General features: G+C 33.9%; 1 protein-coding gene and 2 long non-coding RNA genes across 7 annotated transcripts; 2 read left to right on the top strand and 1 right to left on the bottom strand.

The window, feature by feature from the left end:
• The first annotated feature begins 18,803 nt into the window (after nt 1–18,803).
• Nucleotides 18,804–23,602, top strand: LOC111912745 (uncharacterized). Of its 2 annotated transcripts, XR_006186867.2 has the most exons (4): nt 18,805–19,259; nt 20,675–23,100; nt 23,208–23,301; nt 23,382–23,602. It is a non-coding gene; the product is annotated as an uncharacterized LOC111912745 (long non-coding RNA). The 2 variants fall into 2 exon arrangements; XR_008226341.1 differs by having other exon boundaries at nt 18,804–19,259; nt 20,675–23,301.
• A 1,581-nt stretch (nt 23,603–25,183) lies between these two features.
• Nucleotides 25,184–25,774, bottom strand: LOC111912709 (rho GTPase-activating protein 1). Its single transcript, XM_023908438.1, has 2 exons — nt 25,637–25,774; nt 25,184–25,546 (listed from the first exon to the last, which is right to left on the bottom strand). Exons 1-2 carry the CDS (start codon nt 25,772–25,774, stop codon nt 25,184–25,186), a joined length of 501 nt encoding a protein of 166 aa, XP_023764206.1.
• A 3,304-nt stretch (nt 25,775–29,078) lies between these two features.
• On the top strand, nt 29,079–35,757 carry LOC111912683 (uncharacterized). Of its 4 annotated transcripts, none has more exons than XR_008227076.1 (6): nt 29,079–31,827; nt 32,707–32,778; nt 33,307–34,206; nt 34,446–34,512; nt 34,634–34,703; nt 35,238–35,757. It is a non-coding gene; the product is annotated as an uncharacterized LOC111912683 (long non-coding RNA). The 4 variants fall into 4 exon arrangements; XR_006187108.2 differs by having other exon boundaries at nt 32,707–34,206; nt 35,238–35,397; nt 35,486–35,756; XR_008227077.1 differs by having other exon boundaries at nt 29,079–30,656; nt 30,944–31,827; nt 32,707–34,206; nt 35,238–35,752.
• The last annotated feature ends 33,997 nt before the right edge of the window (nt 35,758–69,754 follow it).

Genomic DNA, 69,754 nt, shown 5'->3' on the forward strand with positions numbered 1-69,754 from the left:
AGTCCGTAGTCATCAACCCACCATACCCAGTGAGGGTGTCGGCTCACCGAATGGGCCCGAGTGGGCCTACACCTCCCTAGGGTATCGACATTTGGAGGTGGAGTAGGCAACAGGGACAGCGACTCCCGTTGGCATGGTACATGAGTTCTATGACTTGAGGGATGGAGGACCGGCTGATCGAGCACTTCCATTTGTGGTGAGATGATTGAGGGATATTGGCGATCTGGCTTAGAGCATCGCCGATCAGATGCACCAGATGCGGACTAGGGTTGAGCGGGCGGAGCAGGAAACGCGAGAGGTTATCCGAGAGTTCCACATGAGGTAGGTGAGGTGGGAGGCTCGACTTCGAGATGCGGAGCGACTGGTAGCTCGCCTTCAGGGAGCATCCACTTCCTCAACACCACCCCCTGGCACATGCCACCATGACTAGGACCAGCCATATCTATCATTAGTATTATGTTTCTGTGATCTATGCTATGTACTATCGACTCTATGTTTAAGTGATCACACTACTCATAGGGTCGTTATGCTACCGGATTTTATGTTATTTCATTGTACTATATGCCTTCTGGAAAATTTTCATGTATCAAGACTATTAGTATTAATGAAAATGCTTTATGTTTTATCATGACGTTGTCATCTGCTATGTGTTTTATGTTCCTTGTTTTATGTTAATGCATGAAATTACTTAAATACACACGCTATACGCCTAGTCGATAGGATCCCAAACTTGCAAAACAATAGGCACTCAACACCTTTCCATTCCATGACAGAAAGATGCCTCAAAGACCCAACCGTGGGAACAATGCAACACCGACCCCACCTGAGATAAACTTGGCTGCATTCCAGGCAGCAGTGTCCGCTGCGGTCACCATAGCACTCACACAGATTCGTAAAGGAAACAACAGAGAAGGCAACGGGCAGGGGGACGGAAGCCCAAATCAAGGGACAAACCACAGAGCCGCACGACCATGCACCTACAAAGACTTCACCAACGCCAAACTCGGACCTTTAATGGGACAGGTGATAAGTCCATTTTATGAATGTACTAAATTTTCATAAATCTGTTGAATTGATGTATAATTGTCCAAGAATGGAACTACCTTAATGAGTTGTTGAACTTCATATGCAAGTCAATATATTGTACTAAAAGTGGGCGGAACCTATAAGTAAAACGAATTGCTAAAGGAACGAAGAAACGTTGCTGGGACAATTGACCATGCTTCAATGTTTTGGCCATATCTCAAGTTCTGGAGCTCCGATTGACATAAAGAAAGAACTTATAGAAACTAGACAAGATTTTCTACAACTTTCGTGTTTTGTGTTTCTCCTAGTTATGTCGTTTTGGCCACAAAAACTTGCACGGAAGATGAAGGACGCCTCCAGGCATCTAAGACGTCCCCTAGGACGCCTAGGTCAAACGGTCAAACGTTATTTCAGAGCAAAAAAGAAGGAAGAGCCCCGTCGGCAAAGAAGAAGACAACTCCAAGTCAATTTCAATTATTGAAAAACAATTAGAACATATAGCTAAGAAACTAAATCAACAACCTTCAGATAATCTTTCAAACACTATACTGGTGAATGAGGTAACTTTTCCATGTAGTGAAAAATCATTTGATAACAAAGTGCATAAACTTACACCACCCGAACTAGAGCTTGTGGTGGAGGATTATGTATCTTTAAATGATCAGGAGACTAAGAGTATTTATGAAATCAAAGAAGTTGAAATTGAATTGGATAAGTATAATGAAGATTTTCATAAGTTGGAAGAGTCCAAAGTTGGGGAGGGGTTTGTGGAGGCTAATACCATCCCCTGCCCAATAATTTTGAAAAAACCTTAAACACAACTTTTTATTCTAACGGATTCTAAAATAAATTCCAAATACAAACAAACAAATTTAATCATTGACCGTCCCTTATTGGCAACCATCTATGCTTAGATTGGTTGTCAGGAAGGTGCAATTGATATGCTATTTGGAAACCATAAGGTGAGATGTCTTGTGTTTGGACCTACTAATGATTCTCCAATCAGTGGTGATTTGTGTGTAATCAATACGGTTCATGATTATGTCTATGAACATAACGCAAATATGCTCTCCGATACCACCCTTGATTTGGAGAAATTTTTCTCATGTAACAGGTCAAAATCATTGGATAAAAGTGGGATTCAACACATGGAAAGAAAGTTGTGCAACAAAAAACATGATGCAACACATGAGTATATATATGAATGTTATGTTGGAATGGTTCAACATAAGGAAATTCTATATATGAGAACATTATTTGCGTTCTAAAATTCGATTATGATTACGGCATCCCTTTTCATAATCTGCATTATGAGAACATGGCAAGTAGAAATAGAAATATTATAGCAAAAGACTGGTCTAGTATCATGTCTTTATGTGAGACATCATGAATCGTGTCCCATATGCTTCGAATATATGATCGATTGCATGTGCTATAATATTCATATGTTCTAAATTCTTCGAAATTCGTATGACATTAAGAGGGAAAAAGTAATAGAACTGGATATGACTAAAGTGATTAAGCAATTGTCAAGGACAATCTAAGGTTTACCAAAGATTGGTTGCTTAGGGACAGTTGGAAGTATGGTGTAAATTTTTGGAGAGGACCATATTGACATATTTTGAAAAGAGGCAACCATTGTTCAGAAGTGATAGTCAAAATAAGAATGTGGAAATGTTCCCATATGTGGAAATTATTCATTAGATCTATGTAAGATTAGGAATCTTAATGCAAGAAGGATGTTCAAAGCATTGTACTTTGAATTTGAGACTTCGTTTCCATGGAATGATCTCCATTGGAATACTCTGTAATGTCTGTTGACAAGTCTTTGTGACTTTGTGCATAGTCAGTAAGAGAGGATCAATGCATATAAGTTTAGAATCTAACAGATTTCGATAAATGGCAAGAATTTGGAATTCTTACATTTACGGTAAGGATTTAGGTCTGTGAAATGAGCATCATTGGAATCATGTTTAATTGGTCTATTTCGTAAAGTAAGGATCATAGACAAACATAGTGTGCATACTTGGTGTATGGTATGACTATTGTTTTAACTCAAGTATTAAGTTGATAAATTTGAAACATTATACAATGAATAATGTGTAATCAATATGGTGACAAATAAAAGGTGTTCTATTTATATTCATAAGTTCTGAGACCATATTGGATTCGATTATTCTTGTGTTTCACTTTGCGTGTTTTGACTTCCAGATTAACTAGGTCATTCTTCCTGAATGACTAACTTCATAAGTTCTGAGTATTGGATTAAACCCACGCTTATTTGACTCACTTCATGGATTTATCACGGGTGATCATGATATGATAATATCTTATATTCTTCAAACCTAGAGATATTAGTTGTTGGCTATGAGTTGGTCATACATTGATTGCACGAAAACACATTAGTAACTCAATGTTATAAAACGTGCCTTTGTGTATGATTCAACAAGTGGTTAGTACAATCATATGAGTTGAAGTTTATCCATTCCTTTTACCCTTGAATGAATAAAAGCGATATATGTGGGCCCCTCGATGATTTACTGATGAGACCCCTAAGTGCTTGGCCAAGCCTAAACTGATTTGATTTTGTTCAACTAGTCAGTCATCATAAATCGGAAATCGGGAAACAACAAATAGACAGAGAGAATGATTATAATCCATGTTTCAGTCCGTATGATATCTAGAATGAAGGAATATATGATCCCTTATCTAATGGACAAGTCATTGACTAGATCAGAGTTCGACATTGGCTTTAAGAGCTATGATTGATAGTCGGGTTTTGGAGTCATGCACAATAATAGTTTTAGACTTATCCAAGTGGGAGAGTTTTGGATTAGTGTCTAAGTCCATAACTATAATTAGTATGTACTTGACCGGATTTGGCATGGTCCAGTTGGGTTGCACTTCACCGGAACAATTTGTATGGATAGTCTTTTGAGAATAATATGTTTATGATTTATATTAATATATTATAAGTTCTAATATATTATTATGAAATCATATTATTTAATTAGTATTGATCAAGAATTAATTTAGAATTAATTTAGTGATCAAAAGGAACTAATTAAATATGGACTCTTATATATATATATATAGCATGGGACAAGTTCATTTAGGATGGGATAAGCTTACATTGATAGCCCATGGAGTTTTAACCCATGGGTCCTATGGAAATGAAAGGTCATGGGTATTAGGGTTTACATGAACGTAACCCAATCCTCCATACTATATAAAGAGGTATTTGGCACATGAAATGGCACTAGTGTGCGAGGATACAAGAGTGGGCCAATTTCTAGTGTGCATTCTATTCTCTCAAGTTTTCCAAGGTGTTTTTGGTGATTTGTGATTCCACTTGAGCCTTCCACTCTATTGGGGCTAAGCTCTTGAAGACCAAGACTTCAAGCTCCATCAAAAGGTATGTCATCTAACTAGGATTTTGTAGTATAGTTGTTTCATATTATAATAGTTAGGATGAAACCTTGGAATATTGAATATTTTCATGTATAATAGAGAAAACATAGATCCAAGATATATAAGGTTGCATGTACACCATAGGATTGTTAGAATGATCTCCATTAGAATACTCTGTAATGTCTGTTGACAAGTCTTTGTGACTTTGTGCATAGTCAGTAAGAGAGGATCAATGCATATAAGTTTAGAATCTAATAGATTTCGATAAATGGCAAGAACTTGGAATTCTTACATTTACGGTAAGGATTTAGTTATGTGAAATGAGCATCATTGGAATCATGTTCAATTGGTCTATTTCACAAAGTAAGGATCATAGACAAACATAGTGTGCATACATGCTGTATGGTATGACTATTGTTTTAATTCAAGTATTAAGTTGATAAATTTGAAACATTATACAATGAATAATGTGTAATCAATATGGTGACAAATAAAAGGTGTTATATTTATATTCATAAGTTCTGAGACCATATTGGATTCGATTATTCTTGTGTTTCACTTTGCGTGTTTTGACTTCCAGAATAACTAGGTCATTCTTCCTGAATGACAAACTTCATAAGTTCTGAGTATTGGATTAAACCCACACTTATTTCACTCACTTCGTGGATTTATCACAGGTGATCATGATATGATAATATCTTATATTCTTCAAACCTAGATATATGAGTTGTTGACTATGAGTTGGTCATACATTGATTGCATGAAAACACATTGGTAACTCAATGTTATAAAACGTGCCTTTGTGTATGATTCAACAAGTGGTTAGTACAAGCATATGAGTTGAAGTTTATCCATTCCTTTTACCCTTGAATGAATAAAAACGATATATGTGGGCCCCTCGATGATTTACTGATGAGACCCCTAAGTGCTTGGCCAAGCCTGGACTGATTTGATTTTGTTCAATTAGTCAGTCACCATAAATCGGAAATCGGGAAACAACAAATAGATAGAGAGAATGATTATAATCCATGTCTCAGTCCGTATGATATCTAGAATGGAGGAATATATGATCCCTTATATAATGGACAAGTCATTGACTAGATCAGAGTTCGACATCGGCTTTAAGAGCTATGATTGATAATCAGGTTTTGGAGTCATGCACAATAATAGTTTTAGACTTATCCAAGTGGGAGACTGTTGGATTAGTGTCTAAGTCCATAACTATAACTAGTATGTACTTAACCGGATTTGGCATTGTCTAGTTGGGTTGCACTTCACCGGAACAATTTGTATGGATAGTATTTTGAGAATATTAAGTTTATGATTTATATTAATATATTATAAGTTATATTATATTAATATGAAATCATATTATTTAATTAGTATTGATCAAGAATTAATTTAGAATTAATTTAGTGATCAAAAGGAACTAATTAAATATGGACTCTTATATATATATATATATATATATATATATATATATATATATATATATATATATATATATATAGCATGGGCCAAGTTCATTTAGGTTGGGATAAGCTTACATTGATAGCCCATGGAGTTTTAACCCATGGGTCCTATGGAAATGAAAGGTCATGGGTATTAGGGTTTACATGAACGTAACCCAATCCTCCATACTATATAAAGAGGTATTTGGCACATGAAATGGCACTAGTGTGCGAGGATACAAGAGTGGGCCAATTTCTAGTGTGCATTCTATTCTCTCAAGTTTTCCAAGGTGTTTTTGGTGATTTGTGATTCCACTTGAGCCTTCCACTCTATTGGGGCTAAGCTATTGAAGACCAAGACTTCAAGCTCCATAAAAAGGTATGTCATCTAACTAGGCTTTTGTAGTATAGTTGTTTCATATTATAATAGTTAGGATGAAACCTTGGAATATTGAATATTTTCATGTATAATAGAGAAAACATAGATCCAAGATATATAGGGTTGCATGTACACCATAGGAGTGTTAGAATGATCTCCATTCGAATACTCTGTAATGTCTGTTGACAAGTCTTTGTGACTTTGTGCATAGTCAGTAAGAGAGGATCAATGCATATAAGTTTAGAATCTAACAGATTTCGATAAATGGCAAGAATTTGGAATTCTTACATTTACGGTAAGGATTTAGGTCTGTGAAATGAGCATCACTAGAATCATGTTCAATTGGTATATTTCACAAAGTAAGGATCATAGACAAACATAGTGTGCATACTTGTTGTATGGTATGACTATTGTTTTAATTCAAGTATTAAGTTGATAAATTTGAAACATTATACAATGAATAATGTGTAATCAATATGGAGACAAAAAAAAGGTGTTCTATTTATATTCATTAGTTCTGAGACCATATTGGATTCGATTATTCTTGTGTTTCACTTTGTGTGTTTTGACTTCCAGATTAACTAGGTCATTCTTCCTGAATGACTAACTTCAAAAGTTCTGAGTATTGGATTAAACCCATGCTTATTTGACTCACTTCATGGATTTATCACGGGTGATCATGATATGATAATATCCTATATTCTTCAAACCTAGAGATATGAGTTGTTGACTATGATTTGGTCATACATTGATTGCATGAAAACACATTGGTAACTCAATGTTATAAAACGTGCCCTTGTGTATGATTCAACAAGTGGTTAGTACAAGCATATGAGTTGAAGTTTATCCATTCCTTTTACCCTTGAATGAATAAAAGCGATATATGTGGGCCCCTCGATGATTTACTGATGAGACCCCTAAGTGCTTGGCCAAGCCTGGACTGATTTGATTTTGTTGAATTAGTCAGTCATCATAAATCGGAAATCGGGAAACAACAAATAGACAGAGAGAATGATTATAATCCATGTCTCAGTCCGTATGGTATCTAGAAAAAAGGAATATATGATTCCTTATCTAATGGACAAGTCATTGACTAGATCAGAGTTCGACATTGGCTTTAAGAGTTATGCTTGATAGTCAGGTTTTGGAGTCATGCACAATAATAATTTTAGACTTATCCAAGTGGGAGAGTGTTGGATTAGTGTCTAAGTCCATAACTATAATTAGTATGTACTTGACCGGATTTGGCATGGTCCAGTTGGGTTGCACTTCACCGGAACAATTTGTATGGATAGTATTTTGAGAATATTAAGTTTATGATTTATATTAATATATTATAAGTTATAGTATATTAATATGAAATCATATTATTTAATTAGTATTGATCAAGAATTAATTTAGAATTAATTTAGTGATCAAAAGGAACTAATTAAATATGGACTCTTATATATATATATATATATATATATATATATATATATATATATATATATATATATATAGCATGGGCCAAGTTCATTTAGGTTGGGATAAGCTTACATTGATAGCCCATTGAGTTTTAACCCATGGGTCCTATGGAAATGAAAGGTCATGGGTATTAGGGTTTACATGAACGTAACCCAATCCTCCATACTATATAAAGAGGTATTTGGCAAATGAAATGGCACTAGTGTGCGAGGATACAAGAGTGGGCCGATTTCTAGTGTGCATTCTATTCTCTCATGTTTTCCAAGGTGTTTTTTGTGATTTGTGATTCCACTTGAGCCTTCCACACTATTGGGGCTAAGCTCTTGAAGACCAAGACTTCAAGCTCCATCAAAAGGTATGTCATCTAACTAGGCTTTTGTAGTATAGTTGTTTCATATTATGATAGTTAGGATGAAACCTTGGAATATTGAGTATTTTCATGTATAATAGAGAAAACATAGATCCAAGACTTATAGGGTTGCATGTACACCGTAGGAGTGTTAGAATGATCTCCATTGGAATACTCTGTAATGTCTGTTGACAAGTCTTTGTGACTTTGTGCATAGTCAGTAAGAGAGGATCAATGCATATAAGAATTTGGAATTCTTACATTTACGGTAAGGATTTAGTTCTGTGAAATGAGCATCATTGGAATCATGTTTAATTGGTCTATTTCATAAAGTAAGGATCATAGACAAACATAGTGTGCATACTTGGTCTATGGTATGACTATTGTTTTAATTCAAGTATTAAGTTGATAAATTTGAAACATTATACAATGAAAAATGTGTAATCAATATGGTGACAAATAAAAGGTGTTCTAATTATATTCATAAGTTCTGAGACCATAATGGATTCGATTATTCTTGTGTTTCACTTTGTGTGTTTTGACTTCCAGAATAACTAGGTCATTCTTCCTGAATGACAAACTTCATAAGTTCTGAGTATTGGATTAAACCCACACTTATTTCACTCACTTCGTGGATTTATCACAGGTGATCATGATATGATAATATCTTATATTCTTCAAACCTAGATATATGAGTTATTGACTATGAGTTGGTCATACATTGATTGCATGAAAACACATTGGTAACTCAATGTTATAAAACGTGCCTTTGTGTATGATTCAACAAGTGGTTAGTACAAGCATATGAGTTGAAGTTTATCCATTCCTTTTACCCTTGAATGAATAAAAACGATATATGTGGGCCCCTCGATGATTTACTGATGAGACCCCTAAGTGCTTGGCCAAGCCTGGACTGATTTGATTTTGTTCAATTAGTCAGTCACCATAAATCGGAAATCGGGAAACAACAAATAGACAGAGAGAATGATTATAATCCATGTCTCAGTCCGTATGATATCTAGAATGGAGGAATATATGATCCCTTATATAATGGACAAGTCATTGACTAGATCAGAGTTCGACATCGGCTTTAAGAGCTATGATTGATAGTCAGGTTTTGGAGTCATGCACAATAATAGTTTTAGACTTATCCAAGTGGGAGACTGTTGGATTAGTGTCTAAGTCCATAACTATAACTAGTATGTACTTAACCGGATTTGGCATTGTCTAGTTGGGTTGCACTTCACCGGAACAATTTGTATGGATAGTATTTTGAGAATATTAAGTTTATGATTTATATTAATATATTATAAGTTATAGTATATTAATATGAAATCATATTATTTAATTAGTATTGATCAAGAATTAATTTAGAATTAATTTAGTGATCAAAAGGAACTAATTAAATATGGACTCTTATATATATATATATATATATATATATATATATATATATATATATATATATATATATATATATATATATATATATATAGCATGGGCCAAGTTCATTTAGGTTGGGATAAGCTTACATTGATAGCCCATGGAGTTTTAACCCATGGGTCCTATGGAAATGAAAGGTCATGGGTATTAGGGTTTACATGAACGTAACCCAATACTCCATACTATATAAAGAGGTATTTGGCACATGAAATGGCACTAGTGTGCGAGGATACAAGAGTGGGCCAATTTCTAGTGTGCATTCTATTCTCTCAAGTTTTCCAAGGTGTTTTTGGTGATTTGTGATTCCACTTGAGCCTTCCACTCTATTGGGGCTAAGCTCTTGAAGACCAAGACTTCAAGCTCCATAAAAAGGTATGTCATCTAACTAGGCTTTTGTAGTATAGTTGTTTCATATTATAATAGTTAGGATGAAACCTTGGAATATTGAATATTTTCATGTATAATAGAGAAAACATAGATCCAAGATATATAGGGTTGCATGTACACCATAGGAGTGTTAGAATGATCTCCATTGGAATACTCTGTAATGTCTGTTGACAAGTCTTTGTGACTTTGTGCATAGTCAGTAAGAGAGGATCAATGCATATAAGTTTAGAATCTAACAGATTTCGATAAATGGCAAGAATTTGGAATTCTTACATTTACGGTAAGGATTTAGGTCTGCGAAATGAGCATCATTGGAATCATGTTCAATTGGTCTATTTCACAAAGTAAGGATCATAGACAAACATAGTGTGCATACTTGTTGTATGGTATAACTATTGTTTTAATTCAAGTATTAAGTTGATAAATTTGAAACATTATACAATGAATAATGTGTAATCAATATGGTGACAAATAAAAGGTGTTCTATTTATATTCATAAGTTCTGAGACCATATTGGATTCGATTATTCTTGTGTTTCACTTTGCGTGTTTTGACTTCCAGATTAACTAGGTCATTCTTCCTGAATGACTAACTTCATAAGTTCTGAGTATTGGATTAAACCCACGCTTATTTGACTCACTTCATGGATTTATCACGGGTGATCATGATATGATAATATCTTATATTCTTCAAACCTAGAGATATGAGTTGTTGACTATGAGTTGGTCATACATTGATTGCACGAAAACACATTGGTAACTCAATGTTATAAAACGTGCCTTTGTATATGATTCAACAAGTGGTTAGTACAAGCATATGAGTTGAAGTTTATCCATTCCTTTTACCCTTGAATGAATAAAAGCGATATATGTGGGCCCCTCGATGATTTACTGATGAGACACCTAAGTGCTTGGCCAAGCCTGGACTGATTTGATTTTGTTCAATTAGTCAGTCACCATAAATCGGAAATCGGGAAACAACAAATAGACAGAGAGAATGATTATAATCCATGTCTCAGTCTCTATGATATCTAGAATGGAGGAATATATGATCCCTTATCTAATGGACAAGTCATTGACTAGATCAGAGTTCAACATCGGCTTTAAGAGCTATGATTGATAGTCGGGTTTGGCAGTCATGCACAATAATAGTTTTAGACTTATCCAAGTGGGAGACTGTTGGATTAGTGTCTAACTCCATAATTATAATTAGTATGTATTTGATCGGATTTTGCATGGTCCAGTTGGGTTGCACTTCACCGGAACAATTTGTATGGATAGTCTTTTGAGAATAATATGTTTATGATTTATAATAATATATTATAAGTTCTAATATATTAATATGAAATCATATTATTTAACTAGTATTGATCAAGAATTAATTTAGAATTAATTTAGTGATCAAAAGGAACTAATTAAATATGGACTCTTATATATATATATATATATATATATATATATATATATATATATATATATATATAGCATGGGCCAAGTTCATTTAGGTTCGGATAAGCTTACATTGATAGCCCATGGAGTTTTAACCCATGGGTCCTATGGAAATGAAAGGTCATGGGTATTAGGGTTTACATGAACGTAACCCAATCCACCATACTATATAAAGAGGTATTTGGCACATGAAATGGCACTAGTGTGTGAGGATACAAGAGTGGTCCGATTTCTAGTGTGCATTCTATTTCTCAAGTTTTCCAAGGTGTTTTTGGTGATTTGTGATTCCAGTTGACCCTTCCACACTATTGGGGCTAAGCTCTTGAAGACCAAGACTTCAAGCTCCATCAAAAGGTATGTCATCTAACTAGGCTTTTGTAGTATAGTTGTTTCATATTATGATAGTTAGGATGAAACCTTGGAATATTGAATATTTTCATGTATAATAGAGAAAACATAGATCCAAGATTTATAGGGTTGCATGTACACCATAGGAGTGTTAGAATGATCTCCATTGGAATACTCTGTAATGTCTGTTGACAAGTCTTTGTGACTTTGTGCATAGTCAGTAAGAGAGGGTCAATGCATATAAGTTTAGAATCTAACAGATTTCGATAAATGGCAAAAATTTGGAATTCTTACATTTACGGTAAGGATTTAGGTCTGTGAAATAAGCATCATTGGAATCATGTTTAATTGGTCTATTTCATAAAGTAAGGATCATAGACAAACATAGTGTGCATACTTGGTGTATGGTATGACTATTGTTTTAATTCAAGTATTAAGTTGATAAATTTGAAACATTATACAATGAAAAATGTGTAATCAATATGGTGACAAATAAAAGGTGTTCTAATTATATTCATAAGTTCTGAGACCATATTGGATTCGATTATTCTTGTGTTTCACTTTGCGTGTTTTGACTTCCAGAATAACTAGGTCATTCTTCCTGAATGACAAACTTCATAAGTTCTGCATATTGGATTAAACCTACAATTATTTGACTCATTTCAAGGATTTATCACGAGTGATCATGATATGATAATATCTTATATTCTTCAAACCTAGAGATATGAGTTGTTGACTATGAGTTGGTCATACATTGATTGCACGAAAAAACATTGGTAACTCAATGTTATAAATCGTGCCTTTATGTATGATTCAACAAGTGGTTAGTACAAGCATATGAGTTGAAGTTTATCCAATACTTTTACCCTTGATTGAATAAAAGCGATATATGTGGGCCTTTCGATGATTTACTGATGAGACACGTAAGTGCTTGGCCAAGCCTGGACTCATTTGATTTTGTTCAATTAGTCAGTCACCATAAATCGGAAATCAGGAAACAACAAATAGACAGAGAGAATGATTATAATCCATGTCTCAGTCCGTATGATATCTAGAATGAAGGAATATATGATCCCTTATCTAATGGACAAGTCATTGACTAGATCAGAGTTCGACATCGGCTTTAAGAGCTATGATTGATATTCGGGTTTTGGAGTCATGCACAATAATAGTTTTAGACTTATCCAAGTGGGAGACTGTTGGATTAGTGTCTAACTCCATAACTATAATTAGTATGTACTTGACCGGATTTGGCATGGTCCAGTGGGGTTGCACTTCACCGAAACAATTTGTATGGATAGTCTTTTGAGAATAATATGTTTATGATTTATATTAATATATTATAAGTTCTAATATATTAATATGAAATCATAATATTTAATTAGTATTGATTAGGAATTAATTTAGAATTAATGTAGTGATCAAAAGGAACTAATTAAATATGGACTCTTATATATATATATATATATATATATATATATATATATATATATATATATATATATATATATATATATATATATATAGCATGGGCCAAGTTCATTTAGGATGGGATAAACTTACATTGATAGCCCATGGAGTTTTAACCCGTGGGTCCTATGGAAATGAAAGGTCATGGGTATTAGGGTTTACATGAACGTAACCCAATCCTACATATTATATAAAGAGGTCTTTGGCACATGAAATGGCACTAGTGTGCGAGGATACTAGAGTGGGCCGATTTCTAGTGTGCATTGTATTCTCTCAAGTTTTCCAAGGTGTTTTTGGTGATTTGTGATTCCACTTGAGCCTTCCACACTATTGGGGCTAAGCTCTTGAAGACCAAGACTTCAAGCTCCATCAAAAGGTATGTCATCTAACTAGGCTTTTGTAGTATAGTTGTTTCATATTATGATAGTTAGGATGAAACTTTGGAATATTGAATATTTGCATGTATAATAGAGAAAACATAGATCCAAGATTTATAGGGTTGCATGTACACCATAGGAGTGTTAGAATGATCTCCATTGGAATACTCTGTATTGTCTGTTGACAAGTCTTTGTGACTTTGTGAATAGTCAGTAAGAGAGGATCAATGCATATAAGTTTAGAATCTAACAAATTTCGATAAATGGCATGAATTTGGAATTCTTACATTTACGGTAAGGATTTAGGTCTGTGAAATGAGCATCATTGGAATCATGTTTAATTGGTCTATTTCGTAAAGTAAGGATCATAGACAAACATAGTGTGCATACTTGGTGTATGGTATGACTATTGTTTTAACTCAAGTATTAAGTTGATAAATTTGAAACATTATACAATGAATAATGTGTAATCAATATGGTGACAAATAAAAGGTGTTCTATTTATATTCATTAGTTCTGAGACCATATTGGATTCGATTATTCTTGTGTTTCACTTTGCGTGTTTTGACTTCCAAATTAACTAGGTCATTCTTCCTGAATGACTAACTTCATAAGTTCTGAGTATTGGATTAAACCCACGCTTATTTGACTCACTTCATGGATTTATCACGGGTGATCATGATATGATAATATATTATATTCTTCAAACCTAGAGATATGAGTTGTTGACTATGAGTTGGTCATACATTGATTGCACGAAAACACATTGGTAACTCAATGTTATAAAACGTGCCTTTGTGTATGATTCAACAAGTGGTTAGTACAAGCATATGAGTTGAAGTTTATCCATTCCTTTTACCCTTGAATGAATAAAAGCGATATATGTGGGCCCCTCGATGATTTACTGATGAGACCCCTAAGTGCTTGGCCAAGCCTGAACTGATTTTATTTTGTTCAATTAGTCAGTCATCATAAATCGGAAATCGGGAAACAACAAATAGACAGAGAGAATGATTATGATCCATGTTTCAGTCTGTATGATATCTAGAATGGAGGAATATATGATCCCTTATCTAATGGACAAGTCATTGACTAGATCAGAGTTCGACATCGGCTTTAAGAGCTATGATTGATAGTCGGGTTTTGGAGTCATGCACAATAATAGTTTTAGACTTATCCAAGTGGGAGAGTGTTGGATTAGTGTCTAAGTCCATAACTATAATTAGTATGTACTTGACCGGATTTGGCATGGTCCAGTTGGGTTGCACTTCACCGGAACAATTTGTATGGATAGTCTTTTGAGAATAATATGTTTATGATTTATATTAATATATTAAAAGTTCTAATATATTAATATGAAATCATATTATTTAATTAGTATTGATCAAGAATTAATTTAGAGTTAATTTAGTGATCAAAAGGAACTAATTAAATATGGACTCTTATATATAAATATGGGCCAAGTTCATTTAGGTTGGGATAAGCTTACATTGATTGCCCATGGAGTTTTAACCTGTGGGTCCTATGGAAATGAAAGGTCATGGGTATTAGGGTTTACATGAACGTAACCCAATCCTCCATACTATATAAAGAGGTCTTTGGTACACGAAATGGCACTAGTGTGCGAGGATACAAGAGTGGGCCGATTTCTTGTGTGCATTCTATTCTCTCAAGTTTTCCAAGGTGTTTTTGGTGATTTGTGATTCCACTTGGGCCTTCCACACTATTGGGGCTAAGCTCTTGAAGACCAAGACTTCAAGCTCCATCAAAATGTATGTCATCTAACTAGGCTTTTGTAGTATAGTTGTTTCATATTATGATAGTTAGGATGAAACCTTGGAATATTGAATATTTGCATGTATAATAGAGAAAACATAGATCCAAGATTTATAGGGTTGCATGTACACCATAGGAGTGTTAGAATGCTCAAAACCCATCAGTTTAAAGTGGTAGAAATGTGGTAGTATACTTATATATTATAGCTTAAAACGACCTATCACAAAGTAGTTAGTTGAGTATGGAAAAATAGTCAATTTACAACGAATATACAAAATAAGGAAATCATTATATAGAAGTGGGTGGAGTGTGGATGCAAAAGAAGGTCGAAAAGGATATACAAATCATGTTCTGTGCAACACATATAGAACCTCTAAAAAGTTAATAATACCTCAAGTACCACCTAACTACTTATACTCTCAAGGATGGACCAAAAGGATAGATGACAATTCCCAGACAAAAAGTTGTCCCCTAAAACAATTGTACCACCTATGGAGATAACAAACAAATAGTTAATTAAAAAGACGATTCTACCCTTATACCCACGAGTAACTTTGGAGGTTATCAATTTTTAGAAACAAACACCAATAAACAATTTGAAACATTTTTACTCATTCCAAAAAAATATAACTATTATGTTATCATGAATAAAAAAGCTACAAAATCAAATTTATTTTGGCAAATTTAACAATTTTGTAATATTTGCCAAAACCAAATTTACACCAAATTAAAACAAAAACAATCACATCTAGGAATTTTTTTTTCACAGAATGTTATGTGCTAATAACCAATAATATATATATATATATATATATATATATATATATATATATATATATATATATATATATTGCGTATCATAATTTTTTTCATAGAATTATTGTGTATCACAAAATAATGCAAGTTACATCTGGAAATAAATAAATTCTAAAAATCTAAAAAAAGATATATAATTCAAGTTTTGTGCAATACATATAGAACCTCTAAATAGTTAATATTACCTCAAGTACCACCTAGCTACTTATACTCTCAAGGATGTACCACAAGGATAGACAACAATTGGACAGAGAAAGTCGTCCCCAAGAACAATTGTACTACCTGTAGAGATAACAAACAAACACTTAGTTAAAAAGACGATTATACCCTTATACCCAACAACAACTTTGGGGCTTATCAATATTAACAAACACCAATAAACAATTTGAAACATTTTAATCATTCCAACAAAATATAACTATTATGTTCTCATGAACAAAAAAGATTCAAAATCAAATTTATTCAAGAAAATTTAATCACAAGGTTGTCGACGCACCATCTTTTGGTTTTGGAATTTTAGTTTCATTTATTTACTCAATAATGTTGAACGAAAATAGAAATTGGTAAGGTTCTTGATCGTACACACTCATAACATGAACTTGATTTTTTGCTTTTCCATAGGTATGTTGCATTATTGAGTAAATAAACGAAATTTGTTGTTGTATTAACTCATGGTCCTTAATTTTGTTGAATAATCCTACTATTTCTTTCAGTAATGCATGATTTTTGCAAATCCTATATGCAAAAGTATTTGGTTCAAAAGTTTTTGTAAAAACTTATAATGCATCCAATACATTGAACGCATTTCATCTACATGGGCATAAGTACTGTATATCAATCATTAAGTTTGTGAAATAGATTATATAAGAATGTTATATACAATTGAATGTTAGATATGTTAGGAATTTCATTTGTTTGAGGCATTTTAGCAAACAGATAGAGTGCGAGATATGAACATTTTAGCAAACATAAAAAATTAACCATCTGAATAATGTAAGATTAGTTTTTGAATATTATCAGACGATGGTATGTATAAGATGAAGGAAATAAAATACATACATGTATGTAGACTGTAGAAATAGTTGAAGAAGAATAATGATGGCAGCCTGAACTACAGATGGGAAATTGCGACAATATGATACATGATAGCAAACATATTTGTACATAATTTTGATTATAGAATCCATTATGTTTCCTAAAATATTGAGATATTATGATGTGCATTTAAAAATCAAATCATTTATCGTAACCTATAATCACTTTTTATTTAAAGGTTGAATTTGTTCCAGATGAAGTGATCGTCACAGATTTATCACTTTAAATATAAAGTTTGAATTTGTTCCCGATGAAGTGATCATCAAAGATACAGATGCATAGTTGTATGCAAAATGAGAAGAAGAACAACAACAATGGCATAATTAAAGTACATACTTGTATGCAGAATGAGGTGAAGAAGAATAACAATGGAAGACGTCTTTGCTTTGCTGTTATTCTTTATATGTTGTAGTCGACAAGGATGATAGGTTACATATGTTATATGAGAAATCATATATTTAGGAAATTACATCAAAAAGAAATCAATTTTAGAGCTGTTATTAATTATGACAATTATTACATTACAAATATATCAATTCTTTTTCCACAGAGCATTTATTTCTCGCAATCTTATAACCGAAATAAGTTGTGTATCTAAACAAATCAAAAAATTACATATGAAAATAAATGTATTCTAAAAATTTTAATGTCATGTATCCAAATCATTGAGGACATGACCAGAAAAATGAGTTGTATTTATTAGTATAGATTATGATATAAAGTTTTCAAAGTGTTAACATTCAATCGCTCGTTACTTCCTCGGTCAATGTGGTGTGTGGATGTGAATATAATAAAGATAGAACATGACTATTTAAAATTAAAATAATGTAATAAAATATACAAACTGCCTCAGTTAGTGTATGGGCGTGGATATAATAAAGATAGAACATGACTATTTAAAATTAAAAGAATGTAATACAATATATTATACTAGGAGAATATCTTAGGGTTGTCAACGAAGGCAAACGGGACGGAGAGTGCATCCCTAACCTCTGTTCCCCTGCTCCCCATTGATTTTGGGCTATCTTTTTTTAGGCTAAAAGAAGTTGTTCTTTGGGACAAAAGAAACTATTTTGTAGGTGACAAATAATTATTTATAGCAAAGTTTTACATGTTAAAAACAAAAAACAAAAATTATGGCATCTTAAAATCATTATACTCACAATCTAAAAACATGTTTTTTGTTGAATATTAGATTCTCCAAATCATGTTATTATGTATTATATTTATATAATTAATATATGTATAATTTACTAGCGGGACATTTTAACATCCCTAGAATATCTACGCATTTTGCAAAATAAAACTTCATAGTTAATTTTTTTGCATATACACGTTGAAAATAATAATACATTAACTGTATACTAAGTTGGTATATTAATTTGTAATTATTTTGAATCATATTATAAAAAAATACATATATTAATCAATAACATCTACCTACCATTTGTGTTTAAATATTTTGAACTCCTCTGTACCCTCACCAAAAAAATCAATTACAGATATGAAGAAATCGATTTGGAGGGAGACGATGTTGGTAGTCTGTGTTGTTGATGGCAGACAATAGATGGAGTGTATGTTTGTGTGTGTGTGTGTGTGAATTCTTGAGTTATGTGTGATTTGAAGAACAATCGATACAATCTGGAGTGTGTGTATTCATGAGTGTGATGGGTGGCGACGGTGGAGAGAATGATGGTGGCGTTTTCTTTCTTTTTCTAATAAAAAATCTCCTATCCTAATGAATAAGAGATTTCTTTGCCACGTGGCAATTTTTAAGCCCCTCCCAATCGTTTTTTCCCGCTGGACTCTGTAAAGTGAAATACAAATACTACCCTTCTCCTTAGTCCTTATCCTTACGTTACAATTATGATTACGAAAAACTCCATTTTACCTCTGATACTTATCCTATGTTTCTTCTTCTCATGTATACTAGGGCTTATGTTGAATTGTGGTTACTCCCTCATCAATGGTGAAGATGACGCCCATATGCTCTCCGGAGCCACAATTTCTGTTCGGGTAAACATCGATCTTCTTTGCACAACTTTACTCATCTAGGTTAAGCTGTTACTCCCACATCTTGATCCGGCCAGACACACCGACGTCGATGTTCTACCTCCGGCCATAGGGTTCAATTTCTGATTTCAACTTCGATTTTTGACTTTGCATGTTCTATTTTTCAAGCTTTATCTTCGATTCCAACTTGATTAGGTTTATTGAATACAATTTCAACGTTCATCTTCAATCTATCTAAATACTTGGATTATGAGATTGCTTTAAATGGCCTTCCGAAATAGAAGAACAACCTTGTAAAACTTCTTATTGCCAAAATTGTAATCTTTTTTTTTTGCTGAAATTAGCATTGATTATTGCTGAGTTTAGCATATTTTTTTCTTGTTTCATGGGAATGTAGAACATATACAAGGAGATATTTTGTATGATTGCTTATGACCTAAAATTGTTGATACACGATACTTCCTCCTCTGGTAACTGTGATATTTTAACTTTCAATGTCAAACTTAGAATTACTTTCAATTTTAGTTAGTATTCATTATTTTAGGGTTTTGACATTGTTTTCTTTTTGTATATATAATATTTATTGGAACTTTTGAAGTAGTTATAGGATTTTTAATCGAAAAATAATATGTAAATACCAATTTCAAAATTGAAAATAGTTTGTTTGATTGCTAAACTAAATATAGCATAACTGATGTAGGATGCCTAGAGTACTCCTCATTCCATCAAAAATCCATTTCTTTGTTTTTCTTAATTGGCCAATAAACAAAATCTGATTTCAGATTTGTACATTCTGAAGTTTATGATGTTCCTGAAATACCCTTTTTTAAAGATCTGTTGTAGATTCATCATCTTAATGTGTATTTAGTCAAGGGTAGCAATTTCCTTCTATATTCGATATCTTTATATTTCAGCTGAGTTATGTATCAAAATTTGCTTATTGGTCTATATGTATGTGTGACTGTGTGTATGCAATTTTGCTTGCATATATTAGAAATATACAAAATTCAATTGTGATTTCTTAGAAACTTGAAATTTCCAACAGTGTTTGACAAATTTGCAGCTACTTAAGTCAACAAACTACGACCACAAAATTGTGGTTGCATGTTAATTCCACTTTGTCCAGCGAAGACTCTTGGGTCCTACTTTGGAATACATGAGAAAAATTCCACAATTACACTAAAAGAATTAATTATATATTTTATGTTTTGTATTGCCACAATTTTTTATTAATCAACCTGCGTTTGTCTTTATCCTTTTGACACCACAAAAATTGTGGTTGATGTAGCCACTCTTAATGTCAATCAGGTTATTTATCTTTATTTTATTTTTTTATTTGGCAATGCAAAAAAAACAGCTTTGAAAAGTAAAAAAAAAAATGCTTAATTTGAATATGTTTATGTTGGATATAATAATAGGTGGGACAAGTTGAAGCAAGTGATGGTATGGGTATGGTCCCACTGGATGTGGTGGTTCGGATCCTTAACAATCAACTCAGTTCATTAATGTGGATCGACGAAAAGGTTGTATTTATAAATATAATTTTGTAATTACAAAAATAAAAATTTACTTTGAAAATCAGAAATATAATAACTAAATTATAAATTATAAATAATATAAACATCATGTTGGTTCCACAAACATCCTTTTGAATCCAATCATTTTTTATTATTTTTTTAATTTCCTATCAATTTTGGTCCCAGTATCGTCAAAGTCAACATTTAACTGTCAAAATTTTATAATGACCACAAGAACCAAATTTGTTATTTACCCTAATATTTGTTATTTGTTTTCTGTAAATTAACCTTTAGAAAATTTTGACTTTTTAGTCGTGGATCATGCTCAAATGATTAAAGAAACGTAAATATATTATGCAAATATTGTTCTTTATGTTATTATTGTTATTATATGTCATTTAAATTCAAATCCCTTTAAAATCGGTATCTAATATCAATATATTTGTTAATTTGTCAATTTTCCAACTTACTCTAACACAATTATAGGGATTATACATATCCATAAAAAATATATCTGTTATAAATTGAAGTTCTCTTTTTCCCTGAATGCACGGTTTACTTCAACATAAAATTTTGTCTCCAGCCCTTCCTTTCATCGTGAACAACAAATAAGATAACATCAAGGTTAGTTTTTATTTACTCTATAATTTTGTATGATGTTCATCTTTTTCCTTCTATCAGTTCATATGCATCATCTGTATCTTATTCTGCAATGACATCAACATTTGATTTTATAGATGTGTTGGCATCTACTTTGTTCAAAAATTCATAATTATATTTGCATAATATGGTTGTATATAATTATCTTTTCTGCTATGATTGGGTTGCAACCTAAAAAATTTCTCCTACATGCTTCCATAATGATTATCACTTATGATCTTTCATTGTGTTAGGTCAATTGCACGTTTTATAAAATTGTGTAACTTTATAGATCGACATTTTATAAATGTAATTTTTTTAAGTTACGCATTCTACTTCCATTTATAGCAATATACTTGAATATAATTCTTTTTTAATATTCAAATTTGTAGGTTGGTCACCCTAATTCCTATTTATTCTGTTTCTTTTTTTTTCCGGTTTGTTGGTAGTACATCAACCAGTTTAAGTTTTCAATCCTTTGGAAAGTCTTATTTGTTGTAACCATTCTATAAAACAACCTATTATTATTAAATAAATTCATCAACACATATATTGAAATCTATTATGCCAATCTTAGTAACCAACATCTTTTACTTGTGTAAATAGAGTTAATATGTTTATTATAGCAATGTACTTTAAAAGGGCCATTTTTTATGTGTATTTGTATCTATATATGTGACTTTTTTTTGTATGTTTAAATGTTAATGTGTATTATAGAAATGTATTTTAAAATTACTTTGCTATTGTATCCAATATAAAAATGGAAAAAAAAAAGTTAAACAAGGGCTATTTTTGTACAAACTACAAACCCTTGGGAAATTTGTGGTCTTCAAATCCTAATTTTTAACATCTACTATTACGGGAAGAGGAATAAAAATTCAATATTTCAACTATTATGCGCAATTTGACAAATGAAATTAAATTATTGAAACACAAACTTAACAAATATTCATACCTTTTTCAACGTCGAATTATGTCTTTCAGCACCGATTTCAATATAAAAAACACAAACTTAACAAAGATTCATACCTTTTTCAATATCGAATCCCAGTTTTTTAATGTTTTTCAACACCGATTTCAATATAAAATGTTAACAAAATGATTTGTGTTTCAATTAATAGAATTTAATAGAGATATGATGTTTCATAACTATTTTTAATTATTAATAGTATTATATTACAAGAAATGAATATAGGTAATAAAGTTAACCACAAAAACATTGAACACAATGATGATGATTCACATATCAAAGTGCGAGTGGTAAAGATGCAGAACTTTATCAAGAATAATATGGTTTTATCAATTGAAATGATCATAATGGATGAGGAGGTTGGTTATATTGTTTTTTTTTTAATATCCCACTAAATATTACATATGTTTCAAGTAATTAATAATATTTTTTTATTTAACAGGGAACAAAATATTATTCCTGTGTTTTCAATCAAAATTTTTCCAGATTTAGTGATCTTTTAAATGAAGATCAAACATATATCATTATAAAACCCAACATGGTGTCTGTCAAAAATGATTTTAGTGCTACAGGTTAGAGGTTAGAGACAGACCATAACTTTGAATTGGAAAACTATCGTTAAAAAATGTAAGGATTTTTCAGGTCTGATGAATGGTTTTGTGTTTCTTGATCTTAATTCTATTATCGAACAAAAATGCACAAAGAGACTCATTCTTTGGTTAGTTATTTAACTTTATTCCAATCATTTTCATAACTTGTGTAATTTATTATACATGTTACTACTTAATCTAATCTTATTTATTATATTTTATTAAACTTGTGTAGATGTTATTGGACAAATTGTCTCATTTCGGGCACTTGAAACATCAAATCCTAACCCATCCAAGCATTAAATGAAGATGACTATTAGCAACTTGCCGTGAGATTATATTTATTTTATTTCTTTATTATTTTTAATCACATTTTTAAACTACTGATTATTTTCATTTTTTTATTTAGGTCTATACACCTTAAGGTCAATGTATTTGAAACTCAAGCACATCAAATATCATAGTACCTAAAAACTAACCATACGGTTAATTGTGTTGTTATAGTGATGTAGTTTGCTAAGCTTAACATTTGGGATAGTTTGTAGTCAAAAGTTATTTTGATTTAACCAAATTGCTCATTAATTGAGACATTGTCGAAATTAATGAATTCAAGAAAGAGTTAGTTTCTTTTGTTTTTTGTTTAAATTTTTTATATTGTTTTTTTATATAAACGAATACACTATGCTATATGAAAAAAAATATTTTTAAATATTACAGATTGAAAGCAGGTGACAATGGAGGTATGTCTGGAAAAAAAAAAAAAAAAAACATAACTACACTCCCAGGCTACTCTTCATTATTTTTGTGGGTTTTTTTTTTTGTTGTCGTTACTTAAATGTATGTTGCATTATATAAAGTAATGACTTTTATAAAATATATGGATTTACATTTGTAATTAAGCACTTAAAGTTCACAAATTTCGTAAAAATAGAGAACATATCCTAAAAAAAACACCACCATTGAACGAATTTCAAGGTTATGGCCAGTAAGCCTAAAAAAGAAACACATGACGCAGTAAATCAAGATAAAATTTTGAAAAAAAAACAGACGAAAACAGCAACAATTTCTATTAATCTAACAAAATTAACACCATGAACGATCAAGAAAGAGTAAAAAGTAAGGGTTTTAAAAATCTCTATTTCTAATTAAATACTTACCATTTATTTTGTAATTAAATACTTACTAATCAAAAAGTTATTAAGAAATACAATATAAGTGTAAAAACAGTCTGCTAAACTTAACATTTTGGGATGGTTTTGTAGTGTGTATATATATATATATATATATATATATATATATATATATATATATATATATATATATATATATATATATATATATATTCTTTTATTTGAATTTACTTTTATTGACTAATTTATTTTTATAGGAATTGGTGAAGCCAAAAGTTATTTTGATGTAACCAAATTGTTCATTAATTGAGACATTGTCGAAATTAATGAATTCAAGAAAGAGTTAGTTTCTTTTGTTTTTTGTTTAAATTTTTTATATTGTTTTTTTTATATAAACCAATTCACTATGTTATATGAAAAAAAATATATTTTTAAATATTACAGATTGAAAGCCGATAACAATGGAGCTATGTCTGAAAAAAAAAACATAACTACACTCCCAGCTAATCTTCATTATTTTTTTGGGGTTTTTTTTGTCGTTACTTAAATATATGTTGCATTATGTAAAGTAATGACTTTTATAAAATATGTGGATTTACATTTGTAATTAAATACTTAAAATTCATAAATTTAGTAAAAATAGAGAACATATCCTAAGAAAAACACCATCATTGAACGGATTTCAAGGTTATGACTAGAAAGCCTAAAAAAGAAATACATGACACAGTAATTCAAGGTAAAGTTTTGAAAAAATATAGACAAAAACAGCAACAATTTCTATTAATCTAACAAAATTAACACCATGAACGATTAAGAAAGATTAAAAGATAAGAGTTTTAAAATCTCTATTTCTAATTAAATATTTACTATTTATTGTGTAATTAAATACTTAGTAATCAAAAAGTTATTAAAAAAATACAATATAAATTTTCTAAATTAATAATATATTATTTAATACATAATTAAATTTTAAATTCTATTTAATATTAATATCTGTGGGTTTCATGGATTTTTATCTAATTTAAATAAATATATAAAAAGCCCAAAATAAAATGAAAAGGACACAGCGTAGCAGAGAGTTTTAACCTAGAATTATGGCACTTGGCGCGCCTACATGGCGCTTTTTTAAACCAAGATTTCTACTCTTGAGAACTTCTGCCATCGTACAAGCACCTTCAACCACTCTATCGCCACTCTCTTCTTCAACCATAGACATATTAGTTTGACTTTGACCACTATAAATCGAATCACTTTCCAAGGTAGCTATTTGGATTGAAAAATCCTTGTCCTCCTTCTTGATCTCATTTGATGTTCCCGAAACACAAACACCATTGTTCCCATTCATATCATCTGATGGTTTTCTCTCCCTAAGTGTCTTCACAATCAAAGTCTTGAGAAATTTCGTAACTTGAACAACATACAGCGAGTGACTCTGAGCACCCATCTGCAAGCAACAAACAGAAGAAGTCATTATAAAGACAAAGACACAGCAGCCATAACTAGTTGTACAATGCTTCCCTTACAGCTTACATACCCGTCCGGTAGTCATATTGGAGGCAAAGATGAAGGCGACTTTATGGGCATTCAATTTGTTAAGATGTTCACATTGAACTATATCTGCCATTAAATCCACAGCCCAAATCATCAATGAAGCTTCTGTTGGTGGAAGCATGGGGAATCAGTAAGCAAGCTATATATAACTTAACGGGTGTTTCTTTTTGACTTAATAAAATAAAATAAATGAAGTCAGCCTGTTAAGATATTTTTTAAATCATCATTATCTATCCACAAAGCACACCTTAAGGCCACCTTGTTCATACAAGCGTTTTTGCAACATCAGAAGAATTCTTGGAACACTGCTCCCTATAGAGTCGCAAGAGAGCTGCATCGAAAACACTTGTGCTGCAAAAAGAAACCCAAGTCATACATCTGTCTTCCCATGTGAGTGAAGTGAAATCCTCATCGTTGTGGGTGGGTTATTTTGTGTGAAGGATAGTGGCAATTAGGTCAAGCAACTAAATATCAACTTATTACAAAATCAAAACCAAACAGTAAGAGAGGAGAGAGACCGGAGGTATTTCCGTTTGTCTTCACTGCAATTCGCAGACTCTCCGATGACGATGGCGCCAATCAACAATGCCCACTACCGAGGGTAAGAAGTAAGAACCCTAAAGGGTAAGATTGGGTAACTTATTTTCTTCTCGGGTCACAATACCGGGTTCGAACTAACCCGTCATCAGACTCACTCGTTACCGGGACTAACTGCAATGGTATTTTTGGGTAGATGATGAGACTTTTCATCTTTTAATTTTTAGATCCGGTATTTTAATCTTGATTTTTAGAAGAATGGATATAAAAAGTTATGGATGCACCTACACACGAGACCTCATTTACCGGGAAATAGAGAATCGGGAACCGGACCGAATACTCCGGTTCCAATCGGTTCTACAAGTAGTGTACTTTTTAGGGATGTGTTTGGTTCCGATTTCAGACAGAAAACCGAAGAACCAGAAACCGATTTAGTGGGAAATTGTAAACCAAGAACACGACCGAATACCCTGGTTTCGATTCTAGTTTTTTCGTGATCCAGTCAAGTTACACGGGTCAAATATTCATCCCTAATAAAAAAAATTCTTTTTAACTTTTGGTATCTTCTAACATACATTGGGCGTCTCTTATCTATATACATTTTTGGTTTTTATATAGTTTTTGGTATATGAACAAATGAAACTTTAGCTTTAGTCTTGGTTGGTAGAAAAGTTGTAAAAAACATTCGACATTAGCTATTCAGTCGACTAAAGTTAAAAGGTTAATCAGTATCTACGAGTATCAGTCATAATATATATATATATATATATATATATATATATATATATATATATATATATATATATATATATATATATATATATATAGGTTCATGCAAAAACACAAAAGAGTTCGACAATGCAAAAACACATATTGTCCAATACGAAATGTACACATGTTATTATTAGATTAAATTTATTAATAATATATTAAATATAATAATTATACACGGAAGTATATATATATATATATATATATATATATATATATATATATATATATATATATATATATATATATATATATATTGCAAATCCACTCAAAGGTGTCCAATTTGAATCCTCCTTAATAAATGAAGTTTTTTTGTCACATATCAATCTCTCATGAGTTTTAACACTTATCATTTTGTGGTATTTTTAAAATAAATATTATCTGCTTGTCAATTTTTGGTTTTTTCAATTTTTAAAATTAAAATCATATATTTCTATATGTAAAGTATTGAATATCATATATATGATATTAAATTGTAATAAATACATTTCTTCATTTGTTATTTTAAATTTGTATATTAAAAAATATTTTATATTACACTTTAATGTGTAATTTTTTTTAATTCAACCCGTATATTATACGGGTCTTACATCTAGTGATGTAACAAAATAACCAAATCAAATTTTTTTTTTTGTTATCAAGTCGTCAATAATATTATAAAAAAACATGTATATTATTAAGTTAACACTAAAGATTAATTTTAAAAAAATACTAATAAATGCCATACAATAGTATTCAATTAAAGAGTAAAAAAAAATGTAATTAAGCCTAAAATAAAATAAAGAGCAATGGTCACAAAGTTATCAACATAAATGATAAATCAATATAAATATTTGAAATTAACCAAATAAAAACAAACAACATCATATACATCGATAGATAAACAAAGATATAATAAACAAATAAATATTTAACATAAATTCGTTGATTGAAGTTATGAATATGATTATAAGCAAATTTAAATAACCCGCCAAAGAAAATAATGTTTGGAAAAAGACAAAACAAAACTAATAAAAAGTTCAAAGGTAAAAGAAAGCTTGTTGTCAATTAAAGGTGTGCTACAGTGCCTCTAATTTTCATGCTATAGTTGTAGACTTTGACTCAAGCATACTAAAATCGATCAGGGAATAAATACTAACATGAGAGAAAAAATGTCAAAGTCATAGGTGATATTTTAAAGACAAACTCACCGGAGAAAATGGAACGCAGGCGACTGGTTAATCTCTGGTGGCGGATAATGTGGATAGAGCTTTGACGGAGTAGGCAGAAGTCCACCGGAGAAAACGGCCGGAGGTGGCGGTTTCCGCTTACCCTTATTTCTAAAGTTTGTTTTTAGGGTTTTTTCCAATTTCACTCTTTTTTTCATCTGTGTTTCATGATATTATTTTATGTTATATATCACGGGTTTGAAAGATTAGAAAAGATTATGTTATATATAGTAAAGATTTAGATTTTTACTTTCCAACAACCTAACCTCCTAAAATAGCCTCATAAAAGATCGATAATTAATATAAAATTTACGGTGTGGTTGATCATTTTCTGTTTGGCTTTTAGTTGAATTTACATGTATCCATTTTGTGTTACCACCAGTGTTTTGAAAACCCGACCGGACCGGCCGGTTCAACCAGGAACCGGCAAGGTTACCGGTTTTCTAACACCCAAAAATCGTTGTATGCCAAACCAGTAAAAACCGCCGGTTTTCTTATAAACCGTAAAAAACCAGTATGGTGCGACCGCAATTAAACCGGTTTATGGAACCAACTTAACTTACTCGCTTCAAGCTCAAAGGAGCAAGCCGGCTCAAAGGAGCCAGCTTATTGAACGAGGCTTTGATTTGGTCGTCTAAGCTGTGGGGATACTCCGTTTTATAAAGTGACTTTGCCTTGTACTTCTTTTCACCCATCGATGTGAGATTACTTCCATGTCCCTTTGTTGTTTATAGTAGTGCTTCTTTACAAGTAAATTTGCATACATATTATTATATATATTAAAGTTGTGGAGAAAAAGAACAGTAAACCTGAGATATTTTTGCTAGTTTTGGTCCCTTAAATTACATTTCCGGTCCCTCTATTTTTGTTTCTTTGTCACTTTGTTAATTTATTCATACCATGGTCACCGCTTTATTCTCCACCGCTTTACCTTTACCAACCCTATACTCAACACACATCACTTTCTTCCATCCTTCCATCCGTCCTTCCGGAAATCTCTCTATTCCTCCGGTATAGTCTACTATCCACCGAAACCCACCGCCTCATACTCCCTCCTTTCTACCTAAACACTTCCTCAACCATGGTAACCACCCCCACCTCATCCGGTATAACCCACTGCCTCATCTCGATCCTTCCTCATTTCACTATTCCAGAAACCCAACGCCTCATAACACTCTATGAGTGTTTCCTCTTCTACCACTTCCTTGCTCTGCTCTAGAAATCTCCATTTAATGTTCGTTGCCGCTCCCAAGCATCGTCGTATGAGGTTTTGCTCCGTCTAACTTTCAACGACTCGCCTACGACTTATCTGTATCTTCTCCTCCCACCTACCGACTCATCGATCTTCAATATCGGACTCATCACAATTGAGACCCAAAACCCTCTCACCACCACCGACCTATACGCCGCTGCTCACGATCGTCTCCACAGACTCACCCCGCTGCTTCTGCTCTGTCTTCAACCTTCTTCATGTTTCCTCTTCTACCACTTCCTTGCTCCGCTCTAGAAATCTCTATTTAATGTCTGTTGCCGCTCCCAAGCATCGTCGTCTGAGGTTTTGCTCCGTCTAACTTTCAACGACTCGCCTACGACTTATATGTATCTTCTCATCCCACCTACCGACTCATCGATCTTCAACATCGGACTCATCACGGTTGAGACCCAAAACCCTCTCACCACCACTGACCTATACGCCGCTGCTCACGATCGTCTTCACCGACTCACCCCGCTGCTTCTGCTCAGTCTTCAACCTTCTTCATGTTTCCTCTTCTACCACTTCCTTGCTCCGCTCTAGAAATCTCCATTTAATGTCTGTTGCCGCTCCCAAGCATCGTCGTCTGAGGTTTTGCTCCGTCTAACTTTCAACGACTCGCCTACGACTTATCTGTATCTTCTCCTCCCACCTACTGAATCATCGATCTTCAACATCGGACTCATCACGGTTGAGACCCAAAACCCTCTCACCACCACCGACCTATACGCCGCTGCTCACGATCGTCTCCACCGACTCACCCCGCTGCTTCTGCTCAGTCTTCAACCTTCTTCATTTTCAAACCGAGCGAAGCTTCCATCTTCGTCTCGAGGTCGTTTTCCTACCCTTATGTCGACTAGGCCTCTTCCTTTCGTTTTAGGGCTTTAGGAAGAGGGAAACGCTCATTGGTGGCGGTGCGGACCATCGCAGACAATACTGAAAGAAAGCAAGGATTTTTGTCATTGATGAGGTAATTTAAAGTTTTTAAATTTCTATTGGTCCTTGGAAAACAAATAACAGGACCATTTGCTTCCATACACGTATACCCTCCAAATTACCTACCCCGGCTCCATCTGCTACGCTGATTTCACTCGCATCTGAAAGAATCGGTAAGCTGAGGACCATACCTGTTTCTTTAAATGTTAACTATTTTCCAGTTGTGTGTGATTTTGCAGTAGGTGGTGTATCTATTCCTATGATGGTAGCGCGATCCATTGTTGTTACTGGTGTAGTTGGTATGTTTGTTGGATTTAGGGTTTACGAGTTCTTATTCAGGTTTTCCATGCTCCTGACTCCCACTATTAAGACAATAAGTAGGTGATAGAACTTGGTGTATGAGTACTTTCTTAAAATGAATGAGATTGAGCTGAGAAGCAAAAATACATACGAAAATTTGGTTTACCTTTATAGAAGTGGAAAGAATTACATTTCATGTTGAAAGTTGGTTTTTCAGAAATGTATTTGATGTTTTTGACAGGTGTCAATTGAAACTCAACTCAACTACTTATTTTGGTGTTCTTAGGATCAGAAGACTGAAACGTACAAGGATATAATCAAATCTGGAAGTGTAAGAGGTAACATTTTGTTCTGATGTTTATGTGTATATATGATCATTTTTTGTTGTATCCTTCTGTTTTTTTTCAGGGGAATTTAGATTACAGGAGGTAGTTCGATTGGTGTTGCCATTAAAGCCCACACATCACCACCAAAAATCTTCTCAGGTTTTTTATAACTCCTAGGGTTTAATTTGATTTATAATACGATCTCAATATGTGATCTCCGTGCTCTTCTGGAAGTAGAGGTATGTGCTTCATCTGTACATAAATATGATTAATAAAAACAACAATTCGTCTTTAGTCTTTAGAGCTAGGTTTTCTAATCTGGTTGGATTACAGATTAGCCTGCCTACTGTAAGATTTGTTATAACTATAAGTGAACAGGTTATTGGCGTTGCTGTAATTCGAGGAATCAAAACAGATCATCAGTTGGTTAAAGTATTTTTTTTTGTTTTTCTTCCATATTGAAGAATAAATTATAACATCTTCCTCTCCAAGGTTGATGTAGCACCTGGTTCCTGGTACGTATGACCTATCTAATTATTTAAATTTTTTAGCCTTGGACTCAGCGAGTTGTAGGCCCGACTCGCCGAGTAGAGCCGGGATATTGAGCACGTTTAAGTTGGCGACTCGGCGAGTCCACATTCCGGACACGGCGAGTCCCCCCTGACTGGATGAAACCCTAATTTCAAGGGTTTGCACCCTATTTAAATCAACCTTATGCACCCCAAGCCCGACTCCTTCACCCTCAGAGCACCCTATATTGACCTAACCCCCTTTTCTTGTGAGATTGAAGTGTTTTGGTGTGATTTCTTGAAGATCTTGGTGATTATCTCAGAGATTCCTTGAGGTATAACTCAGTTTCCTTCTGTTTTTATGCTTTAAGTTCCCTAGAGCACCATTAAAGTCCTTCTTGATCCATTTCCAAGCTTGGTTGTGGATTAGGGGTTGTAATAAGTTGATTAACCTCTAGATCTAGGCAGGTTTGAACTCCAAAAGCTCAGATCCATGGCCTTTATGGGAGTAAATCGCTTGAATGTCTTAGATCTACCATTTTAGCCTTTATTAAGCCTTAAATCCCCATCCTATGCATGTATACACATAAAGTTGGAAACTTTACGTGTAAAACCTACCCTAAGAGCCTAGATCTATGTATGGTATGAGCTGGATTCAAGCAGAACCGAGTATATAGTAATTGCATGTGAACGACTCGGCAAGTCGAGTCGCGAGTCCCCGAGATTTTCCCCTTTTCGTGTTTGTTGAGTGGAGTTGTGAGTCATGGGAGGACTCAGTGAGTTGGAAGCCAGACTCATCCATGGAGGGACTCGGCGAGTCAATGCCCTGACTCGGCAAGTCCAAGGCAATCTTCTTACCTCAAGAACAGACTCGGCGAGTTGTTCATACAACTCGGCGAGTCTCAGCATAAAGTGTTCATCGGATGAAGATGAACTCGACGAGTTGTTCATGCAACTCGGCGAGTAGGATGAAGGACTTTTGGACATCAGTTTAGAAGGAGAACTCGTCGAGTCAATGCCTAACTCGACGAGTAGAGTCGGGATTAAGGTCAATCAAATGGGTAGGGACTCAACAAGTTGGCAAGACAAATCGGTGAGTCGGGTCAACTGGAAGTTGACTTTGACTTGGACTTTGACCTGGTCAAGGGTAAAATGGTCATTTTACCCTAAGTACAACTAGCGGTGTTTGACTGAACGTTTTGTGGGAATTATAGCCGGAGGACTTCCGGAACAGCAGCAGCAACAGTAGACAGTCAGTTCTCGCTTAAATCAGCAGCTACTTCGAGGTGAGTTACCTTCCAGTAGCGGTGGGTCTACGGCCACAATGCCGGCCCACCAGTAGGAGTTGTATGTTAGATGATTGTCTCTGTGATATTCATCTAGAGTTGCTACTACCTGTGATATGTTTATGTGCTAGTATGATATGATGCTATGTGCTAGTGACAGTAGGGGAGATAGTCCCCAGATTACCGGTCAATAGGGCCGAAGGGGCGGTCATGCCCAACCATGCTAGATAGATTATGTGATATGTGTTATGTGGTAGTAGTAAGGGTGAAATAGTCCCCAGCATCCGGTCGAGAGGACCGAAGGGAGAGACCAGCACCCAGATATGCTAGTCAGTATCCGGTCGAGAGGACCGAAGGGGAGGCCAGCACCCAGATATGCTAGTCAATATCCGGTCGAGAGGACCAAAGGGGTAGGTCAGGCACCCAGATATGCCTGACAATATAAGTATGTTATGTGGTTATATGGTATGTGGTACAGTGGGGGAACTCACTAAGCTTCGTGCTTACGGTTTTCAGTTTTTGTTTCAGGTACTTCTTCAGTCAAGGGGAAGGAGCTGGCGCGGTAGCGGCTCATCACACACACGCTCTTTGTTTTCCGCACTACGAGTCATTCTGGGATTTGCACTCTGATATTATTATGTTTTACGTTTTGGTTTACGGTCACGAGACATGTTTTATTAAATGTTATGAGCACATGATATTTTGTTACAAACGTTTTGCAAATCACTTAATTAAAAATGAAAATTTTGACCCGTATTTTTGGGATGTTACAATTCAAAAACATATTACTGGATTAGTACTGCTTTACAAAAATTATAAGTGATTAACTTCTAAATCTAATGGAAGGAGGGGAAGCAAACGGTATTGTAATTGTTTCCCAATTTTGTTCTACATAATTGAAACTACAGTGTTGTTAATCATTACAGACTCCTACACACGCTTCCCTCTCTAATGTTGTTTGCTTCCCTCTCTAACACCGTATTCCTACTATCTGTACATATTCATATCAGGTATATGTTCATTTAATCTATCAATTCTGATTTTCTTTAATATTTGTACTTTCACATCCTTTTGCAACCATTGGTTTTCTACAACCATACTGAAGCATATGAAACTTTTGCTCAAATTACGATGCCATTGAAAATTGTATTTTTGCTATTGTCCTTGAATCCACGTACCTCAAGGTTTTGTAAGATGCACCATGTTTTGCTAACATGGACCATGTTTCCTAATGTGCATAATGTTTACCAAATCATGAATTTTCAAAAAGATTTATGTTTACTTGAATGCAGGCAATATCTACATTGCGAGTTTATATGAAATGATTAGAGACTATGGGCAGGCGGCTAGAGATCTTAGAAGATTCTTGTCTCTTCTCATATCTCAACTACACGAAAATTCAATTCTTAATCAATCCAATAAGCTAAGGTAAATGCATATTCAACCTTCTAACATTGAAGAACATTGCAAGAAGGAATTTCCATTATATATGTACCTTATACTTGAATACCGGAAAGTTGGCACTAAAACATCACCCTGATCGTAGCATCGCACTCCTCTTTTTTTTTTTTTTTTTTAAACTACCCAAATATCATTCCACCTTTTTTTTGAAAAAGATATCAATGATTACACGGGGTTGTTTTATCTGATATATAGATAATTTGCAGATTCCAGAAGGCAATGGTTCAGGATTTTTTTGGGATGAAGAAGGGCATATTGTCACCAATTACCATGGTAAGGACATACAATGTTTTCCTCTCTTTGAATTTTCATCAATGATTAATATGTTAAATATTATAATAAAAAATGATATGGTTATTTTATTTATTGATTTTATAATCTTTTGCTGTTCTAGAAACTCGCCAATTCGTCATGCTGAATAGTACCATATTCCTCCTATTAGGTTGTTACAAAAACATGATATGGTCAGTTTATTTATTCTACTTTTTTAAAAGTTTCATTCCAATTGTTAGTAAAATGGGCAATGTACTTTAAATTTTAGGGCAATATACTTTTAACTTTACCCATAACAGCAACATACTTGCATTTCTTTTATGTAAAGTTTTATATTTATCGCATAACAGCGACATACTTAGTTACTAATAAGGATATGTTTTGCTTTCCAGATAATATTTTGGTTTTGGTATGGTTTTACATTTATTAAATGTGTTTCCTGTTGTTTGTAGCTGAAGTTCTGTTGCAAAGTTACCTCAATAGCAGATAAACATATGTGTATGTCTTTTTTGTTTTTTACCATTCCAACTAATTAAAACCAGAAACTGTGACCTATAATCTTGATGCAATTTAGAACATTCAAATTAAATGTGTGGATGAACAAGCCATAAATTCAATCAAAATTGTTAATTTTAGAGTTTGTTCTTTTAAGATGTACCAGTTACATTATTCGTATTGTTATTATTAGTGATACTAGTATAAGATGGTTGTTTATGAAATTGCAGGAGTTTCCTGGACGGAGGAAGAACATATGACGTTTCTACTGGGGTAAAAGGAGCTGATGCAAGTTGATTGGTAAATTGGTCAAAAGATGATTTTTTTTTGTTTTTTCGCATCAATACTACTTGATCCATTACCGCAAATGTGTCTATTGTTGATTTGTAGGTATACGATTACTAATACTCAACTAATTTTTAGAAAATTGTATTGAAACATTGTCCATATTTTTATACAGTTTATGTTTCTTTTATAGGGTCTTCGTATTGGTCATAACCTAGCCTTAGCCATTGGTTTATTTAATATTCGAGAGGTAGGGTGTTGTTGCCGCACTTGCTATTTACTTTGCAACACAAAGGGGTCATTATATAATATCATACTACAACATATTTGTATATTTGTAAATGGGCGAAACGTAGACAATAGCAACATACTTTATTATAGCTACCAATTAGAAACAATGTACTATACTTCCACACAAAAGCGACACCTTCCGAACCCCGCAACGCGGAGATCACCTTTCTAGTTAAATATATTTGCGTTGTCTCTTTTTTACACAACTCACACACATATTATATATATTTACTTACGTACCTACGTATTTAATATGTGCACTACATATTTATTATATACATATATAAAAACACATATATAATTTAGTCTTTTACACACAACACACCACACGTTTCATATATATATATATATATATATATATATATATATATATATATATATATATATATATATATATATATATATATATATATATATATATCCGGTTTTTCCGGTTTTTTGGACCGGTCCAACCGGTTGGACCAATTGAACTATCACCGGTTCGATATCCGGTCTGGTTTTCAAAACATTGGTTACTACGGGTGTCCACATGAAATTTGTTGTATAATCTATTAAAAATTTTCCAAATTCAAGGGTGTCCATGGACACCTTTTACAACAACCTAGGCTATATATATATATATATATATATATATATATATATATATATATATATATATATATATATATATATATATATATATATATATATATCTTCATCTTCATATCCTAATAAAAGAATAGTTTTATTCTTCTTTTGACATGTGTCATCTTATTAAACCTCTTAATTAATGCATGTTTTATTCTTCTTTTGTCATGTGTCACCATATTATGTCTACTAATTAATACTTGCCACATGTCAACCTATTGATTATTATTTTAAATTTTAAATTTCCCACTCTATCTACATTAAATTAACAGCATTAAAATAAAATTAATACAAATTATAAAGTGATATAATTTCACATATTTATTTAAAATCAATAATTATAGTTTTATATAACTAAAAAATCTCCTAATTAATAATTTATTTAAAATAATTGATTAATAACTTTGAATTTTCACTAAAAAAACTTAATTAATTTTGTAACCGTGGTTCCCACGGGTTATAAACTAGTGTGTGTGTATATATATATATATATATATATATATATATATATATATATATATATATATATATATATATATATATATATATATATTATGTTAATGTATGACCATTTCTTATCCGTTTGATCGAAAAAAATGAAGAGTTGTGATCGTAGGGTACATGTTATTAACATGAGATATCATTACTAGATAATTACACTTAATTAATTGTAGGAGTAAATTAGTCAAATTGGTTAATAACTATTTGTAGCAAGTAAGAATATTATGGGATGCTATTTAAATTAAATTTCAAAAAAATAAAATTATATCTTTTACATTTTAATAACAACCGTATCTTTTATATTATTAGTAAAATTGTTTGAAGATTTTTTTAATGTTGCGTGCATTCTTTAAGAATATTGTATACTAAATTTTGCATATTGGAAATTCTTTAAGAATACCTTCATTATTTTGGTCTTTTTTTTATTATTGTGTTTCTATTCTTTTAGAATTTAACATTCTAAAAATTCTAAAAGAATACAAGATCATTAAAAAGATTTCATACGACCTAAATATTTTTGTAGAATAGGACTGCATATTTTCTAAATAATAAGAATTTGCATCAAAATAATAATCATTATAATTGCAAAATTGACACATTCTCCTGATAATTATACAAAAATTAATACAAATCAGAATATAATTTGTTGATGCGTTCTAAAAACTACAAATGCATGTTGAATAATATACATTCTAAAAGAATGAGGTTTCTTTATCACATGTGAAAGAATATATCAACAATAAAAAGGAAGAACCGAATCATCAACTTTTGTTTATCTTTTTCTTTATATATCCTAAGCATGACTCTAAAAAATTTAGAAACATCACAAAAGAATATGCATTCTTATAGAGTATCATAGAATGCTTTCTTAAATAATATCACTAACAATCATACCTTTTAATTATCGAATTGTAGGTCGTCCGGTTCAACTTCAAACAACTGCAAAATAGATTTGAAAATTTAATTGTCATGACATGAAAATAATGGCATGCTCTACAGTGCTTAATCATGATTGAAAAAGAAAGAAAGTAGATACTCTTAGAAAACGATGTTGCGGTTAAAAAAATCACAACAGTGGAACAATAAAACACATAAAAGGAATATTTTCATGTTTTGAACACAATAACCATTAAAGATTCAAACTTTAAAGCTTGATGAACAATAAAACACTTATCATTTTTCACTCATAGTCTCACTTTAGTAACTTCAGTATATGAACTATTATTGCAGTTATAGGTAAATTGTGGAAGTATTGGCTAGCATTACTAAAACTTACAATGGACAATGTTTTTAATCATGATCAATGGGGATGCGTGTAAAGAAATAAGTAGGGGAGAAGAAATACCAGTGAAGTTTATATCACAAGAATAACCATATATAATTGTGTCTTGTCAAGATGATCCTTGTCAGACATGGTTCTATTTACCCTTATTTTCAGAATCTGACAATTCGCATCTACTTATTCACCACCTACAATATCAATCACATAATTTTAACTTATAGAAATCTTGATATATTTTCTTCAACAAACCCCTGCATGAATGGTGATGCATCCAAAAAATGAAACAATATTTAAGAAGCTTATAGAGTTGTAAAGACATCATTGACAATTCTTGAAACTCTCAGAGATGACGTTTCCCACGTCGTCTTTACATCACTGCTTGGCCGAACAAAATTTCTTGGTCATAGAGTCAAAGAATCTCGGTCTTCGCCACAACCACGATGAAATTGCAGCAACGAGGGGGCATAGGAATCGAATTGTAGGGTTAAAGAAAAAGAGAGGTATATCGATGACGGTGATGGTATGGAGATTAATAAGGATTAATCCCAAAATTATGGATTTTGTTTATAATCTATTGATTAAGTTTCCAAAATTATAGGAATTAATTTTTATGATAATTGATTTAATTAACTAAATTACTATAATCTTATTATCAAATAATTGGACCACATTTAGTCCTACATTCACACAATAATTATAGGTTATACATGATCCTAACTCTCTCTCTCTCTCTCTCTCTCTCTCTCTCTATATATATATATATATATATATATATATATATATATATATATATATATATATATATATATATATATATATATATATGTTTGAGAGAGAGAGAGAGAGTTGACTTTTAAAGAGTAAATCATTATGATATTTTCCTAAGAACTAGAACATTTAGTAAATAGTAAGGCAAGATTTCATATTTAATGTCATAATTGGTGGATTCGATTAATTATAACTAAGATTCTTATCAATCTTTTCTAAAAAATCATGAACGTCCTATATAAACCCTTTAATTGTTATATTATTGAAAAAGAATAAAGCATTTTTTGAAAGAAAACTTGCAGACTAGAAGATGGCATCCATAAAATTTGTTTCGTGTCTTCTGGTTCTTATACTTGCTTCTTTTGTTTCAACTCATGCGCGTGAAAGTAAATTTCTTATTACGTTGCTTTTTTATGTATATGTTTTACAGACCATATATTTATTGTTAGACTATAATAATTTTTTCTTCTGTTTTATTAGATTTTTGCACAAAATTATGTTGCAATAAAATGAAAAGTTGCGATGAATTTTGCCAGAAGCGTGTGAGCAGGGCTTTGTCGATCAATCCTAATGGCTTTGCTGAAGGAATATGCAAACCAGACGCGGCTTGTTTTCTCGGTGGAGTATGTTGTTGTGTCGGATGAAACGAAAATATATTTTCCCCGACTTATAATGTCAAATCTGTTTTTTTTTTTGTGTGTGTGTTATTTTTTTCTTAAATAAAATTTATTAATAGTCCAAAATTTTTCACATCGCCGTCTTCTTATAGAAAAATCGACATTCATAATCACGTGACTATTAGCTTACTGAACAGCCCATTTCATCACTTTAACTTGTTGCTCTCCTTCACTGTGAAGGTATAGCTTTGAAATTTGCACCTTCAGTCCCAAGTTTTTTCTAACATGTTCCCACCCTAGCTTAAATTTTACTTCGAAAAAGGTCAAAAATATATAGTTAATAAAAACTATGTTTACCTGATTCATTTGATAGTTTCTACATTGTATTAGTTAAATAAATATTAAATGTACAATGCACCCTTTCCCTTTTGTGCCCAGCGAAAAACCAAGAACACTAACAACAATTACCTAGTTTTTGTACATTACTTTCAACTTTCTAATATTCATAATCTTTCAGCCCATAGATATACTCTTCATTATCATACCTACATGTAAAAATTTGAATATACCTCAAGAAATAGTTTATATAAATCAACTAAATAATTTATCAAAAATCACTACACATAATGTTTATATATTAGAGTAGAAAACGTTTAAACCAACAATCACTACACAAAAATAGATGTACAATTACAATTACTACAAAAAATAGTTGGAGATGTCCTTTTAGAGATTAACAACTGCAAGGTGTTCTCCTATGACCTAAATCAGAGCAAGAGAAATAGCAAATAAATATTTAAGTATTTTTCACACTTAGCCATGTTTTTTTTTTTTTTTTTTTTTGTAAAATGTTAGAACTCAATTAAAAGTCTAATTTCTCTTGCTTCTCTGTTAGCAGAAGCATGTAGACGTGGAAAGAGTCAAGTTGATCTATCAAGTTCATGAATTTCATCGAAGCTCCCTATCGTTAGACTAACTAAGTATACCCTATAGAAGACATAAAAAAGCAACCATCATATTTATAACTTGAAAACCAAAGTTATAAACATAGATACATACATGTAAGATCAAAATGCATATTTGCCTTCAAATTTTGCTAGATTGGTGGAAATTCCTATAGTGTTGCACCTCTAGCCTTGACATCAACTCACTGATGTAAGGAGGGGCAAAAATTGCCAAAATCATGAAGTCAGATATACACAGACAGTGTAATACTCACAATCAGATATATAGAAAGTGGCATACCTCTTTCCTAGCGCTGGTGAATTGTGCATAAATTGAGTGGTCCAAACTTCTCAATACATGCAAATTTCTCAATTTTATATCTTAGTGATATATAAAGAAAATCACCCACCACATAAGTAGCTTAAATACCAATAATAAAATTTCAACATCTGATGAAGGAAAATGTGACTTTATAATTCTTAGAATCAATAATATTGAACCATGCAAAAACAAAATTAGTTGTTAAGATGGGAAAAAAAGAAGGGTAAGTTAGAAAAAACTCATTATATATGAACCCTCTAATTTCTTTTTTCTCATTTTATCATACCATTTATGTGACCTTGCTTCCATTCCACCACTTGTACAACCAGTATCAACCTTTGTTATAAAATCCCCTCAACAGTTATCCCCTCAACAGTTACAACAACAATAAACATCAAACACAATTTTGTAAATCTTTTTTTGATATTAGTGTTATAACAATGAAGGAAATATCTCAATAAAAAAAAACAATGAAGGAAATGCATAAAAGTTTTACCTTTAAATATCTCTCCTGACCAACTGGGATGCTTGGCCTCATCACATATTAAAGTGTTCCCTAAAGGAAAAAGAGATGCATCATCCAATACTTGATCAAATGTTTTTATTGTCAAAGCAAAAAAAACTTACAAATTCCTGAATAAACATATAATTATGACTAAAGAAAGGAGATATATGATTAAAAGTTTATAAGAGGATATTAAATCACATTAAAGATAAGCATTACAGTTCTGCTAGAACTAGTGATGCTTGTGTGTGTTAATGTCTATAGAAAAACTACATTTGCTGATCCAAAACCCTTGAAAATTAATCATCAACGTGGGGGGATTAGAGCATAGGGTGCCACCTTTCCATAGTCTTTCAAGAACCTCATTGGATGTCCGCCAAAAATAAATATGAGATTATTATTGGAAAAATACAATGTATTAGTAAGAGATTTTAATAATGAATGGTTTTTTTTATTAAGCATCAATAAAAAGCTATGTGCTTTCACTTATATTGTAGTATGGTCACTTGAATAAGTTTGGAAAATCAACGAAGATCTGTCAATCTTTAAAATCTATAATCAATGAAACTAATCTTACAATTGATTTAGTTCATGTTCACGTTGCTACACCTCCTTTATATTTATATATTTATTTATTTTTAATCAATTGTCCTCTATGTAATTTTATATATTTCAAAAGTTTCCAGCTACATTTGTCAAACATTCATATAACAAATTAAAGCTACAGCTTCCCGCTACATGCTACCAGCTACCCGCTACTCGCTTTTAGCTAACAGCTACTTATGTCAGACACGCCCTAAATCACTAAATTTAAGCTACCAAATAACAAACAAAAAAAATAATGGAGAATTGAAGGCGATGATGAATTCGGTGTTTAGATATAAGTGGTTAGAGGGTGGCAGTGGGCGGTTGTAGGTGGTGATGACGATGATTTAGGGCTAGATGAATGTGCAGTGATGGATGGTGGTGAGGACGGTTGATACGGTGGCATGTTGTTGGGGGTGGATAAGGAGTGACGACTTAGATCTGCACCTGTAAAATCATACAAACGGAACATATGATGAAAACTCAAAAGCACAAAAACATAAGAAATCTCACCTTTATGATTTATGAACATTCATATAGCAGTAGAAACAGTGGTGGTGTTGTCAGTGGCGGCCGTGGGGGTGGTCCGAGTGTGCAATCGCACTAGGCCTCCAATCGTAAGGGGCCTCCGATTGATAATTTTCGTTAATATTATATTACTAAAGAAAGTTAGAAGAAAATAATAATAATAATTAATAAGTTAATTAAAATAGAATTGCATGTTACAAATCTCATTTATATTATAAACAATAAAAATTTTGTTTGATAAAATAATGGACTTTTTTTGTCTTTAGCGGTAAAAAATTTCCTTAATAATATTTTACAAAAAAGGTACGGGGCCTTAATTTATTTTTTGCACAGGGCCTCCAATATCTCAGGGTCGGGCCTGGGTGTTGTCATTAGGGGTCGATGTAGGTGAAGGCGAAAGGAGGTGGAGCAGAGGAGGAATGGGATGTGGGTGTGACAGTGGTGAATATGTCATGGTTATCTGATTTGAAGTGTCTCGGGGCCAAAAACACGTTGATGTTGGGACATAAACCACCTAGCAGATTATTGAGATTATCATCTCAATGGTTTTAGAGTTGATGCTTACTGAAAACAATCTGTCACTTGGTATTTAGATTGGAAGAGGTATTTATGGAAGAAAACTATGGGCGAGATAAAGGGGGTTAAAAATTTCAAAAAATGATAACATGAGAGAATTCAATTATATATGAACCATTGAAAATCTCTCAGGGTTGAGGGGCCCGGGACATGAGGGAAAACGTTGTTTCAAATTTGACAGATTCACTTTTGTTGGACGGGATAGGGAATGTGTTGTGGTCAAAAGCATCAAGATTTAAGGTTTAGGTTGACCAAATAAGATTCTTATTTTCTCAATGCATAAAATGGTTGTATATATAGCAATAAGCCTGGTACCTCTTAAAATTCGGTCTTGACTAAATTTGTATATTATATATATATATATATATATATATATATATATATATATATATATATATATATATATATATATATATATATATATACACACACACACACACACACACACACTAGCCGTTTACCCGCGCTAAGCGATGGTACGAATATATTTTTCAAAAATTAGTTTCTACTGACAAATTAGTTATTTTGCGCAAATAATTTACTAATCTAAACAATTATCAATAAGAGTTATGTTAGTGGAAACAAAATCAATAAAAATTAAAAATGAAAAGTTGGGATTATTAATCGTACAACACTTCTTTATGCACCACATATGATTTATAGACATCACTGTCGTTGAATTATTCGTCAGACTTCACTGACATTTTTGTATCAACACGTGATATCACTTTAGACAATGCCACATAAAGTTGGACATGCGAGAAAACAGATTCTGGAAGATAAACACCTACATTGGAATTGTTTGCCCCTGATCTTTATTAACTGTCATCGCGAAACCCAATCAAATTGGAAATTGTTTTCTCTTCGGCTTGAATGAAAACATGTCATCTTCAGACAGACATTGAGAAATACTTACCATCTTTCCAATATGTTGACCAACAATTATTTCAATATCAATAACATTATGCTGGAAACTTCTACATATCAATCAGGTGTCGTGACACAATTCATTTGATGGGTCTAGATTTTGTAACATTATTAGTAGGCATCCAACTTTTTGTCCTAGGTAATGAGGGGATAAACCACTAACACTGGGTGTGTTCAAGAATTCCACATGATAGATTAGTTAATAGTTTCATTCCAAATATTAGTTAATTTTTCCCAGATGACGGATACTTTACTTTCGACCTCTTTAGGCCACCTTTTTCTTGACTCAATTTTTTCGAACCGATTTCCACTAGTACAAAAATGGGTTATGGTCACACCAAAAAACTGTGACCGTATGCTTATAGCCTCACTTTTTTTTTCATTGGAAGTGTCACCGAAGGTCGTGCCATTTTAGGCACCATACGACCACTTTAAAATTTAGTGGCTATATCATATGAAAGCATGTGGCCGTAGTATAAAAGTGTGGCTATTGAGTACCAATATTTTTGGTGTAATCAAGCATTCACCGATGCAGGATGGTGTTATCAAACATTGTTATGTTAGGTGAATCCATCTTGGTGTGTTGTTTCTTTCTTGTGGAGCATATCAGGTCAGGTCCATCTTGGAAAGATATAAGGCTGGGAGGTATCATCACCGTGTGAGAAAACCGTGTGAGAAGGGAAGGAAGAAAGGCCACGTCATTATTTTAACCATTCCACAACCAACCCACTAGGTTGTGGAAATGGTGTTCACTAGTGAAGTGAGATAGATAGACACAATGAAATGCTCCACCAATCATAACTATCGTCTTCTTCCGTAGTGGGTATCACGCCACAACACACCTACTCCCCATTGGGGGTAGAGGTGCCACATAGGCACCACGAGTAGTCAAACTCAATCCATACCCCAAAGCCTAAGGGATACTGGGTAAGTTGCACATAGGACCTAACTAGTTTGGGTTAAACGTAGAGTCCTAGCTCTTAAGTCTTAAGGCACAACTTCATTCTTTGGCTCGACATGCAAGGTAGACTTCACATTTTTTGTCTTATTCTAATTAGTACATGTGGTAAGTTATTTAACTTCACATACAATTCAACTAAATGGAGTGGGCACTCATCTAGTTGATTAGCTTTATGTTCAGTGTAAAACAAATTTGATTTTATTTTTATATTCAACATGCTTATTATCTTATCAAACCTCTTTTGGTAGTAGGAATTGATATGTTAAATATAAGTTTTGATGGTGAATTAGCTCCTGATAGAATATTTGCTAGGGTTGGCGTGAAAGAGCTCAGAAAAATCATCCTTTTGAGAAGGTAACCACTTTTAGTTGCCACTTAGACCTTCATGTAGTTCTTTCATATATGGGTTGAAATCGCTCCCTTAGCTTAGATGTAAACTGTTAGATTGTTGTTGTAATTGAACTGGGCATGACTGGACAACAGGTCATTAGATTATTGGTTGTTATCAAACTCACTGCTTGAATGGATGCAAAGTAAGTTTTTTTTTTCTTTTTCTTATCTTTCTTGAAAGTGGATGGCGTCATATCTCCCCAAACTATAGATTTTTCTACAGGGTTGTGGTAAAATTGTGAAATCATAGAAGCTAAATGTAGTGTTCCATGTTAACCCAAGTTTTGAAAGGATCCAGTGATATAAAGGCTGTGATGCCCGCACACCAGTTTTTGTGTGGCGACCTATACCACGTCCCAACTTTAAGAATTCTGAGTGCATAACTGATGGTTTAGACCTCTTGTCTTATATTTCAATTACTCATTGTTTTCTGAAAGTCTTTATTGTTCTTATTTGTTATGTATATTTATTCACTTTCACAGTTTGTAGGCACCTCAAGTAAGCAATCATCAAGATACTCTGACTGCCACTCCACCACTTCTGACTGCTTCTGCACTACCTACAACCGCCAATACACCACCACTACCTATAGTGGCTGCCAACAAGGAAAATGAAGTGTTATTATGTCACCAAGTTTACACGACTTTGTATATTACACTATAATTTTTGTGTAATGATTTGTCTTTCTTTGTATACACAATATTTCTTTGTATAATGAAATATTGAATGTGATTTAGTTCTAATATTAGTATATTCATAAATATATATAGTTTTATAAAAATGTAACGTTTGTTGTGATTGTATGTCAAAATATATGTCAATTTTTTTTTAAATATATAAAAACTTACGACACACAACTTTATGTCATTTTTTTTTCTTTTAGCAGAGATATTGTAATCTATTATACAACTATATAGAACTTTGTAATTTTACTAGTACACAATGACCATTCTTGTAATTTCGTTTTAGACATTTTCTATTAGGGTAGCTTTTGTAAATCTTAAATTAAGTAGTGACCATTTCTGTAACTTTTATTTCTTGCTGCTACACATGAACATTTTATATAATTTGGTTTTACATATGGACCATTTATATGACCTTAGGTCATCCAAGAATAAATTTCAATATAGAGTAAAATACACGAATGGTCCTTATGGTTAGGGATAAGTTGCGTGTTTGGTTCCTAATTTATTTTTTTAATTCGGAAGGTCTCTATTGTTTGTTTTTGTTATGTGTTTGGTTACTACTGTTTGTTTTTGTTACACACTTGATCATTGTTTTTTTTAAAAGGACTTACTTAAATAGAGAAAAATGATGGGGTAGTTAAGATAAGGTAAGGGGGTGGGGTTGGGAGTGTGTTTATTTAAATAAATTAAAAAATCAAGGGCTAAGTAGTCTTTTTAGGTAAGACAAGAACCAAACGCGTAACAAAAACAAATAATAATGACCTTACAAGCTAAAAAAACAAGTTAGGGACCAAATGCATAAATTACCCTAAACCATAGGGACTATTCGTGTAATTTACTCTTCAATATAATATAAATATAATATAGAAAAGAGAAAATGTAAAGTTCAATCACCATTGTAGTGAAAAGTTTTGAGTTTGTTAAAAATTGACCTAAAATTATTTATAGTCACAGTTTTTTCTTTTATCATTAATATATATATATATATATATATATATATATATATATATATATATATATATATATATATATATATATTTTATTATTATTATTATTATTATTTGTTTATACACATAACAATTATAATGTAACCATAAACTACTAATAGTAATATCTTTTTAGTATTAGTATGACCATTGTTTACTTTTACACGTACATACAAACATAAACTGTCACTATAAAATAGTTATATACGTTTTTTAATTAAACCATGATCATAAATTAGTTATAGTTACATGTTCTTTTTTCTTTTATTATTAGCATTGCTATTTTTTTAATACACATAAACAATTAAAATGTGACCAACAACTACTAACCGTCATATTATTTTGTTTTACCATCGTGTTTACTTTGACACACAGAAAAACTTAAATCGTCATCATAAATTACTTATAGTCCAAAGTTTTCCCTTTAAACTGTGACCATAAATTATTTATAGTCACATTTTTTACCTTTTATTCTTAGTATTGTTTACTATTTGACACATATAAACAATTAAACTATGACCATAAACTACCAACAGTCACATATTTTTTGTTTTAGTATGAACATTGTTTACTTTTAGACACATGTAAAAACTTAATCAGTCACCATAAAATACTATATTCCTATGTTTTTTTTATTAAATCATGACCATAAATTACTTATAGCCAAATATTTTTTTCTTTTGCCATTAGCATTGTTTATTTTTTTTTCACATACATAAGCAATTAAACCGTGACCATCAACTACTAATAGTCTTACACACACACACACACACACACACACACACACACACACATATATATATATATATATATATATATATATATGTATATTTATATATATTTGTTTTAACATTACCATTGTTTACATTTAGACACACATATAAACTTAAACCGTGGGCATAAAATATTTATAGTTACTAGTTTTGCTTCTTTTAGTGACTAATAAACACTACTCTTTGGTCACACAAAATAATTTATATGACCATATATATTAGCCTTTAGCCACATCAAATTCATGTGGCTAATTAAACTTTATGATTTAGACACATAAACAATTGCTTCAAATAACCATATATGTGTCTATCATGTCAAATAAAAAGAATCACAAAAATATTCCAAAAATCAAAGAAATGTCATGGCAGTTGGTCACATTTAGCTACATTTTTCGATAGTGGCTAGTAAATGTCACATTTTTTTATTAGAGTGTCGCTAAAGGTTTTAAAATATTATACAATGGTCACATAAATCAATAAAAGGTGTATCTGAAGCTAGGCTAGAATTTTATTAATGACCTTTGGTCACTGAAACAAATGAAAGTGTGGCAGGTCTGTTTCAGGCAAAATGTGACCGTAGGTGATTTTTGTACTAGTGTTCGTTATAGACCAATATGGTTAAGCGATCTTTTTCGTTCGTTCCATAGTAATTCTCAATAGGTCGTGTCTACCGTCAACACATTTCTCTATAGTTCTCTCAAATTTGTCCGAACCGTTCGGTCCTGTACGGTCGGTCCGGACCAAATACTCACCCCTACTTTTGAGCATATTGCCACCTTTTCTTATATCCAATATTGTTAACGTAGAATGTTACATATAAAAAATACACATAAAAACTTGTTTTTGTTATATATACTTGTAGAATGAAAATTGGAATTGTTATGCTTAGATCAAGCTATTACTTTCATCGCATAATAAAAAGTATATCTTTATTATATCTATGCTTTCAAATGCATGTATTTTATAATCGTTCAGTTCTCTACAAAAGAAAATATCCATTCTTAATTTATTACAAAAACAATATAGAATTTATAAATATTGCAAGTACATAAACTCTCCTAAAGCAATCATATATTTTACAAAATCAAATGCCACAACGAATTTTATTAAGTCGAAACCAAGAGCTTCGAAATAACACATGTCAAACCACCAAAAAGGATACAATAATACATAACAAATAAAAATAACACTAAATAAATCTAAATATTAGTTTTACTTATTTTCTTAGCGACACTCCACACACACATAGATAGAGAGAAAAAAAAAATCTGATACAACATACATATACAAATCACACCTCATGAAACATCTTTACACACCTCGTGAATTGGAAAATACGTAGTAAAAATTATATACTAATTTTAGAGTTGGCATATAAAATATATACTTCATATTTACTTGATAGTCTTTTAAATGAAAAAGTAAAATATCATACAATACTCATACTTTAAGAAACAATTTCACCAAACACCTTTCCCAAACGTTTGTAAACCAAAATCCCTTTCCAATTACTTTTCTCGCAAACTTCCGCAAAATCCCTCAGAAAAACAGAACATCAAACATATCATTATTCAAGTAGTCAAAATCTAAAAATAAATTCACGTACTTATCACAATTCCATGTTTGTTTTCAAGAAAAGGTTGACACTCAAATCCAACGTGTCAGCCTCTACTTCCATTTCTAGCATCTCTTCATCATATGCTCGAATAAAGTTGTTGAATATACCAAACACTTGTAACACCGTATAATCATATAGAGATAAAGGCATGCAAAACACCTATTGTGAAAATCCTCATACTCATCTTCTTTTGTGTGACTTGAACTGATAGAGAATATATCAGATTTTCTTATCAAATTGTGAATCCAAAGGTAACCTAACAAACCATGACTGAATTTTGGCAATGCCTTAATAGCAAATTAAAAGCCACAACCAATACTTTTAACATGAGTACACAACCAACACAATAAAACCATAATCTTAACTATTTTTTTAGAATAAAATCTTCTTTGAGACATTTTAACAAACATATTGAAGACACTCATTTAAACTGAAAGAAAAGCTATAGCTTCAACAAATTCAGGGATTTGATCAGATACTCAAACTTCAAGCAGACCCCTATTAAGATATGATCAAATTCACCTTTGGAATTTAATAGAAGTCAAGGTTTTGTATCCATACCTGAATCAATATCACAATCCATGAGCAAAATTTTGATCCATATATTGGTTGCACCAACTGGAATAGGGACACAATCATCACCAATGCCGATCTTGGAGTAAAAAATGGGAAATTAGAAAGAAAGACATGAATGCATGTCAATGCAATGGGAATTAATAGAAAGCTTGATAGACCTAACCTTGTATGGACATCAACAAAAATTCTAGAATCAAAGTTAATTTTCGTATTGATCTTGGTAGAAAATCTAGAATAAAAATATGAAACTCAAAAATTTAATAACAAAAATATACAATTGATGAATAAATGAAATCAAGAAAGAACAGGCTTGTATTGATATCACTGATTAGTCATCATGGTTAATTAAAATCCTAAAAACAAAATCTTTCAAACAAAAAAAATTCCAAAATAGAAATAGAAACGCAACAACAATGAATAGGCGGTGAGTTTTGATATCTTTTACCTGGGTTGGAAGATGTAGGTTGAAGTTGTTGCATTGATGAAGAAAGCTTAAATAGGAGCTTAGAGGCCCTTTTAGAGTTTCAGATAAGCAAATGTGAAGAACAACCTGGGAAAATAAGCCATTGTTCGATCTGTGAAATCCAAAATCATAGAGATTTGGTTCTATTTTTGAGACACCCACAGATATAAAGAGAGAGAAAGAGGAATCGGGGTATTTTACCTCTTATGAGTAAAGATAGAGTATGAGGGGTTTATATGAATAATGAACAGATAGCCGAGATATAGGGAAATCCTGATATACGGGAAGGAGCCCACTCAAAACAATAACCCCTGGTGGTAGCAGAGAATGTGACTTCATCTAGGGTTTATGGTGATTTTTTTACAGAAGATGAGGGATGGCAGCGTGGTGATGGATTTTAGATTTTTTTTAGAGAGAGATGGTGATGGTGAGTGGTCGAAGGTAACACCATGTTGACAGAACTAAGAGAGGAGATGTCATATAGAATGTATCTTTGTTGATCGATTCAATTGGCTGAATAATATGAAAAAATACCGATTCAATTTTGACTGATTTATGTTTTTGAAGAGTTTGTTTAACGATGATCCATTTAAGAGACGCCCATAGTTTTGACCTTTTGACTTTTATTGACTACATAAGATTTCAGTGCATAAACTAATTGTAAATATCGCAATATGGTTTGTATGACCTGAAATTCAACATTTGACCAAATATACTTTATAAGGCATAATATATATATATATATATATATATATATATATATATATATATATATATATATATATATATATATGGGTAAAGTGAATATATGACTGTCATGTATATATTATTAGGTATAGAACTTCCAATACTACGTCATTTTGACGATTTAAATACAAATATTTAATTTTAAATGTAATATATTTCCCATTCTATTGGTTATCTCCAATTCTATTGATTTTCCTCAATAATTTATTTCAAATGATTACTCTAACATTGACTTTGCAGCTTTATCATAATCTTTTTTTCAATTCCATCTTAAACTGACATGAACAATTTTGTGTTCATAAATATTGACATTGTATATATAAGAAAAAGAAAGAAACATATATTAATCAACGTGACGATGGAAATTATTGTACCAATTGTCGACAGGAAAGATATGCATTATCTTTTATTAAAGGGAATCGACCAAAATTAACCTACTTGAGAAATTTGACGTAAATTATGGAAATTATAATACGCATCAAATTTAAAAATGTTTTAAACCAAATTTTAGTTAAAACTATGTAGTTTTAGTAGGTTCTATATGTAATCTTACATACAACACAGCCACATATTCACTAACCCCTATATATATATATATATATATATATATATATATATATATATATATATATATATATATATATATATATATATATATATATATATATATATATATATATATATATATATATATGGAAAAGTTCAATAGAGAACCATTGTTAATCAAGGAACCAATTTAAAGCATCGGAATTTAAAACGATCAATGGAAAAATGAATGGTTATAGACTTTTACAATGCATGCAAATGCACCGGATTATAACAAAAATCACTTCCTTTTTGCAGTGTCAAACAGAGGAGGTCAGGACTCCAGCAGGCGACATTGCGGGGACGTTATATGTTGCTCTCTTCATGGTTTTATCAGTATGAAGGGTTATATGCCATTTGCATACCATGAATCGTTAGTGGGTTAGTAAGGGGTCGTGTCTTGTATAAGCGAGTTTCCCTGTATCGATAGGGTATAGCGGTTCCACCATCTGTTCTAGTACAATCAACGGTGGCCTATGGAAGAACTTCTAAGTTCTAGCATTACCGTTGCTAGGAAAGGAGTGGTAATAGAAAGATACTTGTGTTAGTCGCATGGGTTGTGTTCGGTTAGAGTTCAATGGTTCTGTGAGAAGGGAAGCTGGAGGGAGGATTCGTCAGCCAGGGTAAAGATTTACGGTTTTAGTTACCAGCATGGGAACTCAAGGAGTTGGTATAGTATCATGAGAAGTGGATTGAGGTATCAGACTAGACCAAACTTCAAGGGCACACTTCAAGATTCCATAGGGTGGGCGATCTTAGGATTTGAATGGTAATTGATCGCTAGCATTGGTAAGCACAGGTTGTCAACAATGGATTATTAGAAAGTAAGAAGGATTGGGAATCCTTTAATTCTTAAGTGTCATGAAGACTTAGTTAAATCTAAGTAGGGGATAATCGATCAGGTATTCAGGAGCAGAAATAGGTGTGAAACTAGGATGAGTTTCGCATCCCCGTCAGGGAGGAAGGTGGTCGAGAGGCCGTCTAAGTTGAGGATTGTGTGAGTTCGGAGTTCAGAAAACGTTCCTACATTTGGTCCACTCTTTTCCTTGACATCGGATAGCAGGATTCGAGGACCAGGCTAGAGGTCTAGTTAGGAATCGAGTTTAGTTGAGTGTGTTTGATTAGGTGTCTAAGTTCATAACTATTTCTAGAATGTACTTAACCCGATTAGCATGCTTCATTTGGGTTGCATGGCATCATGCATTTGGATAGACTAAAATGAGAGAAATAACACTTAAGGTTATTAATATATTATAAGTTCTAATATATCAATAATATTATTTAATTAGCATTGATCAAGAATTAATTTGGAATTAATTAAGTGATCAAAAGGAGACTAATTAAATATATGGGTTGATTGTGTAAATCATCCATACTTATATAGTGGGCTAATGCTTCATGAATTATCAAGTTGGGCTAAAACCCAAAGGATGCTCCATGGATGCTCCATGGTGTTTATAGAACCCATGGGTCATGGAAATGAAAAGTCATGACAATTAGGGTTTACATGGTGTAACCCTAATTCTAACACACTATATAAGCTTCATGTTCTTCACCAAAATCGGCCACTAAGATATACAAGTGAGGGCTAGCCGATTTCTAAGTGTTCTTCATTTCTCTCTAAGTTATTCCAAATGCATTTGGTGTTGTGTGAGACATTTGAGGCATCACACTTGAGGTGCTAGGCTCACAAGGTTCTCAAGGAATTCAAGCAACTAAAGGTATGTATTTCTTACTATCTTTTATGTTTAAAAGTTCCCCATGTATGCTAGATAGGTTATGAACCTTTGAAAAACAAATTTGCATGTATCATAGATAAAACATAGATCCAATGTTTCTAGGGTTGCATGTACACCATAGGAGTGTTAGAATGTTCAAAACACTTCAGTGGTATCAGAGCCTAGACTTGTTTATTTGATACTTGATGCAAAATTGTGAAAAAAAACTCAGTTTTTCTGCACTCTGCAGCATGAACTCGCTGAGTCCATGGGGGTACTCGACGAGTCCATGAGTAAACTCATCCTACTCGTCGACTAGGTTCATGCACTCGACGAGTAGGAGCCACAGAATGCAGTTTTTCGAGTTTTGCTGCTGGAAATGGACTAGAAACATTACCCTAAACTATTTTGGTGTTATAAAACTTATTTTAGATGGTGTAATGGTTATGCTAATCCATTTTCAATAGCTATTATCAAAATTTCAAGTTTTATATGGTTAATTTTATGATTCTTGAAATTGTTGATATGCATGTTCATGAACTTATGAGTTTAGAAGATCATAGGAATTATTTGTAACTTACTTGTTAGTTTTGAAGGGTCTAATTAGTGGTTTGGTCTAGGCTTTCTATGTAATAGGTTCTGTTGAGTCAATTTATAGCTTTTGGTAGGTTGCATGTTGTTTACGGCCCAACAATGAGTTTACGGCCGTAAGCCTGTTTATGGCCGTAAACCCAAGGCCGGCCCAGGTCCAATATTTATAGAGGTGTGCTAGGTCTTTTGTCAGTTGTTGATGCCTCAGAGTTCACGACTCCTTTCACCACAAGTTGTACCAGACGTTATTCCTAATAGAAAAGCGTGTGCAAGCTTGTGTTCATTCTTAATTGTACTTGTTCTTATTGTTAATTGATTGTGTTTGCTATTTGATCACTGGTAAGATCCGTTTTAGGACCTTACAATTGGTATCCGAGTAAGACCGGTGTTAAAGGCATCCTACAATCGAATTTTTGACCGTGTTCTTATTTGTTTGTGACTGAAGTTGGTGTTTGCTGCGAAAGGGTTTCAAGCCTCATTCAAAAACTGCATTTTTATCGAGTTTTTGGGAGATTACGGCCCTAGCTTACGGCTGTAAACTTAGATTACGGCCGCAAACTCCAATCAGTTCTTGAACCGTAAACTTGGTTCTTGGGCCGTGAATAAGGATTTTTCTTCAACCAGAAACTTGGATTCTTGGACCGTGAACTTAGACCGTAAACTCTTTACGACCGTAAACTTCGTACCATGAACAGAGTTTACGGCCACAAACTCTTCCTTGACCGTGAACATTGTTTACGGTCGCAAACCCTTATTTGACCGTGAACTTGTGTCTGACTGGAAACTTAATTTATTCTTAAATAATTTAATTTCTTTTTAATATTAATTTAATATTAATGGATTCACATAGTCAAACACACCACCACGAGCTGGACTATGTAATGGGCACAACCACTCGAATTCCAAGACTGTTGTCCGCTGAAGGCTTCCTTGAATGGAAGTACAGGATTGAAAAGTACATCAAGATGAAGGACTTCAAAATATGGAGAAGCATCATAAAAGACCCTGTCAGAATAACCACCACTGTTGCAGGGAAAGTGGTTGACAAGAAGATTGAAAATTACATAGATGAAGACTTTGAGAAGGTCGAAGAGCAAGAAAGGGATTTGGCCACTCTAACCATGGCCCTATCCCCGGACATAGCTCAAGGTTTTAGGGAGTACACTTCTGCTAAGGCTTTGTGGGAAGCCCTAATCGAGGTTTATGAAGGGAATGAAGATATGAAGGAGAGTCGCCAAGATATGTTGCGACAACGGTTCAACATGTTCAACTACGTTCCTGGAGAAACTCTTGAAGCACAGCTGTAGCAGTTCAAATCTCTTACCACTGAAATGACTGTAGCCGGGATCTTTTACACCAAGTCTGAGATAAACAAGAAGCTATTGAATGCTCTTCCAAAGTCTTGGGACATGAATGTAGCTGTTATAAAGAAGACTAAGGATCTAAGTCGGCTCTCTCTTGCTGAAGTGATGGCAGTCATCAAGACCTGTGATATTGATGACAAGCAACGGGAGATAAACCATGTGAATTCATACTCAAGTGCAAACCTTGGGATCTCTTCTAACAATGCTCTTTCATCTCTCAATTTTTCTTCTGCAGGTCAATCCTTTGCTGCTCAGCAAGCTCAAGTTCAATCTTTTTCCACTCCATCAACTTCTTCTCTTCCTGCTGCATCAGCCATGTCTCTCTCTCAGAACCAATCGTTCGTGGCTGCTCAAGCTGCTTCTTCCTCCAATGTGGCTTCCTCTTCAAAAGGAAAGGAGGGTGATGAAAATCTCGCTCTTGCTATATGGCTTGTCAACTGCTACAATGCACTTGTAGCTGGAGATCTTCCGCCCCAATTGTCATTTGCCGATCTCGATCAGATTCACCCTGAAGATGTAGAAGAGATGGATATCACATGGCAATTTTCAGGGCGAAACAGTTTGCCAAGAAGACCAGAAAGAAAAACTGGGGGATGAGTGCTGACAAGAAGGTTGGGTTCAGCAAGGGAAAGTTGTGTTGTTTCAACTGCCACGAGCCAGGGCATTTTGCTCGTGAGTGTCCACATTCGGATAGAAGATTGAATAATGACCGAACAATGGTTGCAGTTGGGAACAATCGAAGCGGTGCTCAGGTCAACAGCGAGAAGGCCATGGTTGCACAATCATTTGACTGGGAAGATCAGATGCAGGCCCTGAACATATCTGGACCTGAAAATGCCCATTTGGCACAGGTTGGTGATGATGCTCCGGCAGAAATTGTTGCAACTGGAGATCAAATGATGGAGCTGCAGTTTGCATTGATGGTATCTTCTTCTCATGAACCAAATAAAAACGAGGTAAGTCTACCCTCATGCTCTCAAGCTTGTATTGATTATGTTAAAATTCTTCATGAGGAAATTGAGACACTAAGTAGAGAAGTAGAGAACCTTACAATTCTTCGTGAACATAAGGACTTACTCAAAAGGGAAGTAAAGGATCCTAGGTATGAAGGTTACCAACTTAGAAAGGGACAAAAACCTCTTAAGGCCCAGTTAGAATCCAAAATAAAGGACTTTAGGAGACTTCAGGAAGACTATAGTAATAAATGCGAAAATTATGACTACATAAAGAAACAGAACGCTGAACTAGTGGCTGGAATTAAATCATTAAAGGGCAAATTTGAAACTGCTGATTTTGATTTCAGAAAATATGATGTATCAAGTGAGGTAGTTGCCAATATGATAGACCACTGCATGCAATTTAAACGAAATCAGTCAAAGGGTCTAGGGTATAATCAAGTGCCTCCTGCTTTCAATCGTTCATATCAGTTTCAATCCTTGTCCAAAGAAGAGATTGCCAATGAACCATTCATGGTTTATGGCAAACCATATGGTTTTGTTTCGGGAGGATTTATTAATGTTGAAAGTACTAAAATTTCTACTTCTCCTGCAGATCAATCCATGAATCAGTCAAAGCACAAAGTTAAAGGATCCGTTTCTGAAAATAAAACTGAATCTGAACCTGAAGTTTTCGTTTTAAATAAAGACAATAATTTTTCTGATGTTGCAAGTGACAATGTTTTTTTGATGTTTCTACATTTTCTGATACTGTTTTGAATGGTTTTAAAGTGTCTTATACTGTTTTTAATGATGTGGTTTGCAATTCTAGTGTTTGTGATGATAATAATAATAAAAAACCACCAGTTTCACAAGTTTCTCCATCTAATGCACCCTCACTTGTCTCATAACCTAATTCTTGTTCTTGTTCATGTGAGAGAAGCAAGGGTGTTGTTGGAAAACAAATCTGAACAATGTAGTACAAGTTTTAACAATAACAAACATATTTGTTTCAATTGTGGTATTGGTGGTCATATAGCTAGGAATTGTCCTGATCGTATGTTTGTACATTTTGAGTCTCCAAGAAGAGAGAACGAATTCAGAGGAAGGTCTTTAACTAGAAAGTCCTCTAGAAATTGTTCTCGGAATGATGATTGGAAGGATGATCGGAGTAGAAAACGAGTTGTTTTTCAAAAGCATAAAAAGGTTTTTCATAACAAAGTCCCAAGCAGTTTGCCAAAACCGAATATGGCCAAGCCAAGGTCGGTTTTGTCAAGAAGCAGCAATGGGTCTTCAACCAATTCTGGTGGAAAACCCAAGTGCCTCAAAGAAACTGATAAAAATCTGTTTTCAAAATCACCCGGGACTGTTAGAAAACCCAATTATCAATGGTTGCCCAAATTATCCTCCAATTCATCATCTGTATCCTCTAAAAATTCATTAAATGATGATAGATCTGAAAAGGCATCGGGTCAACCCAGGAAAATAATGACCTGGGTTCCCAAATCTAAATAAACTCGCACATTTTGCAGGGACAGTTAAGGGGGAATGTCGTCGGACCTTGGTTCGTCGACAGCGGCTGCTCCCGGCATATGACAAGAGATATCGCCCAACTGCACAACATTCAATCTTTTGATGGGGGATATATCTCTTTTGCGGGTGGAGAAGGTGGAAAAATCACTCAAAGAGGAACCATCACAAATGGGGTGTTAAGTTTCAAGAATGTCAACTTTGCTCCCGAATTAAAGCACAGTTTGTTGAGTGTGTCTCAGATATGCGACAAAGGCTATTCTACACATTTCACCGAAAAGGGAATGTATGATTCTCAAGCCAGGCTTTGTCATCCCATAAGAGTGGATTCTTGTGAAATCTAAAAGGGATGGGAATGCTTACATCATAGATATGAATAGCAATCTTCCAGAACAAGTTACGTGCCTCTTTTCAAAGATCTCCGAACAAAATGCAATGTTATGGCGTCGAAGACTCGGTCATGCTAACGACAAGAACTTTAATCGTCTTGCAAAGATTGAGATGATTTGTGCTTTGCCTGTCAAGGACTTTATCACGTTTGATAAGTGTGTGTCATGTGCCCAAGGTAAGCATCACAGAAAACCACACCTGCCAAAACAGGTCAACTCAATTAGTCAGGTGCTTCAGTTGCTACATATGGATCTGTTTAGACCAGTAAACGTTCCCAGCATTAACAGAAATTCCTATTGTCTGGTTGTGATTGATGATTTCTCTTGTTTTACGTGGGTTTTCTTTCTATCCAACAAAGCTGGAGTTGTTGGTCTAATTAAGAAATTCATTGTATTGATTGAGAACCAAACTAACAACCAGGTGAAGGCGCTTCGTACCGACAACAGAACAGAGTTCAAAAATTTTGTACTCGATCATTTTTGCACAGAAAAGGGTATTATGCGTCAATACAGCTCCGCTCACACACCCCAACAAAATGGTGTTGCTGAGAGGAGAAACAGAACTTTAAAAGATGCTGCAAGGACAATGTTGTGTGACTCCAAACTACCAGTTTTCTTTTGGGCCGAGGTGATAAACACTACTTGCTACATTCATAATTATGTGTTGATCAACAAAGCTCAAATGAAGACCCCGTATGAGATTCTATATGGTCACAAGCGTTCAGTCAGTCATTTTCGTGTATTTGGCTGCCCTTGCATCCTTCTTCACTTAGAGACCAACCCGAAGTTTAATGCCAAAGCCGATGATTGTTACTTCATAAGGTATGATGCTCGCACCGCTTATAGGGTCTACAATAAGAAGACAAAGGAGGTTGTAGAATCTTATGACATGCGCTGGTTGGAAGAAAATGAGACGGATGCTCGATTAGGTCCGGATTTGTTGTTTGACTACACATCTTTGTTTAAATCCATAAATGTGTTTTTAGGTAGCTCATCTGGATCTGTCTCTGGTTTGAAGAATGTTTCTGAAGACGAAGACGAAGAAGTTGTCTACAGACCTCCAACGGTATCCTCTTCACAACCTAAGGGGAGACTCCTGCTTCACCTGAGGGGGAGTCCTTCGCTTCACCTGAGGGGGAGTCATCTGTACATCCTGATAGTCCGAAATCTCCAATTCAGAATGATACTCCTGATGCTGAAACTACGCCACTCACTCCTATAGAAAGAGAGTTCATGTCTAAAGATGCTTCTGCTACTACTTCAACTTTTATGGAGCTACTCTTTCCTGAAGATTTTTCAAATGAGTTTGTGGCAGAGTCGTCTGGCGCGGCTCAATCAGCAAATGAAGGAGGTGTCAATATTCACAATCTTCCTGTCTCGCTTAATGATATCAGCCAGGAAATATCCTCAAGGATTCAACGTGATCATCCGATCGACAACATCATTAGTCAGCTGGGCGACGGCGTTAAAACCAGAAGTCAGAGTGGAGATGTAAATACTTGTCTTTACTCTTGCTTTATTTCTCAAATAGAGCCTAAGAATGTTGAAATGGATTTGAATGAGCCTAGCTAGGTAGATGCAATGCATGAAGAATTACATCAATTTGAGAAACTCGGGGTTTGGAAGTTGGTTGAGTTGCCAAAGGGCAAAAAGTCTCTTTACACATGATGGGTCTATCGAAACAAGCAGGATGATTCAGGGGTTATAGTGCGAAATAAAGCTAGATTGGTGGTTCGCGGGTTTCGACAAGTCGATGGTCTTGATTACACTGAAGTTTATGCTCCAGTGGCTCGCTTGGAGGTTATCCGTATCTTCCTTGCATATGCCTCTTACATGAACTTCACCGTTTACCAAATGGACGTCAAGACTGCGTTCTTGTATGGCAAGGTGAAGGAAGAAATCTACGTTGATCAACCCCCTGGGTTCGTTGACTCAAAATTTCCTAATCGTGTCTACAAGTTGGACAAAGCATTGTATGGGTTACATCAAGCTCCTCGAGCGTGGTATGCGACTCTAACAAAGCATTTGCTCGAGCATGGATACTCTCGTGGCACTATCAATCAAACTTTGTTTATCAAGCATGTCGGTAATGATCAGATTCTGGTTCAAATCTATGTTGACGACATTATCTTTGGGTCGACTAGTCCACAGCTTTGTAAGGAGTTTGAAGGTGTTATGAAAAAGAGGTTCGAAATGAGTTCATTGGGGGAAATGACCATGTTTTTGGGGCTTCAAGTCAAACAAAATTCAACCGGAATCCTGCTACATCAAGCCAAGTATGTGGAGGATATTCTTGAGAAGTTCGGGTTTCACGACGCTAAATCTGCATCGACACTAGTGGCTGAAAGACCTCTTCTGACTCCAGATCCTGATGGTGAATCCGTAGATCAGACACACTACAGATCAATGATCAGATCACTGATGTATATTACTGCAAGCCGACCTGACATCATGTTTGCAGTTTGTCAATGCGCACGTTATCAGGTTAATCCTAAACTTTCACATCTTATTGCTGTCAAAAGAATTTTTCGGTATATCAAAGGCAGCCCAAAATTGGGTCTTTGGTATCCGAAGAATTCTGAATTTGATTTATATGCTTTTGCTGACAGTAATTATGGAGGCTGTGAGCTTGACAGAAATCTACTTCAGGAGGGTGTTAATATCTTGGTGACATACTTGTGTCATGGCAGTGCAAGAAGCAACACATTGTCTCAACCTCAACAGCGGAGGCGGAATACGTTGCTACATCTACATGTTGTTCTCAAGTTATCTGGATCCAAAATCAGCTGTTGGACTATGGTTTGAATTACTTAGAAACCCCCATTTACTGTGATAATGAGGCCGCAATTCAAATTGCCAAAAATCTAGTCCAACATTCTAAAACCAAGCACATCGATATTAAAATTCATTTCATAAGCGACTGTTATGAACGTTCACTAATCCGGCTGGAACAGGTTCCCACTGCTAATAATGTGGCGGATCTGTTCACTAAGCCTTCTAACAAAGCTCGTTTCGATGTGCTTGTGAGATTTCTGAAAATGATTCGTTTTGAGGATTAAGTTTTTCTATTTTTATTTTATTTTATTTTCTTCATTCTTCAAAAAAAATTTAAAATATATTTTTGTTTCTGTAGGTAGGTTAATTTAAATTTGCACATTTTATTTTCTTTTACTTTTATTCTCACCCATGCACAAATTTAGGGGGAGAAATAATCAAAAATCCAAAGACAATAAAAATTTTAAAAAATCCAAGAACAATAAAAATCCAGAAAATTAAAAATATTGCTGATAGTTTTGTTTGCAGGTGTTGTGACGGGAAATGAAATTAGCAAGTGATAACGGGCAATTTGAATCTGCGTAACGTACCTAAGTTGAATTGTCAACGCTTTGTGCTCGATGTGCTGGTAGGCACGAAAGATTTTAAATGGACTTGACTAGGAGGAGTTAAAACTTAAGGAATTCAAGGACTTGACTAACATTGACCTAGCTAGATCCGTTTAGCCTGACAATACAGTGCTCGGATAGGTTTAGCAGGGAGATATACATGAGAATCTACCGGTCACATTAAAAGAACCCGTATCTAGAACTGTGGAGTCACTTTTCCTCGATGTGCAGATCCTATCCTTAATTCCGGCTTTGATGGGGTGACTGGGGAATTTCGATAAACTAGGTTTGTAGAAGGTTATTTTCTTTATTTCTGTCTGTTAGTCATATGTTGCCTCCTCTGCGTGATCGAGAGATCCGACCTGGACTGTAACATATGCAATTCTATCTCTCTGCATCTTCTATCTATGCAATTCTTTCTATCTGTTAGCCATATACTGTCTCCTCTGCGTGACTCATAATTCGACGTGGTACACAGTATATGCAACATTCTCTTCTCAATCCCTGTAAAAATCCAGTTAGTCATATGTTTCATCCTCTGTGTGATTGGAAGAGATCCGACCTGGATATACAGCATATGCATTCTAGATCTATCTTCTCTCTTAATAATTGTCTCCTCATCCGGTGTAAGGAGTATTCTTGAAGTCCTTGATGGATGGAGCATATCAGGAAGCGGGAAACACGTTCTAGTACAACTAAAATTGAACACATACAGATTGTCTGTAGATCTCGCTGCTCAATTTAGGTGGACAACAATATCCCTAGTTGTTGTCAGCTAAATGGTCCCTAAGAAATTTACTTAAGAATAAGGGCTAAAAATGTCATGTTATTGGTAAATCGTCCAAAATTATGTCACAAATGTTTTGTGTTTAAGTGGACCACAATATTGGCGATCGATCAGACGAAGACGTAAAAATAAGGGTACCGACAAGTGGAATAGGGCTGTCCAACAACTTTGATCCCAGTGTCACAAATTTATTCTCAGTAATTAAATTTTTTAAGTTGTATATTTCATTTGGTGTTATTTTTATTTATTTTTATTTTTTAATTTTAATTTTATTTTTTATTTTTATTTAATTAACTGTTAAAATCTAATAATTAAATTTTGCAGATTAATTTTATTTTGTTTTATTTTTAATTTTAGTTATAATTTTAATCCTCAAAAAGGTTTGTTTTTGAAATCTTTGAAAAACTTGGACTGTGTTTTAGACTGTGTGATCAACAGGTAAATAGTTCTAGGGTATTTAAAGAGTTTACAGCCGGAATCATTCTCATTTCTCTGATTCCAGCCGCAAACACTCCCCATCTCTCTCTCTCTTCGAAATTTTTTTTGTATGTTTTAGTGAAATTGCTTCGATAGCTTCAAAGGTACCATGATTCCGACCATGAATATGTATTTCTTTCAGTGATTAACCGTGTTTTGAGCCTGAAATCGACGAAAAAAAATGTGTCAGAGTTTACGACCCAAGCTTACGGCTGTAAGGAGTTTACGACCGTAAACTCAGTTTGCGGTAACGAGTTTACGGCCGTAAATTTCTGTTGACCGTAAACCAGTCGTTAACCGTAAACTACCCACTGATCATGAAATTTAATTTTTGATTAATTAATAATTCACTTTTGGGATCAAAATTAAATCATTTAAAACATTATTTGATTAAGTTTCTCTCTTGTCTTACTTGGTGTGTTTTAGTGCAGATAAAATGGTAGCTTTAAAATTTGCAGATATGCACAATCTGGCTATGGTTCTCGCTGATCCTCCGCTGGCCCGTGGGGACTTCAAATCGATGATTCATGGATTACGAGAATGCTGTCTGGCCTCTGCCATCACTATGAACACGGTTGTCTACCAGAAATTCATTTGGGAATTCTGGCAGACTGCCAAAATGACAAGGGACGATAATGGAGTTGTCACTGTGACTGTGATCGTTCAAGGATGCAAGATTGTTATCGATGAGACCTTTGTGAGAGAGACGCTGCTAATCAACGACCTCCCGACTTTTCCCACGGAGATTGGTATTGATGATGCTCAAATAATATTAAGGAAGATGGGTTACGAGGGTGATTCTCCACCAACAGTGAAGAAACTTCTGCCGCTCTATTGGAGAGATTTCTAGCCCACGTGTTTGTGAGTTGCATCTCCGGCAGAAGGTCCGGTGCTGATGAGATATCCTTGAGAAACACTGGCGCTATTGTTTCTCTCGCTGCGGGGATCGGCTTCAACTTCTCTAGGTTTATCCTGGACGAGTTTGCGGTCAACATTAATGCCACTACTCGGGATACTTTCCTAATGTACCTTCGGTTCGTTCAGGTCTTCACCAATAAGCAGTTTCCGAATTTGGTAAAGGATGGAGAAACACTCGATATGAAGTCTTTGGGCCCTCACACCATTGGGCTCATTAAACAAAACCACAAGGGGAAGGTGGTCTTTCAGGGGTTGTATCCATTGGTCAAGTTCGGACGATTTGCTGAACCGAACGAAACCACCAAGTCACATGGATCTTCGGACAAGATTTCATCGGAACACACTTCGTCGGAAAAAGTGATCTCAGAAGGAGATGTGATCACCATGTCGGATCAAGAAGGAGAAGAGACTGCTGCTCCTGCTGTGTCAGTTGCAGAGGAGCATGACCTTCAAAATGTTCAAGTTGAAGGAGATTACAATGAAGGGTCTTCTAAGAACACTGTTGAGCCTAATCAACTTGAAGACCTCGATCTCATAGGTTTCAACAGAGATGAGATTCCAAATAATTTTGGAACTAATGACAATTTTCTGTCAGACGTCAACCTCAACTCGCTTCTAGATAATCTCAGTGATGTTACTCACACGGCAACGGAGATTAGGGATTCGGAAGACGCTCTCGAATCAACCCCTATTACCACAAAACAAGTGGCTATCTCTTCAACTCCAATGGTGACAGTGTCAGGGATTCCTCCCCTTGGCATTGCTTCACCTACATCCGAGCCACTTCAAGGTGATTTCTCAATAGACCAGACTTCACAGCCTCCATCCAAAAGAAGACGACAAGATCCTAGGTTCGGGCATCTGGATTCTAGTTTTTCTTAGGGCTTGCCATTCACTCCAACTACCACTCCTTCTATTGTTACTACAAAACCTTTTCATGAAGGCCCTAGCACATTCTTTGAGGCTGGTGGTTCCTCTATTCCACCAGGATTTTGTACGCCAAGAACTGATCTTGATGCAACTTCTGTGCGTTTGGCCCAACATCTTGCTCAAGAACAAGCTGCTGCACCTTCTTATAAGGGCAAAGGAATTGCTTTTAATGAAGGTCAGCCAAGAGAAGATGACCCCGTGATCGATGAACTCCAGAAAAGGGTGAATGTGTTGGATCAGAAAAACATTGAGCTCAGCATTCGAGTTGAGGATCTCTTGAATGAGAATATGAATTTGAAAATTCAAGTTTCTGATCTCCAAGAAGATAAAGCAATTAAGTCCAGGCAAATCTCTGAGCTCCAAGATAATTTCAATCTTCTGACCTCCAAATACTTCAATCTCAAGAAGAAGTTTTAAGAAGACTTTGGTGATAAGTATAATACATCCGCAGACGAGCATAGAATCGATGCTCATTCTCAGGCTCGTCCTATTGCTGTGCCAACTGCTCAGACTTCTCGTGTGGTGAATTGTTCTGAGGAAGAGCCTGTGCATGGTCCTCATGTTGCAGAGATTATTCGAGACCAACAAGCCAAAGCCGCCGACAAGGGACAACTCTTATTCAAGAGAAGTTCCGACAAGAATGCACCAGGAAATCCATCCACAATTACTATTACGGATCTCGAAGCCGCAAGGTTTAGAGACACGTATGGTGATCAGTCAGGAATCATATCTTGGGGTTTTCATGATCCCCTGAAAATGTGGATTGTTCGCAGAAAGAGCGGCAATACGGAGCTCTATAAAGACTGTCACAACTTTATTTCTTGGACCAGGGTGGATCTCTCAGAGTTGTCTCAATCTCCCTTCTCAAACCTAACAGATAATCAGCAAGCGACTAACTTCAAACACTTTCTGGAAGATCAAGTAAAGAAGGGTATTCCATCCATGAAGACTGTTGAATTTGTGATAAAGTAGTATCTTGATGTTATTGATCCCAAAACTGGTCATCCACTCCAGGTGGTGATGTGGCCTGCTACAAATCAGGTCAAACAAATTCCCGTGCTTCAAGATTACCTGGATGGATCCTTAAGCTCTATGCTCTACTGGGTATTTGATGAAACCACAACATCTATTGTCATCAAGATAAAGGAGGGATGCATTCGCTTGTATGATAGAAGGGATTTGTTTCAGTTTAGAAAATGGGACATTCATCACTTAAGCCATTATTAGATCAGGGTTGTTGAGGAGACATTTGATTCAGCCGCGAAAGAATACACCACTATGGTTGCTGAGATTATAAACAAGCAGATGTGGAATGGAGCTATGGGGTTGGATGATGTGATGATTGTGGACGAAGATTGACTTTAAGCTAGTACCAAACCAAGGGGGAGATTAAAGGGTCTAATTAGTGGTTTGGTCTAGGCTTTCTATGTAATAGGTTCTTTTGAGTCAATTTATAGCTTTTGGTAGGTTGCATGTTGTTTTCATTCCTAATAGAAAAGCGTGTGCAAGCTTGTGTTCATTCTTAATTCTACTTGTTCTTATTGTTAATTGATTGTGTTTGCTATTTGATCACTGGTAAGATCCGTTTCAGGACCTTACAAGTTTAATTCTTGATCATTATGTGTTTTAATGGAATCCATAATTTGTCCTCAAGTTATGGATTACCAAAAGTCATTCTTTTACAGTCCATTAAAGAAACAAATAGGTTACATAAAATGAAAAGTCTCTCATTTTATTAAACCATTTAACTCATAAGTTATAAAAGATGAAAAGCTTTGAAAGTTACAAAACTTGCCCTCAAGTTTTGGAACATGTAAAGTCACTATAAAAACTTTAGTTCCAACCCCTAGAATTTTAAAAGTTGAAATTCAACCCTTATACTTTATAATATTCTAAGTTTAATAATAATTATATATGTATAAGAAAAAGTCGTTTTACCGTTAGTAGGCCTCATTCACGAAGCCGATCTACAAGGGGGGGGATAAGGTTGCTGCCTATAAAATGGCAGCTTAATGGGTGTCCATTCTCACCCACCGCTTCCTTGATCGGTGGAGGGTCGTAAGCTGAACATGTATGATAAGGACTTTAAATCTTCATTAAAAGTATGATGAATATAAAGTAACTAAATGTTTTTTATAAATTCTCAATCTTAGTTACTTTAGGAAAATGTGAATAAGGTGCTAACCCATGAAATTACACTTTGCACTTTGATTAAGTCATTAGTGGAGCGAGTGTGATTAACCGGCACACTAACCTAGACTTAAAAATGTAGGCAAAGGGTACTTAATATTTATCATAGTATCGGTGGAGCGCGTGTGGTTAACCGACACATCGATTGAGGGGTAAATATTAAGGGTGCCAAGTAATTTGCATGGTTACTTCACACCTTGTTTTGTGATCCTCAGCATCCTAGTCACAAAACCTGACTCAAGATTTAAACATGTCATTGAAAAGTTCAATGAATCTCAAAGAATCTAGGAGTTTCAAAACCAATTAAAACCTAATAATTTATTTCGTTTTCCATGGTGGAAATTTGTGAATTGTCATTCACCTACCTTCAAATATTTTATAGCTTGGATTACGGCATCCCTCTTCTAAGTTATAAAATATTGGATTGGGTCCTAGCCTTAATATTACATTTGGGTGTTTTATTAAGGAATATCTTTATATCTAATCTAAACTTGTCTTTCTTCTTTTTCCAGATGTCTTCCAACAATGTTGCTTCTGGCTCAAACCCTACCAGCTCCTTCTCTCTCATGAACCTTTGTGGGAGAGTTATCTTTGATGGATCCAACTTTATGGATTGGATCAGGAACATGAGGATGGTCACTCGGTATGAGGACAAAGAGTATGTCCTCGACAAGGAGCTTAAGGAACTTGAGTTGTCTGCTACTCCTAAAGAGATCGCTGAATATCAGGCCCATGAAAGAGATGCTACCAAAGTGGCATGCATCATGTTGTCCACTATGACAACCGAGCTCCAAAAGTCCTATAAGGACTACTATCCTTCTGAGATGCACCAGGATTTGATGGACCGTTACCATCAGAGTGCTCGTAAAGAGCGATATGAAATCATCTCCTCCATGATAACAACCCGAGTGAAGGATGGTGAACCCATCACGGGCCACATGCAAAAATGCAAATGTATGTGGACCGTTTGTTGAAACTGAATGTGAACTTCCTCAAGGAGTTGTCAATAGACATCATTTTTCACTCCTTGCCTTCATGTTATGATCAATTCCGTATGACATACCACATGAACAAGGAGGAAGTTACACTCAGCAAACTTCAAGGACTTTTGAAGACCGGGGAAAGTGGTCTTAAAGGTAAGTCGGTTGTTACCACTCCTACTCCTACCGCGGCCCCTGTCTTGGCAATCGGGAAAGGCAAAGGATAGAAGAGGAAGATCCCTTTGAAGGGCACCAAGGGGAAGACCCTTGATGGATCCTCTTCAAGTGGAACCAAGAAATGTTTCGTCACTCCTTCTGCTAACCCTAAAGAGGCGGAATGCTTCTATTGCCATGAAAAGTCGCACTGGAAGCGAAACTGCCCAAACTACCAGCAAGATGTGAAGGATGGGAAAGTTAAACCCAACGATGCAGGTACATATTGTTGGATTAATGTCTAAGCCCGTAACCATATTTGGTAAGTACTTGACCCGGTTGTGCATGGTCCTTTTAGGTTGCCTTCACCAGAACAACTTGACTAGAGAAATAATAGAGAAATAGGTTATTATGATTTATTAATATATTATAAGAGTAATATATTAAAAGAGAAATCATATTTGTTTAATTAATATTGGTCATTAATTAACCAAGAATTAATTCTGTGATCAAATGTGATTAATTAAACTAGAGGGGCTGAATTGTAATTATGTGATAGTTGCAAATTAGGGCATTAGTTGCCCCAAGGGAGGAGTGAACGAATTCAAGGAGATAAGGCCTTAGAATTCGTCCATGATAAGGATTCACGGCTTATCTTGTGGGTTGGTTGGTGGGCAAGTAACCAGATAAGGATAAGGACTGAAACCCTAATCTCTACCCTATGTAAAGACCCCTTAGGCCTTAGAAAATCAGCACTTGATCCCTAGAAGACCTAGAGCCAAATTTTTCCTCCTCCCCTCTCTCTCTCTCTCTTGCCTCTCCATTTGCTTGTGGTGTTTGTGAGCCATTAGAGGTACTACACTTGTGGTACTTGCTTTCCAAGACAAAGAGATTGAAGATTTGTGTTGTCATTACAATATAACAACAAGAGGTATGTAATCCCTTCTACTACCTAGGATTTTCGAAATACCTAGGTACTTGCTAGGGTTCTTCTTGTATTCATAAAGTTGTGTATCTAATAGAAAAACATAGATCCAAATCTAGGGTTGCATGCACACATAGGATTGTTTGTATACAGCCCATCAGTGGTATCAGAGCATATGGTTAAATTGTTTTCAATTAGAATTATACAATTGTATGAATTGGACACTTTAGGGTTTATTGCCAATAAACCCTAGGAGGCAAGATTTCGAAATTAGGGTTCTTGAAACCCTGTTTTTGAAAATTGATAGGCTTTTTTGAAACCCTTTCCTTGGTGCCCAGGATTTCGAAATCTAGGGTTTGCAAACCCTAGGATTTTCGAAATATGCCTCCTCCCCAAGATAAGATCCTAAATTTTAAGGATTAGGATAATCCCATATCTTGTAATTATCTCTTAATGGTTAAATATGGTAATTAAAGATCTTGAATTATCCCATCCCATGATTTTCAAAATCTAGAGGGATTTAAGGGATTAGGATAAAATTAATTATTTAATTTAAGATAATCCTTTATGATTTAGTAATTCAAATTAATTGTTTAATTTAGATAGTTATTAAATCAAGAGTTTTAATATTTAAAATTTTAATTTAAAGGTTATAAATTTCGAAAAAAATTTAAATTGAAATTAAGACCCTGGTATTTTAAAATGTTTAAAATACACCCTGTACTATTATATTATTACCAGATTAATATATATATATATATATATATATATATATATATATATATATATATATATATATATATATATATATAACTTAAAATGCTAGTCTTACCGTTAGTAGGCCTTATTCACGAAGCCGATCTATAAGGGGGGGGGGGGGGGGGGGGGGGGGGTATAAGGTTATGGCCTATAAAATGGTCGTTTAATGGGTATC

This window comes from Lactuca sativa, chromosome 9, assembly GCF_002870075.4.
Source record: "Lactuca sativa cultivar Salinas chromosome 9, Lsat_Salinas_v11, whole genome shotgun sequence".
NCBI classification, from domain to species: Eukaryota; Viridiplantae; Streptophyta; class Magnoliopsida; order Asterales; family Asteraceae; genus Lactuca; species Lactuca sativa.

Excerpts from the sequence above, each read along its gene's own strand:
- LOC111912709 (XM_023908438.1), bottom strand. The coding sequence starts at position 25,774 with ATGCTTCCACCAACAGAAGCTTCATTGATGATTTGGGCTGTGGATTTA. Across the intron at positions 25,547-25,636 it reads CCAATATGACTACCGGACGG|ATGGGTGCTCAGAGTCACTC; the intron begins GTATGTAAGCTG and ends TGTTGCTTGCAG.